A 72089-nucleotide genomic window follows, 5' to 3' on the forward strand; every position below is an offset into this window, starting at 1 on the left:
CTAACATAGAGAACATCATTATAATCGAGTTACCAAAATCATGAAATCGATCTAATCTTTATGATTCAGTTGAAAGCATAACAGAAAACAAAAACAAACATTATAGAAAAGATTAGATAACATACCTGCAAAAAGAGGGCGACCTTCAGAAACCTTACGTCTAAATTCACCAGCACCAACAACAGCAGAAGAAAGAGAAAGGAGAGAAGAAAACCGATCTGAATTTTTTGATCGAGAATATAGAAAGCTTAAAATGTTATTTGTTAGATGAAGGTTATTTTAGGAATTTTTGAAATACACATCTTTGGTCCCGCACGTGTACATGACCTGGGCTTAAAAAATTTGATCCATTTTCATGTTTTCTTTTAATTATAGACCTCTGATTAGTGGGCTTTAATGGGTGGACCTGCCACTAACTAAGAACACTATAATGGTACCTATTGGTAATTCCTAGTAACTGTAATCCATGGCATCTTCCCAATTAGTGATCAAACCTCTAAAGGAGATACCTCTAAACCTTCCATTGAAAAATACCCCGTTTGACTTCATTGATGATAGTTTCCTTCTTACGATTTCTTCTTTTCGCCACCACCTTTTGATTTCTGTCACGCCATAATGCCCACAAGATTGCAAAAGGAATCAACAACCAGAGTTTTTTGCCATTTGCTTGAACTGGTTTGTTTGTCCATTTTGAGTCCACTGAGAGCACATTCTCAAGGTGAAACCCACATTCCTTAGGAGAATGTGCAGAGGAGAAATAGATCGATGGTCCACTGATTTCCCCGCTGTTGCAGAAGCTGCATTGTGAATTATCAATGTTCACTCCTCTTTTGAGAAGATTATCCACAGTAGGTATTGCATTCTGTACTATGAACCATGTAAAAAGCTGCACTTTTCTGGGGGAATTTTTTCTTCCATATATAACTGAAATTGCTGGTATCAGCTCTGTGAAGTGCTTCATAAGCCAAGCAGACCCTTCTTTTGCTGTGTATTCAGTGTTTGTGCTGCAAGCAATGGTGTCTTCTCCACTGCCAAGGATATAAGGTTGGATAATTCTTTGTTCTTCAGGTAGTTGACGCTTCAGCTGCACAGCCCTGTTGGATGAGTTCAACTACTTTTGCATCCTTTTTGCAGGGCAGCTTCCAAAACATTCTTATAAGTCATACTTTTAGCCAACAAATAACATGAAAGACTGTCAATGACATGAACAAAGCAGACAAAGCTACATATTGTTTTAATCGTAAAAGTTAGAAACAATATCATACAAGTTGTAAGCCAACTTTAGGATTGGTTATGCAAGAAGCTTATTCCTAAAATGTAAAAACTAAGCACAACAGCTGCAGTATACACAGTTGTGGAAATAGCGTAAATAAATGAATATAGCAAATATATGAGGTACTATGTGACATATATATATAAGTTCCAAACTTTGCATAATAGCAATAAATATTCACCCCATCTGTGTAGTCTTTTCCTTTATATTCCGGTTGCCCAACATAAGTACTCGAATTAAGCTTTACAAGGCTCTCCACATTGACAAAGGTAGTGGCGCAGTGAGAATCCCGCTTAGGATGAGCTCTAATGTTCCACGCTTTATGTCATACGAATCCAGATGATAACCAACATCAGTGTCATACCCTAAAAAACTCGCAATTCTTGACAAACTGAAGCGGAACCAACTGTATAGAGAACTGAGCAATAGCATCTTGGTTGAAGATGGCGAGTTTAGCCCAAGATTCAGTCACTCAATACTCCTCCATCATCTCCCATACATCAACGCCACCGCCAATGGAACCATGTGACGAAAGGGACCAGTGAAAACAAGCGTATTGGCCGCTTAACCTGGGTAGGGGCATCTCATCCAATCTCTCATCCTTGTGATCAAAATAGGCTATGGCTTTGTCGGGCTTAAAGCCACTTAATGCTAATCAATGTGTTGCTCCATTAACACTTAAACTATAAAGAGTTCTCCTTGCACAGAGCACCCAAGGTATGTTCTCAAGCTTTCTCCATGAATTAGATTTAAGTGTAGATACCTGAACTTCACAAAAAGTTTCATAATCCTCAGACCCGACAAAGCTTTTACAACCTTAAAATCATCAGTCTCTTCATCATAACCAAATGCATATTTACAGTTACTCAATGTGACTGATTACCATTATATTACTAGTTAATTCTGTGGAATATAAGTAATTAGATTTGTTGTGTAAACGATGGGGCATCATAAACTGAAGTAAAAGTCCAGATAAAGCCATCTGTTACATCTCTGAAGCGAATAGGTACGGTAAAAAGACATCACATGTATTGATATCCCCAGATCTGACCTCAGATGCTAGATAAGTGTACTCACAGTCATTACTGCCCCAGATAGATCTCACTAAAGCATTGCATTTCTAACTGCTTGGACCTTGAGATCATCATTTTCCGAAGCTCTATATTTCGGGATGAATCAAATCACCAGAGTTAAGAGACTGAGACTTTGTTTGCTTTTCTCCGGATAAAGAGAACTGTCTGAGTTGTTTTTCAGGCCTATATCTGACTGAGGATGCCTTGGACCATGGATCAGATTCCCCCTCCAAAACTAAACTGATCTAGCAAAACTGAGCGACTCGGGCTTGGGCAGGCCTATCCGGACCTATGTGACCCGAGACCATCCTTGTCTTCTTCTACCTAACAGTAATCCATGGGTGGGTGATCGAGTCCCGACCCGGATCCAGTTTCCTTGATAGGTCAAGGCTTAAGGGGCCCCTTAACCTTCCCCTGGATACCGTATTACAGTCCACAATTGGTGATTTTGCATACATCTGAATTCAAATTATTCTGGGGAGAAATAGCCGGCGAAGAAGAATTGAAGATGGATTCATTCTATGGCTAAGGTTTAGCATCTCACCTCATCCATATTTGCATTGAAGATGTTCCAACATATTTGATCGTGTTTATTAGATTGGAATGGAACGTTACTGTTATATAGGCCTTGTTCTGGGGAAGATTTCAAATCTTCAATAGTCTTACTGGTACATGGAACCCTTCTTATGAACCATCTGCTTAGGATTACAAGAGATCCACATCCCTATTTCAACCATATAAAAATAAAACTACGAGGTGCAACTGCAGCAATACTGGAGATCAGTGAGAATGGAGGGCTTCTCGCCTTCCGAGGATGTAACAAGGGTTTGGCTAAGGCTAAGGCTCCAGATAAAGTGCAAAATGTCAGTTAACATGCATATAAAGAGAGCATCAATTGAGAAAAAGCAGATACACAGCTGCTGTATGTAAATGTAATCATACGGTGTTAGAAAAACAAACTCTCCCACATATATAATACACATATCAAAGATACACTAACCAATGGTGAGATAAGAAAACACCATCAGAAGTTTCATGATTAATTAGATTGACAACGCCGTGTTAGTCATTTACAAAATACCATGTGAACCATGTCAAAAACCTCCCCATACAACATCAAGCAATGTCTCATCTCCACTGGCAAGGTTTGTAGGTACTTCAAAAACAACAAAAGGTATCACACATCAAAACAATATTTCTGACGCTAAGTCATGTACCAGCCATTAATATTTCTGAGAGCAGGAGTTGAGGAGGAACTAATATCAACTACCTAGAAAAAAAGAAAAAAAAGAAAGAAAACCAAAGCTGCAATACTAATAGTATCTTAACCAAACTCGTCAGCTAGTGCTTCTACTTGGCAAGATATGCTCAGACCTACACGAAGCTCCATTCTTACCCTAACCCTGTTTCCAAACAAAAAAAGTACCACGAAAATCAGAAGAATTCTAATTCAGGATACTTGGGTTTCATCAATGAAATTATATACATATGAATGAACTCCAGACATAAATCGATTAACTACGGAAACCATTGATTCTTTTAAATTGTGTGGATGTGGCTAAGGATCATTCACAAATGTTTGTGAACCCCAAATACCTTCCGAAAATCACTACCAAAGATAACACTCACAGACCAAAATCCCATCGTTCAGTGAGTTTTTTAGTTTCGTGCAAATACAGTATGAGATGGCTACTGATGGATCCACATTGCTTAATCCTGACCGTGTCCACCACATTTGCTGGCTGAGTGTGGTGCCATTCATGACACTTGAGTGCTTGGCTAACACCCTCGTCATATAAAAATTATTGCGTAATCCCATTGTCCTGGGTGACTCAAAACCTATCCTATAACCCCAAGTATGTCATGGGACCCAAATTGTACAATTGACTCAGAATTCACTATCTATGGTAATCTTAAATCTACAATGTGATTCAGGATCGCAAATTTTAATCGTGTTATAATTTCCCCGGTTAAAAGTAACCATCATTTGCGTCATTCTCTTGGCTGCAATAAGATGTGCAGTAGTAGCCTGAACTGTCCTGCGTTTAGAAGCAAGTTTCGGAAAAAAAGATTAATTAACTTGATCGTTTTTTTATTCTATATATCCTGTCTTTTATGAATGAGTTTCCTAGACAAAAACCTATCTGCGTTCAGAACACCGTAAATGCTGCAGAATAATCCTTTCACCTTTGCATTTCAGATTCATTCTATGAGACTCTAAGGTATAGAATCTCACCTCATCCATATTCGGTTTGAAGATGTTCCAACATGTTTTTATCCAACAATGTAAGTGTGTTTATTAGGCCAAAAGGGAACATTACTGTGATATAGGCCTTGTTCTGGGGAAGATTTCAAACCACAATCTAGATGGGAACCTGTTCCAGTGAACTTATCAGACACCCTAAGGAAAGAAGAAGGAAGATAAAATTGACAACATTACTTTGAGAATGATGATCCAATTCCAATATCCATGTAATGAGAACTTGAGAGAATATAGTACTATTTGACCAAGATGTTTTGGAGCCTAGACGTAATTTCATCAAGTAGTGATCAATGGAAATCAAAAATTAAGCCTCATAATCATCTAAGTCTAAAATTCTACCAGGGATGATTGTAGCAGCCACTATATATATAAATGAAAAAAGATCAATGTAAAAAACCGAAAGATGTCTACTAATTCCTAGATCTATTTTTCACATTTGGGTAGTTTTATTAGAAAATAAGTGAATCCATTCCATTCCATTGAAAGAAAACGTGATGAGATAGCTCAATGAGTTGAACACAGAGAATAATTTCGTAAAATGGAAGATTTCTGGAGATGGGTCTTAATTAACAAACTAAAATACTGATCGGGAAAAAAAACACACCCAATTCTAACAAATCATCTATTGAAAGTTTGAAACAAGAGAATTAATTAACAAACTAAAGCAAGAATTCTTACCCTGATTATACGGGTTACTGTACTGAAACGGCTTGGTTGCCGACACCGGTACACCATTCCACATTATAACAAAATCGGTCACTACTGAAGCATAGTGGTGAGGTAAATAGATACAGATCGCCTTCTTAAGTACGACTCTATTGGCTTCAAATTGAGAATCATAGTTAAGACCCCTACCATTCCCTCCAATTTCTATGCAAACAAGCAGCCTCATCGGCATAATAACATTTGTGTACGCCCAATCCGGTGTGTAACCTACTATAGTTACTGGATAATGGATTTCTTGTTCGTTCCGCATCCTACCTTGAGCACGAGGGCGAGGCTGAGCAAAAATCGAATCAACCAAATCTTCAATTAACTTGGTCATGTGTGGATCAAACTTAGATCTCTTTGCGGCTCGCTCTTCAGCCACCATTTTCGCTTGAGAAGACGAAAGTGAAAACTGCTACTGAATCTAACCCCTTATAAAACCCTAGCTCCATACCAAACGAATCCGATCCACTCCCAAATGTGAGTTAAGTTGCTACAATGCCCTTCAATATCGGGAATTACACCAGTGTCCTTCAACTAAGTTAACATTTAAACATAAATCTTCGCTTGAGAAGATGTGTGGAACTATGGAAGTGAAAACTGCTATTGAATCTAAATAAAACCCTAGCTTCCTACCAAACGAATCCTATATCAAAGAAAATGTTACTGGGCCTAAAACATTTATCATTTCTTCCGAGTTCCGATCCACTCCCAAATCAAATGTGATATTACATGTTTTTGGGTAGGGGCGAGCAAAACGTCCATACTCTGGGGGTGTGGAACTGAGGACGGTTGCGGATTAGAGATCACCCGCAACGAAACCGTCAAAGTTACGGATTTGGAAAATTGAACCGTGATCGGCCCAATCACCCGCGGGATCAGCGGATTGTATGGGCCGGATGCGGATTAACCACGGTTCTAGTCAAGATTTTTTCAAGTAATAGGAATGTCTAGGTTTTGGCAACCAGGAACAGAGAGACCTCAACTCATAGACGATGAAGAAGGTGGAGTCATCTTGTGTCATCAACACCATCTCATAGGTATCGTTGATTCTCTTTCTATCTGATTAATTTGTTTTAATTGGTTAAATTACTAGTTAAGTTTGAATTTTGATTTTCCATAAATAGTATTGAGAAGCAAAGACAAAGACTACCAGTGTACAAATATCGTACTCACATTCTTTACCTAGTTGCGAATCATGCTACTAGCATTATTGTTGGTGAAACTGGCAGTGATAAAACTACTCAAATCCCTCAGTTTCTTAACGAAGGTGGATGGGCTGAAGGTGGAAGGGTTATTGCTTGTACACAACCAAGATGATTGTCCATTCAGGTTTGTCTTTTTACTACCCTAATGCAAAATATTGTAATTCAACTGTTGGTCTTGACTGGTTATGTTTGTAATTGTATTTTTGATTCAGTCTGTTGCTGCTAGGGTAGCTGAAGAGATGGGTGTAACTCTTGGAGATGAAGTTGGATATACAATTCGTTTTGAAGATCTTACAAAGCCAGTGAGGTATATGCATTTTTATCGGAGGCTTCTCTTTTGAATCATCGATTTAGGTTTTAAAACTAAAACTTCCAATATTATCCTTGGTAATTTTATTAAATTCCCTTACTGCCTGCGGTTGCGGGTGAATCCGCGGATTTACAAAACCAACCGCAACCAAACCGCTAAACCTTACGGATTTGAGAACTCATCCGTGTCCGGCCTGTAGACTCTTACATATTGGTTGTCACCCGCAATTTTGGGGACGGTTGCGGACAAAACCCGCGGTTTCGATTTTTCTGCACACCCCTAATACTCGAGGATTTTACCCGACACAATCTAGAATTTGGCGGGTGGACATCCGACCCACAATTTGGTGGATTGGATGCGGGTGTATTTTTAAAACCGGTCGTTTTTACGAGTTGGACACGGATGGAACATCATTCATCCGTTGGACACCCATCCCGAAGAATAGGTAGGTATAATACAAAAATATGAACGATATTATAAGAAATACGTGACCTATACATAGTTTTGAAAAATCCCGATTGTGCATAAGCACCGATCATCCCAATCCACGAATTTAAACTTCTATCATACATTTGATCATACACTAACCTGCTCGCATTTCCCGTACACTGTTATAAAAGAATTACACACAAACCCATTGTATTGATACCCAAACTCGATAGAAACGTCTTGGAGAATGTCTCTGATTAAATTTATTTTGTAAGGTCCCCTTTCCTCGAAGAACATCATTCATACACCAACATTGTTGTAATTCTTCATTTTATGTCGCCTCTACCTGTATTAATATTGTTGTTGCGAGTAGTCTTAAATCCAAACTCTAATATACTACTAGAGAAGTGTATTCCAACGATCTATTAACAAATGAATTTTCGGTATGTAAGTGTGGATACGAATTATCGTCTCGCCATATTTAAGAAAGTTAAAAGCACGACAAATAGAAAGTGTCACGAAGACTGGATAGCAATTAGAATCGACGATGAAAGAAGAACGATGAAGAAGGATCACGGGAAGAATGTGGGTAAAACCACGATGATCAGTTGGACTCATCATGGGCATCTCGGTGATGAAGAAAAAGTTTACATGAAAAGCGTGATGACAGTGTGATAATATCGTTGACCTGAGATTACACGATAACGAGACAATATAACAAGGTTTTAGCCGAGTTTGTAGGGGAAGAAATCACTTTATTAACTATCATCCATTATGTAAAAGACCTATATAAGGAGGGAGAGTGCAATGTAGAGGGTAATGAGGTTTTTTCTAGTCCAAGTAATAGTTTGGTGAGAAAAGTTTTAAAGAGTGATTTAGGGTTTGTATTCTTTGAGAAATATCTCCATCTTTGTGTAAAACCTTGAGAGAAAGTAATAAAATGGCTTGAATCTTATTTTGTTCACTAGTTTTTGGTAAGTTTAAGTGTGAATAATCATTTGGGTTTAGTTGTGGGATTTCCGACAACTACAGTAAGCTTTAGTTGTAAGTTATATTTTTGTCATTATATTTTGAAATCCTCCCATCCACCCTCGAATATCAAACCCGTCGCTTAATGGATTGGATGCAGGTGCATTTTTAATATCCGTCATTTTTATGGGGGTGGTGCAAAATCCTTATCAACCTTTCAGTTGCCCACCCATAGTTTGGGAGGCATACATATTTATAACCCTATCCTATGGATGCTGAATGCCCTTGTAATACCCGGTATTTCTAGTTAAGTTCGGTTTCGGTTCGGGTTATATCCAAATTAGCTAACCATGCGGTTTAGGTTGTTTCCTTTGCCGTAGCATAGCTAGGTTGTTTGAACTAGAAAGGCTACAAGTTATGGTGGAAATAGAATAGCTAATAAATAATAAAATAAATATTTTGATTAATATAAAATGAAAATACAAATAAAACAAATAAGAAAATAATAAATATCATATATTATTATTATTAAAGGAAAGACTGAGAAAAGAAATAGGATTTACAAACATAAATTAGAGAGAAAGCTAGGAAGGAAAGATGGAGCTAGATACTTTTGGAGAAAAATATTTAAGAAAATCAGTAGAGGCTCAATGAAAATGAAATTAAGGTAGAATGTGAAACCCTTTATCTTTTGGCGTTTTCTTCGGGTGTTTATTTTGTATGATTTTGTATGGTTAAGTTTTAGTAATTTAACCACATAAATATATATCTCCTAATGATGATCATGATTTTCCGATTGTTAGATAACATGATTAGGTATCTATGGTTAAATTTTGAGAACAATATACCACAAATTCACCGTCGAATGTTTGTTTGAATTTGGGGGATAGTTTCTGAAATTCTGGACAGTTTCATTTTGATGTGGCTTTGATGTTGTTAGGCAGTCTTAATGATGTTAAAATGATTTGAGGTGTTAACAAAAGTTGTAGATATATGTATTATCTTTTATTGTGATTTGGGTTTGCTTAATTTGAGACTAATATGAATTTATGGTAAATAATTTGGTAAATGATGTTATCTGCCTAAATTTTGCAATACGTTTGTAAAATTAATATCTTTTGATTGAGATGTTAGTTTCATGTGAAATTTGGATATGTTATACATGATCGGACAAAGTTATCATTACGGAAACTATAAAGTAAAATTTTGCAGTTAGTGTGTTTGCTTAAATGGTTGAAATAATTACATCGTTAGTTAGGTTGTGAATTTATGACTTGTTGATGAAGTGGTTTGGAATATGAAAATGTATGTTGTATGATAAAGTTATTTTATAAATAATTGGAATGCTTATTTGGTTGGAGGTGCCCGTATCGAGGATATACGGATAGGTGTGGCGCGATCCAAGGATACTCGTGCAGCGGTAGTGTGAATTTATAAATGAATGAATATATTTTTTTGAATGGCGGTTCCGTACCACGGATACGCGGATAGGTGGGGCACGACCCAGGGATACTCGTGCAAGTGAAGTTGGCGGTCCCGTGCCGAGAATACACAGATAGACGGGGTACGAACAGAGGATACTCGTGCATATAAACGTTGATAGATTGTGAGTATAGCTGATAAACATAAATATAATTAAATCCTTGAAGGTGCACCATATACTCTTGTTGTACACATTTTGTTTGATTGGTTGACATGTTTTGATATATTTTGAGAAAGGAAATTCATTCAATTGCTTGTGAAAATGATTTACAAATCTGAAATGAGATCATGTTTTACCGTTTTATGGAACATGGTCCCACGCTAACAGAGGGGATCTCCCGAGAGTAAAATGTGTTATGATCTCTGAGAGTGAAATGTGTAATGATCCCCATGTAGGAACTTATGTTCCTGATCATCGGTGACGGCTATCCGTGCCGGATAACGAGAGGTGGGAACTTATTCGATGGATAAATGAACATTATTGGTTTTGTGAATTTATGTGTTGAAGCCTAAGTGGATGATTTGTTAAAAATAATTCTGGTATTCTAAACTCATGATTGAACAAATGATTTGGTTAGATGATTTGTTGAAACATTATTAATATCATGAAGTATTTTTTTTGAAATGTTAGTTAGATGATTTGTTAGAAACAATATTTGTATTGCGAATTCGTGATCAAACAAAAAAAATATTAATGTTTGTACCCATTTGCCGATATTTCTTTCGAGAAGCTTCTCTCAGATTCTTGGCTAAAAAGGCAGAGCAAGCAGTGCCCCATGAATAATTTCAAACGACATTGGTTTTTTTGAAACAACTGAAGGTATTTGGAGTCCACAAGTTCCATGTTCTGTTCGGGAATATCCTCGTTCCAAGTACAAGCGTTAAGGACGTCGTAGCGGTCCACTTGATTTCGCTCGGGGATAAAGGAATTGGTCTTTTCGTGGTCCCCTTAATAAGTCCGTCAATTTTGTTATCCTGAAGAATTTCAATCGAATCTATTTATTCATTGGATCTTCATCCTTATCATCAGGAGCACTAATCCTTGCTTCAGCAGGAGTTATGGCCGCGTCACCAGAAGGGCATGATAACATATGACTATCACGCTTCTTCTCAAGTGCGACAAACTTCCGCTTGAGTTTCCTCAATGCTTCCATATCATCCTCGGCCTGTGCCAACAGAGGCAAATGATTGGACTGCCGTTCAATAAGTTCATCTTTCTGAATTCGGATGAGCTTGATGTCATCCGAACGCTCCACAACTACCTTCTTAGATTTATATAACAGCCCACGAAGCTCCACAATGCGGTCCCGATGTACATTCACATCCTCCTGAAGTTTGGCATTATCTTGCTCCAAGGAGTAAATCTTGCACTGACGCTCAGTCACATCAAGTTTAAGACTGATACGTTCTCTAGCATGCCTACGACTAGCATTATCTATCTGCTCCTCCAACCGTTTGACCATGGCTACCAATAGAGGGGCTAGTTCAGAAGTCTAAAACCTACCATGATGACATAAAAACTTAGATGAAGGAACAAATAAATACCTTCCAATTCTTTCTTATCCCGACGAGCAGATAAATCCTCTTGCTTGGCCATCGTCACGGCAGAACGAAGATTCTGCACCTCTTGCTCCAAAGCATTGGCTCGACGCCTAGAAACGCGAGTCTCGGACAGCATACCAGTCCTCAAATTGTTGCTCTAGTATATCGGACAACAATACCAGTCAAAAATGGGACACTAAGAAAAGTCGTTCAATACATACCGCGTGCACAAGCTGCCGCCGAGCAGACTTAGGGAAAGAAGTCAAGATACGATCCTGTTCGTCCTCGCTCAGCCGAGCATACTGATCCGATCACAACATCTTCATCGCCTCGGACCCTCCAAACACGGTGGAACACGAACTAGACGGATTCGCCAGAGTCGAAGGAAATCCACTAGCAAAATTACTTGGCACACCGGGAGTACTCCCGTTAGGATCCACTGGAGGGACCCCACACAACCAATCCGAACACTCGTATCGAGAAGAACACCCTTGTCAGCGAAATCACTCACCTGGGGAAAACTCATCTCCGATCCAAATGCACCACTATTGACATTACCAGGATCATCCAACAGGGCTTGGTCAAGGTCATCAAAGAACCCATCAGTAAGGCCCAACACCTCATTCTCTCCAAATAACGCCTCCACATCCACCTCCATGATAGGCTCTGCCACATTGGCTGGAGCATTAGATGGTCCAGAACCATCGACGATCCTTCTCCTCTGACCAAAAACACAGAATCTTCAGTTGCTAAGGCATCAAACAAGGGAAAGGTATATATATACACGTTAAAATAAAAACAATATTTTCTACCTTAGCACCCTCAACAACTGGAGCAGACTGAGAAGAACGCCTACGAGAAATGACCCATTTGAGCTCCCAAGGCCTGTAGGGGAGAAGATGGGAATGCATCTCAGGAAGTCCAGGGAGAACATTGCCAGATTCATCCCAACCAAAGATATAAGGTCCCACATTCCGAATAGGAGCAACAATCCACTTGGGATCGTGATTTTACGAAGCGAACGCTGAGTAGAAACATGAGGATATTAATCGGTCATGGGGGGGCCCTCGGATAGCTCTCCGAGACCTAGAAATCCCAACACCAAAGCCGTCAAAGGTATCAGACTGTTGACACCAATAGTTCTCTATAAAAGTATCAGAGTTGTACAACTCCCTCTAAGAAGGAACGAACTGATTCAACTCGTGCTCGGTAACCTTACCGTGGCTTCGGCGAGCAGAGTCTCGGGCGATCCGGTAAAAATTACCATTGGTCTGATATATGGCTCGCTGAGGCTCAATCTTGCACAATACCTCGTATTGGAAGGGATCTAGCGGACATTACAGGGGAATACGAAGGCCAGCATCGAGTTGGCCGACTGCAACTATGATCTCGTCAGGACCACAAGGATTTTTCAAGAAAAGATCCTCCGAAAGAACACCAAACTGACCCTCAGGAGTATCAAAGGAAATCTAAAACCTTTGGAGGCGATGTCTAACCCTCACCGACTCTAGGAAAGCATCATCAGAAATGCCGGAGGATCGGTCGGAACATGGAGTCCTCATCAGATCCTTCCCAGTATTACTGAAGAACAAACAAAAGGAAGGAGTCAGAACACATATGCAAGTAAAGAAGACAAAAATCAAGAATGATGGACGAAAACAAATAATGGAGGTTCTTGAAAACTCTCTGAGACAAAGAACAATGGAGGAAATCATCAAAGCAATCATGATGATCACATAACCCAATGAAAACAACACAATGACAAGAATCGTTGATATATCATACACACAGAGTAACGGTGTAAAACTACCAAAAGAAAACAAAAATAGAAATAAAGTTAGGGGACCATACCGTCTTGAGGTGCGAGATGGAGAGTTTCTCCCAGACAAGGAGTTAAGAAGAAATAACAAGAGACAAGGGAGAGAAAGAATGAAAAAGTTCTGAACTCTGAAAAGAGATAATAAAGGCGACATTCTCTCATTCTTTAGAAATTGAAATTACAAACCCTTACGTCATCTGAGACGGTGAAAATTGATTGGGCATATTTGACTTAAAAACCTAGCCATAAATCAATCTAGAGACAAAACCCATACTTCATGAACTACAAAAGTCAGAGTTGAGCTTATTTACCTTAATAGTGTAACTTTGTCAATGATTGATTCTCTAAAACATGTAAAATCCCTGTGACTTTTATCCTTTGATCAATTAGATCGAAATACAAAAAAATGAATGAAAAACTCGAATTGAGATGCATAAAAATCTTACCTGGATAAAACCCTAGAATTTCACGAACAGATTTACCTGGAAAAGTCTTACAGGGTTTTACATGTACCCTGTATTAATATCACGATTGTCATCATAAAACCTTAGAAATTGAAGTCAAACATTAGATATATTGCAAGAACAAATATTTCGTTGGTTGTTTAAGGGTCTAAATCTGAAACCCAAGGGAAATTTAAAAGGAGGATTCTAAATTAGTGGTAGCTCAAACGTCAAATCTTAAAAACTCTGTATATAGATCAAACAGGTATTATGAATTCTTAAGGCCGCAAGTTTCCTAGCCGTCCAAGTCAAACGCCATCCGGATGATCCGGACCGCCAGATGACAGTTTACGGCAAATCATGTGCACTCTTTGATCAAGGAGACAAAGTACACCTTTTTTTTATAACAGAGATTTTAAGCTAATAATTATTCTTCTTCCGAATTAAAGGATTTTTTTCAAAATTAAAGGAGTATTAAATACATAAATCTGGCGTTTGTTATTTTGGCTAAAAGTCAACTTGTTAGGGAACACCACTGACGGACCTATGGCTGTGCTAAAGGGGGCTTTAGCCCGGATAACCTTTCCCGTCCACAAGCCAAAAAAAAAAAAAATGCTAGACCAAGGCTTCTAGCCCAAACCTTAAAAAGAAATTTATCCTTTCTGGATCCATCCTTAGGGAACGCTGACATGTGTTGTTAATCTAATCAACTTGGTAGCCATGATATCTAGCGCAATGGAGCCATCTGTATGCAGCTGTGCTGCTGTACCAACAAAAACTAAAAGAGTATAAAGAGGAGAAGAGCCTAGAGGCCCATGCATTGGGCACTTGTACGGTTGTATCGTCTTTTCTCTCTGCATTTGTTTTTGCTTTTTAAGTCTCTTGACCATTTACACCCCAAACGAATTGGTAACCCTATAAGCAGCATGTCAAATCAGGGTTAATATATACCTCATCGGTTAATCTTTCGTTTCGTAATCTCTTCCCAGAAGTTAAGCAGACTGATTTCATCTGCCCACCACCATCAGGGCCACCGCCAAGGCGCCAACACCACCAACATAACTTTGTCCGTCTGATCCAGAATGTATGCTAGTATGTTGTTTTAATTCTTGAAGAGTTTATCCATTTATTGACAAATTATTTAACTTTGCATCCATCCTTCTTCATTATCAAAATCATTAAACCAAGTATCCCACTTATATTCGGTCTGTTTCGGTATTTCCATGAGATCCGTATGTTTTTTTTTGTGATTTTTGTGTGATGATAGGTAGTTTCGGTTTTCTAGTGTGTTTGTGTGTGGGGGGGTGTTTTTGCAGGTTGTTGTTTTGTGCCGTTTATCATTTTCAGTTATCAATATCTTTGGTCCTGCATACTGGTTCCCCAATCATCATTGGTGGAAATAAATAAATGAAAAGCTAGGGATTTTTAGCTTACAAATGTGAAATTTTATCTGATTGGGGATAAATGGCAGGGACAATCTAGAGTGGGATCATGGGAAAGCCGAAATTGACGTTGAAGAAGAGGAGGAGAAGTACTGTTCATAATAAGAAGGAAGCTATTCCTAACAGTACTGCTACTAGTCGTGAGACTACATTTGATGAGATGGTACTGTGTGATATCCTAAGTAGACTCCCTGTGAAGTCACTTATGCGGTTCAAGTGCGTATCGAAACGCTTGTGTTCCTTAATCAAGGATCCGTACTTTATAGATTTGCACTTTAGCAGATCAAAACTACTTGGGCGTCTTCTTTTCATCATTCCACCGCCTAAAAGACGGTCAAAAAAGAGGATTGTAGCAGGTATTAGGTGCAAAGGTTATCCAGTGTGTTTCAAGCTTGCTGACTTATTGTCTGAAGATACAGGCGGAGCAATATCAACCATTCACAGCATAAGGACCTTGAAATCGTTTCACTACACTGATATAGTTGGAGCAGTTAATGGTTTGATTTGTTTTAGTAGCAAACCCGAGGATTCTGTATCCGTGTACAATATCAGTACGAGAGAGATATCGCCATGGGTTAAACCGACATCGAGAGATAATGATATTTCTGGTGGAATTAATGATTTTCCTACTTATAGATTTGGGTTTGAACCTGTCACCAAGCATTACAAAATCATATGCAACTGGAGATTATATAAAGAGGATGGTAATTACAATGTGGATGACAACATTTCCAACCAGCTATCCTTGTGCCGTGTGACTGCCACAACCTCGGCAGATGATATATATATATATATATATTGAAGTGTTTATAGGATTTTACGGGGTAGTGGAGCACCCGTTTAGAAAAGACAAAAAAGTGGACACCAACATGAACAACTCTAAGACACGAAGACCTCAAGAAAAAGTGTACACAGCCGACGACACTCATTTTCGACGACACTCAACATAGAGAAGAAATGAAGATTACCCGGGGTACAACTCAGTTTGTTGTACAACTCCAAATAAAGGACCGTCTGAAACCTATCATTTTAGTACGAGAACAATTCACAGCTAAGCTCTGTGGTTTCTCAGCTCATACCCTACCGAGGAAAATACCAGTATCATCTCATACCCTACCTCGGAAAATGCTACCAAAATCCTTGTTACTCCATTTGTTTTAGCTGATTCTTCAAACCAAATAGTAACCTCGGCTTTCATCTTCATCTAATTTATACTCGGGGTCATCAACTGAATAGCACCAGCTCCACCACCTTCATGATTTCCACTTAACATTGAGCAACCCCTTCTAGCTTTTACCCCGAACTTCAACGTCTTCAACTTGATTCCGCTATCTCCATCATCAACCAGACCTTATTGCCACTAACACCAGTACAGCTTCACCACCCAAGCTGTTAATCCTTCACAACTTCCGCATGCGGCAGTGAACCCCGGAGGCATGGCTTGTGTTGAATCCAAGGAAAAAATTGATGTAAAATAGGCAGTACCGGATAGCTGCGACTACTTATTTACTGGAAGCAGAGATGGGACTCTAAAGAGGTGGGCATTAGGCGAGGACGATGCTACCTGCTCTGCCACATTCGAGTGGCATGTCGATTGGGTAAATGATGCGGTTCTTGCAGGCAACAACACACTCATTTCATGCTCTTCAGACACCACACTCAAGGCATGGAATTGCTTATCCGACGGGACTTGCACAAGAACTCTCCGTCAACACTCGGACTATGTTACATGTCTTGCTGCAGCTAAAAAAAATACCAATGTTGTTGCCTCTGGTGGACTTGGTGGGGAAGTGTTTGTTTGGGATCTCGAAGCTGCTCTTTATCCAGTATCAAAGCCAACGGAAACAGTGGAATACGACAATCCAAATGGCATAGTTGGCTCTGGAAACTCAGTGAAAACTCAGTGGAAGACGACAATTCAAAGAATTTACTTCCGAGTAGATAAGAAAAATAAAAAACTTGGTGGTAAAGTGGACACGTTCCACTCATATCCTCCACATCTGGCCGATCACGCGTTTGCCAAACTATATCTACATGCTAATATCAACACCTCAATAGCGGCCCCGGCTTTCATCTTCATCTCATTTATACCCGGGGTCCTCAAACTAAATTGCACAATCTATTTTCACTTCTGTATCCACTTCATCCGAAAGCATCACTCCACTGCCATCCGGGGACGCCACTACTAACACAGCTTTGGATTTGTGTTAGTACATTTGATTTAATTGAGCAGAGAAGAATTGAAGAGGTGACGAATAAGCCGAAGTCATGAAGAGACGCTATTGCTTTGCACAACAAACTGAGGTTTCAACCGATGCCACCATCAACATCTCATCGGCAACCTGTACAATCCACAGCCGAGATCCACCTTTTCTTAATATCATGAAGAGTCGATGTTGCTGATACAGCTTTGGATTCTTGTTAGGACATCCGACATGAATAATTCCAAGACCTCAAGGAACAGCATACACGGCCGACAACACTCATTGTCGATGACACTCAAGAGAGGGAGGAAATGAAGATATGGCAGAAGACGAAACCGATAATACCAATTTACTCTTAATGGCTTATGACGAAGATAGAAAGCATGGGAGACAACCGATGACATCATCTTACTATTTTAACCGATAACGCATAGAAGCTGGCATTTTAAGTCCCGTCGAGGCCAATAAGATAAATTTCCTTCTGAAAAGAGAAAGGAGGAGGAAGGGGTGAGAAGCAGCCTCGCGTATACCCAACGAACACCATATACACTTCTTCACCTGAAGTCTATTCTTCCTTAACTTTTCACAAGCATTTCATCCAAGGAGACTACTACCTTATACAATCAGCTGCCGGAATCGATAAGAGGCATCACCCAAATTGAATCTGGTATGAGAGAAAACCCCGAAAGATTTGCACCAACTAACTCTATTTTCCTAGCATGCGGCGTCTAGCTGCGAATATGCAGCTATTGAGGATTTAAATCCGATAACATCCACTGAGACCAAGCTCACACAAAAGATACAAGCAGGTATTGAGGATTTGAATCCGATAACATCCACCGAGACCAAGCTCATACAAAAGATATGAGCAGCTATTGAGGACATAAATCCGATAACATCCATTGCTTAAAGAAATTCCATGCTTGAATGAATCTTACCTAAAATGTCCAATGAAAGACAACATCCACCATCTCCCTTTGTTTTTGAATAAAACAATGCCGCTTCTATTAATCTAAGTCTTCTTCTACTCCAGCACACCATAACTCGTCAATTAAATTGACGCAACCACATATTCGGGACAAATTCTACATCAAAGGCGCTGGGATTGGATCCCGGACATGCTGAATGCAGGTTTTTCCTACAAAATCTGAACTCATAAAAGGAATCCCCTTTCTCTCTCCTTTCTTTCACGCATAATAATTTCGGACACAAATTAATCTTCCAAAACTTAATCAAAGGGGGAACTCTATCAAACGCACCATCATCAGATTTTCCTACACACTCTCGGACATGGACGAACTCGACAATCACACACTACCCTATTTCGGTAATACCCGTTGTTACGTAAGACTAACTTTCCGAAATCAAAAGAAAAAAGGGGGAGGAAACTCACAAAACACAGCAAGAAACATGAAATCCAAACAACTACAATATCAATAATAGAAATATACATAAAATGATTAGTCATAGTCTTACATCCGAAACAAGAAAAAAAAATCTGAAACAAGACCATCAAGGAAGCAAGCAGACGCCTCCCGAAAATAACCTAACCTCCTACTCTTTTCGACTGCGCCATCGGGAAAAAGAACCGATCGATGGTCTTTAATACTATTCTTTTTCGTATTAAGGAAAAATAATGACAGAAGCCGGCCTCCACAACGCGCCCCTCGCTACTATAAGAACATGCCAGAGCTTGCGTGATGCCATCAAAATTGTCTAATACCACTGGAAGCATGAACAACAGCCGAGAAAGGTACAAAATCTACGGAGCAAGGCGATCACGGATCCATCACGATAAGAGGCTAGAATGCAACAAGTATTTGATTGATAAATCCGTGGTATTTTGGAGGGTCAACCGATTGCATGAGATAAATTACTGAGTCCGAAAGAAAAGAGAGGGGGAAGAAATAAAGAAGTCAATTATGAGGAACAAACCAAGTGAAAGACCACTTCCTATGATGTTTCCTCGGGGCTTGCGACTCTCGCATACGAGACTGCATCGGAAGAAAACACAAAGCTACCCAGTTTATTATTGTTCTTATATGTGAATGTCTTAATATCATCCCCACATTCGACAACCAGCCTCACTTTCACCGACATCAATACAACTTACTACATGTTGCATCCCCAATGTCAATATAAATACAACTTCGGAGACCATATGCAGCAACACGGGGGAACCATCATACAACAGAGCAGATCATGAAACTGGACTTTACCGATAGTACTAAAGATTGGAATAAAGAAATGGTTGATGATTGACAACTGATGCGCAAACCACAAAGCGATAATATATCATCTTGAGAAGATATTTGGGGCTAAGCAAAGAAGAATTTATACTGGGACTTCGAGAAGGAAAAGAAACAATTGTTCTGTTTACTATCAACTCAATGTTGAGATGAGGGAACCAACGCCAGTGACACCACTTAGGATCATACCAATGCTACATGATGGGACACCAATCTGGGGGCTGATGCCAAGTAGAAAGCGTAAGAATGATAACGAGTAAAACCGAAGTCATCATCTAAATGGAAGCACATCAAAAAATGAAAACCCGAAGTGACTTCAAACCAAGTGACCAGATCAAGATCTCATATAGGGGGCTTCGGCTGATACAAATCCAGACCCGAAGTCATGATCAACAGGGGGCTTCAAGAAGACAAGAAGACATACCAAACCAACAATCCAAAGATGCATTCCGAATACAAGCTATGAATGATTCCCAAGTCTACAAGCCTTGAAAAAACAGTCAGGGGGCTAATGCAAACATGGGAATTTGACCATGAGACGGGGTCACCTTTACTTGAGTCGGGGTCACCATTACCAGAGTCGGGGTCACTACGGACGATGATGTTATGCAAGTGGGATGCCCCAAAGATAGGGTGTCCCGAAGAAGATAACCAGTGGGTGCCTAGATAATCCCAGCTGTAATAGTACATGTGTACGGCTAATATTAGGAGACTTACTAAGAAAGATAGTGGAGTACACGTGTACGACACTTACATGTCAGGCTTTGCCTATAAAAGGAGGAATTCCTCCCAGAAAGAAATAGAGTTCTCCAGATAATTGTATTGTGTATCGGGTATTTACAATAGCCAGACGCTCTAGGATAGGGAAAAAAGAAGAAGAAATAGGAGGAGAAACCCATTCTTCTAAGTTTTCCAAATTAATAACCAATTTAACTAAAGAAGGGAATATTGAGGGGGGTCTCTTTGTAGTAATACTACTGATGTCTTCTTCTTCTTGTTGATGATAAAACTCTTTGCCCAGACACTTGACTGATTTCATTTTCGCAATTTTAAGATAGTGAAGAAATGGGACAATACCAAGCGCTGGGAGCTTCTCACAGTTGATGCAGTCTGTTAAAGTTAATGTCACCAAATTCGGAAGGCAATTAAATAAAGAACAACCCACCATCCAGTTGGGGAGATTTACACCTAAGAATCCATATATATACAAACTCCTTCGATTAGAGTGAGGCTGGAGACCCTCCAGCAATCCTTAACACTTCTACTATCATCATCAGTGTAACCCCAATACAGACCCAAACGTACAAGGTGTTGCTTGTCTTTTAACTTTGCTCTTTTTGCGCCTTCTTTTGCACCTCTCACATTCTCCAGATTTATTATACCTAACACCTCAAGGGAGTTTAACCTGTTAGTTATTGAAGACTAATTAATTATTTCCTAAAGTTAGCCGTGGTTATTTAGGGAAGAGGTTTCCTAAAACGGTTAGAATTCTTGGTGGCCAAGTTTGTAACCTATATAAATAGGTAGTTAGGCCTTGTAGAATCTGTGCATTGTGTAGAAAACGATTAAGAGGTCGGTGAGAGATTTCTTGTATAGCTTTTAGGTCTAAAGCTAGGGTTTCGTTGTGAGAGCATATTGGTGAGGAACAAGAGACAAGGTTATCGTCTCGGGTAATTGTTGCGGTGTAACCAAGGGTTTGCTGGGATTCACACGACGTTGTAATCGTTTTTCCTTCATAGTGGATTTGAGTTGGTGTGGCTCAAAGTGGACGTAGACAATATATACAAGTTGTATGTATTGGTCGAACCACTATAAATCTTGTGTCTTGTGAGTTGATTTATATTTCTCGTATTATTATAGTTGCTTGTGCTTGCTTTACTTATTATTCATCATAATATCTCAAGATCCGTTATTCCGCGGTTGTCAGTGATTCCCTAAGAAAATCCTGACATAACCCTGCCATCTCTTCAACGCCACTACCAAAACTATTATTAGGACTTTCGCGGATCTCATTCTCTTTCCTAACCATGTAATCCTCTAATGTTTCAAGGCAAGTGAGCCTCTCTATACCTCTAGGCATTACATCAGCATCTCTAGAGTGCGTAAGAATTCTTAATTTTGGCCAATTATTAATTTCTCTGGGAAGCTTGCAGTACGATCTTAGTTCCACTATCTCCAAATTGCAGAGGTTTTTAATACATGATTCAGGCAATACTTCGATCCCAGTACCTTCCAAATTAAGGCGCCTTAATTGTGTCAGTGCTCCTAGCTCTGTAGGTAAGGCATCTAAGTTCCAACAATAATCGAACTTTAGTGTGCTTAAACAACTGATGCAAGTGATTGAGTCTGGTAACTTTGAGATTGGTGTGTATGAAAGATCAAGGAAGCTTAGATGTTCTAAGAACCCAATATTTTCAGGTATATGTTTAATATCCGAATACGAGATATCAAGATGCCTCAAACTCTTAAAATTCCGAATTTCTCTAAGAAACCAACTTGGAACGTGTCTACACCCATGCAGTACAAGTGTTTGCAAATTGTAAGAATGATTTATTGACGCTGCACCAAATAAATCAATGTATGACAGGTCAAGGTACCTCAGATGCTTGAGCTTAGAAATCGAAGAAGCAAAACATACTTCGCGTACAGTGAGGTGAAACTCGAAACCACGAGAGACTGAGCAAGCACGCCAGACACCACCTAATAGACATAATGTTCGCAAACGCTTCAAACGAAATAAAGAATTGATATGCGAAAAATTATATGGTTCAACAGCAATAAGAATTCGCAACTTCATCGCATTCAATAACACATTTGGAGATGCCAAACGAGGTCCTTCATCAAATAGCAGTTGTAAACGACGAACTTGTGAAATTTCTACTTTGTCATCTTCTACCTTTGCGATTCCAAATTCATTAGGATCTTGAACACTCATCGCAAGGTCGTGCACCAAATCATGCATCTTACATGTCCTAATGTTACCCATTTCTTCATCCTTCTGCACATCCTGAAAGAACGAACTCCACACCAAATACTCAAAATATTCATTTCATGTATCTTCAAAAGATAAATCATCTCCTCCACTAGCTTGAAGAAGGAATCCTTCTGCCATCCATAATCGAATTAACATTTCTCTGTTTATTTCCCAGTCTTTCGGGAAAATACAGCAGTATGAGAAACATCGTTTAAAGGGGAAGATAAATTATCAAAGCTAAGTTTTAATATTGATATTATTCTTGTATGTTCAGGCGTATCTCTCAAATGATTAATGTTGTTTAAGATTGACAACCAATAGCTTTCGTCTTTTCTCGAGCACAATAAACTTCCAAGTGAGTTGGCCGCTAGGGGTAAGCCATCACATTTCCTTGCTATTTCAATTCCAGTATTTTTCATTTTCTTTGCCACCTCGACATAGTATTTTTCCCTCTATAATGGACCAACAAATATCATCTGATAACTTTTCAAGATCATGAGATTTACCACCAACAACAGATGCAACCTTTTGACTGCGTGTAGTGACTAGTATTTTGCTTCCCATGCCGCCATGGACAAGGTAACTATTCAGTTTTTCCCAATCTCCGACATCCTCATTCCCCAAGTCGTCGAGCACCAGCAGATATTTTTTACCAATCAACATTTCCTTGACTTGGTTCGCTAGTACGTCGACATTCGATGGATTCTCATATTTGTTTCCAGTAATGGACTCTGCGGTGTCTCTTAAGATCTTATAGATATCAAAATTATCAGAGACACATACCCAAGCTCGTAGATCAAAGTTTCTCACGATGGAGTCATCCTTATAGACCATTTGAGCTACTGTAGTTTTACCCAATCCCCCCATACCCACTATGGATAAAGTGGAAATGTTGTCTGATCGAGAAGAAATCCCTAATGACGATGTTGATGGCGACGACTTATCGATCAATATATTTATTATGTCTGATTTTGCACCATCTCTCCCTAGAAGTTTTGAATCTTCCACAACAGACGAGGTTAATCGGTTACGTTGCTCCCTAGTATGATTTTGTCTTGGACATTACTAATATTTCGCAACATATACCTGTCACTGTTTCTGTTAATTTCCTCCAGCTTCTCATTGACGGATCGAATTAACGAGCCATATTGAATTTGAATAAAAGTGGGTTGGAGGATGAGACAAGAGCTCGTACCTTGTGCTTACGAGGACGCATGGTTCCGTAAGAGAACTCATCCATAACATCATCGACATCATAAACAATGTCTTTAAGCCTTCTCAACCAAAGTCTTACAGCAGCATCATTAACTTGTTTTTCTTCCAGAGAAGTAATTAGAGCTTGAATTCGTGACTCTAAGGTATCCTTAAGCTTTCTTAAATCGTCTTTTACACCCCATGCAAGAGTAATCTGCTGAGAAACTAGAGAGACCAACGGTTTCAAGATCTCAGTTACACCGTTGACTAGAATATCTTCCATAGGCATGATGAAGGTATGTAAAAGATAGAGAATTACAGCAAACAGATAAAGAAGAGGTAGAGAAAAAAAAAAGTCCTCTCTTGAACTTGTAATGTAGAATGTATGTTTATAGACTGATTGAAGTCACTGACATGAGTCTTCTCTTGATGTCAAGCAGTAATTTCAAACGGAATTTGTTGCCTCTTTACTTAGAAATTCTCGCGGAACAAGTACGAAAAAAACAAGCATTCCAATGTGAGATTCTCGATCATTACTAGCCAGGCACACATTCTTTATTAAAGCATCATATGCTTCCACTTGCCATCTTTACTTTGTCCTACTTTTATTAAAGGAGGTGCAATCTCTCCGCCCCACCAAAATGAAAATCGTTGAATGCAAAAGAATACGGGGACTTCAAGTAAAGATCGGTATTTTACTTTGTCCTGCTTTTCTTTTCATCTCTTTCTTTGAATGGGTACTCTTTTCTTTTCCTTTTTTTGTGGAAATATCAAAAGAAGGGGGTGTAGGGCTATACAGAGATATTAGCAATTACAAAAGATTGCATAAGTTGAAATTTAGTTAGCCGTTATCATTACTTCCTATAATTCATACAACAAATGCTCCATTTTCAACGAATAACCCCGCTGCTTCACCAATTCTACCTGCCGCCTGGTTATTACGAATAGTGTCATGATGCTGAATCACATAGAAGAATTTTGTAGTACTTTAGTTGTATGCTGCAAGTGTTTAACGAGGGTTTCTTTTGTCATAATCCCTGATACACCCGCATCAACAAAAAAACCATGAAGATATACCATTGGTGTCGCAAATTGAAAATTAGCTTCTGCGGAAAACACTTGGAAGATATTAGCAATTACAGCTATTTTGTAGGGCGTTTCTTAGACCTTTTTTAAGGGAGGAGTAGCCCCAATAGTGAATGTTCATTTCCTATACCAAAATCTAGACATTTGGCTTTTAGGATCACTAGATTTGTGCCTGTGCTATGCACGAGGTATTTTTTTTCCTTTAAACTGGTGAGCGCGGGGTTTCGTCCAGCCCCGTGGTGATGTATTTTTGATTTGGTGTTCGCGGTGCTTGCTCTGTTCCGTGGCGATGCATTTTTGATTTGGCGTGCGCGGGGCTTCGCCCCGCCCCGTTGAGATGCATTTTTGATCTGGTAAGCGCGGCGCTTTGCCCCGCCTCATAGGACTGTATTTTTGATTTGGTGTCGCGGGGCAAATATATTAAATAGGTGGAGAATATTTTATTTATTTTCGCAGAAAATATGTGAATATTTTTCCCAGAAAAGAGTCTTAATATGGTAGGTACTTGAAATTCCAAACACGTTATGTTGAGTTTGTAATTTTTAAACTAATCTTATATTACCAAGTGTCCTCACCTAAATATTGTCACGTTTGTCACGTTATGAATTCCAATTTGAATTTGGTTTCCTTTATTTTATTTTTTCTATTCTTTTTAAACGCGGATTTCTTTTTGTTATTATATATAACCAAGCTCGTCCGATTTGAATATTAGAAATTCTACAAGTTCCCAAAGCTTTCGTTGTCCTAAATAGAACTGTGTTAGCCGTCACTCGAAGCACTATCGACTAAAGCTATGAATGTTGTAGGAACCGAACACGGAAAAAATAAGCTATGAAAATGCATTAAACACAGGGAGGAACCTATCGAAGGGCTAATTCCTAAAAATAAGCTTGATCTTGTCCCAACAATTACATAGTAATAATTATTTAAAACCAAATAATATTAAGCTATGATGTTGTATAACCGGCGGATGGATAATTCCTAAAATAAAGTCTAGTCTTAAGTTCTTCAAACGGTATTCTCAGTTTCTCATATTGTACAATGTAAAAGAATTTAACTGCGTAAGTGCTTAATAACAATTTTGTAATCTTTATGTATAGACTGTAGAAACATTGCATACATTTTCCAACTCATTCGCCTTCTTGATGATATCTTCCACTTCAGATACCTTATATGTATCCAACCATTGTTCTAAATCATCGATTGCAAGTTCCATCCTCTCCTTGTCATCCGCAACTTGTTTCGATTCTATGTCCGTCATTGTGCTCTTTATGTTGCATACATAATCAACAAAAAATTCCTATGTTCTTTATCCTCTGATTGCAATTACTCAGCCTCTTAAATTAGCCCCTCAATCTCAGCTTTCGATAACCTCCCCTTGTTATTTGTAATTGTGATGTTATTTTTTTCCCTGTAATATAACGTTTGCATCCATATCAAAACATATTGTGATTTTAGGAATACGACGACGTTCGCAAGGAATTCTATCTATGATGAAGCTACCCAGCAAGTTATTGTCCCTAGTTATAACTCTTTCACCCTCATACACATTAATCGCAATAGCATATAGTCCGTCGCAGACAGTAGCATAGTTGTTCGGAATAGTTTTGTTCCTCGGGAAGATCCATAAGACTTCTGTTAAACTCTAAACCAAGAGAAAGAGGGGAGACATGCGATAACACCAAGTCCCGCCCCTTCTTGTTTTGCAATAGCTCAAACAATTAAGGTAACTTATTATTGAGAAGGAAACTGAATTAACATCCTAGTAAAATTTCTGAAACCTATCTAAAAATAGATTTGTTGGGTGTCCTCTTTTTTAGTCTAGTACGACTTTTTTTATCAAACTCCAGGTTGTCACGGCTTGAATTCCAAATCAATTTGTTTTTTTTTTTTTTTTTCTTCTTCTCTTTACGGCTTCAATTGCTACCCTATTTTTTCTAACCAATTTTACATTGCCAAGTGTCCTCTCGTTTCACAAAAATCAAAAAAAGACTTGTTTTGTCCAATAGGAAGTAAGGATTTCCTCACAGTTCAACGTGGAAATTTTATTTGTCTAGGCCTTTAAATCTTTAGATATCCAACTACAAGGCTTTGAGCAACTCAAACGTTTTAAAGGATTGAAATTTGTATATATTCACTAATTATGTATTTAGCATCTACTGGGAAAGAAATGGACTCATGATTGTCATGCATCCTGAGAAAAGAATGATTTCCAATATTCTTTTCAAAGTTCAAGTTTGGCTACCATTAATTATACTAGTTGCGTACATCATTTCGAAAGCTTTTCCAAAGAGATAAAATTAGTAAAGGTTGGACGTATGATTTATTTGATATGTTAATTTTAAGATTTTGATAAAAATATTAAAATATAGGTTTTGTTCACAATCCTTACTAGTGAATAAAATTCCAATCAGCTGTATGGGCTTGACAGTGTAAGCCAGATTGAGAATTTGTTAGGAACGATTTTTTGGGGATCATGGATTTTTTTGGGGGGCCATGGTTTTATTTTGGGTAAAGACATTAGAAATAAATATAAGTTACCCCTTATCTAGATATTTATATTAATACCTAAATTACTCTCCTGATTAATTTTGGGTGATGATTAGCTAGTGTTAATAATAGTTAGTGTAATGATTACTGAGATGATTAAGTTAAAGATAATTAGTGAGATTAAAAAATCAGATAAGTTTTTTTTTAAAAGAAGTAGAATTATTGAGAGAGTAAAGTTAGAGAAGATGAAGAAGGAAAACATGAAAAACGATGGATTTACCAACCACAACCGGAGGAAGGGTATTTGGGTACCCAGGTATGCTTCAAACTTAGATAATGTTGGTTGAATTGCTCCAAACTTTCAAAAAAATGAATTTTTTTATGTAAATTTGGGCCAGTTCGGTTAACCATATGTCAACAACATGTAACCGAACACATCTGAAAATGTAGTTCGGTTACCATATGTCAAGAACATGTAACCGGACACACCTGAAAGTGTAGTTCGGTTACGTTTTCCAAACACGCAGGTTATCGAACTCGCTCGTTAATGGAGGTTTTGGTCGTACAGTGCAATGTTCGGTTACCTAGGATAAAATGGTAGGTAACCGAACTTTGAACTTGACAATTTATTTGAGTACATCTTGTGTGTTGGTTAGTTCGCAAACTTCAACGCAACCAAGTTCCCAACTGAACTTCAGGTTAAAAGTAACCTAGTGTTAGAAATTCGGTTGGTTCGCAAACTTCAACATATTTTGCAACTCAAACCGAACTGGGCTTATAAGTAGAGTTCGGTTACAAAGAAAACTTAATAATTTTGCGAGCGAACCGGACTTATGGACTTGTATTGTTCTAATACAAGGAGTGCGGTTAAAAGTATTTTTTTGCGAATCAACCGAACTTTGAGTTCGGTTAAGAAAAAAATAATTTGTGATAACCGAACTTTTTATTGAAAAAAAAACTCCATTAAACCTCTCTGCAACTTCCATTTTCAACTCATTTTGATGATTAGTTCTCATTTATTCAACCAAAAACGAATGACAAGTAATGGGTTTGTGAGAATATCTTTGTTAATGTTTTAAATTAACCTAAATATATAGTGGTGGTAGTGGTAATCGGAGGTGGTGGTGGTAATCGATGGTTGTTGGTGGTGATAATTGGAGGTGGTGGTGGTAATCGGCGGTGGTGGGCGGTGGTGGTAATCGGTGGTTGTTGGTGGTGGTGGTGGTAATCGACGGTGGTGGATGGTGGTGGTGGTAATCGACGGTGGTGGATGGTGGTGGTGGTAATCGGTGGTTGGTGGTGGCGAGAGGAGGTGGTGGTGAGAGGAGGTGGTGGTTATATATATATATATATACAAAGAGAGAGACGTGGTTATTGTGTTGGTTTGAAATTAAATTAGGTTAAGGGTAGGTTAGTCATTTCAATGTTCTAGGACACCCCTTATAACTATAGGGAAGGTGGCCTAATAAGACCATGGTCCCCCCAAAAAACTATGGTCCCTAAAAAATCATTCTTTGTTAGTGGTCCCTTCATAATGTAGGGGTAGGGGTGAGCATTGATAGACACATTTTTGTGTCTAATTTGTCCTCAAATATTCCGTATTGTTGGAACTCTATTTTTGTACTAATATTGTGTTTTTATGTATTTTTAGGAAATAAACATTTTTGGAAAATTCGGCTCGAAAAGTTGATTTTGGCACCCGGAGGACAAGTGTTATTCGGTCTCTCTCTTTTGGATAAGGGGTAACCTAATTACTAAGGGGCACCCCCAAGTCACCCCCAAGGAAGCTGTTATTCACACCCCTACTCTGGATAGGGGGATACCAGTTTCTTCCCCATTTGAAACGATTTTGGCGGGAAATTTTTAAACAGTTCTGGCAGAATTTCGATCGTCAAAGTGAAGGGCTTATGGGTCGATTCAATGGCTGAAATTTGGTATAGAGATGTGATATAGGTTAAGGAACATAGTATGGGTGACATGATCGATCAAATTTGGCTGGAATTTTCGGTATGATTCACACACCCAAAACAGAGCACGTGGACTGTAACACGAGCAAAATTGAAGTTCTTGTGTGCATGGGGGAGTTCTGCTGGCGTTGGAAGAGTGTTGAGGCGTGAATAAGTCGAATTGGAGCGTGCTGGACCAGAGAAAACGCGTGAAAAGCTAAAACAGGAAAGAAAATATCCGAAAATATTTTCTTTCACTGCCGAGGATTTGTGGAGTTATGGAGGAGATTCGATGCATGATTCGGGTTTAAATAGAGTCCTTGGAGGTCAGAGAAAGGTTGTCGAGAGTCTGGGGGGCTGAGGAGAGCCGGAGAAGAAGAAATTCGAGTTTTCCCAAACTCGGTTTCTGCTGCTGCTGCTGCTGATGAACATGAAGAACACGAAGAACGGACCTGCAACAACAGTCGTTTTTCTACAGTAGTAACGACTAACACTTGTGGGTCGTAATCGGGCAGTCTTACTTTCCACAGCGTTTGCGACAGAGCTTCAGCAGTCTTATTTTATCACTGAGGGTCGTAGTTCTCTGGTTTTATTGTATTTCTCATATTCTCATCATTTGTAAACCATTTTTGAGCCATAATAAATTATTTTGAGAGCATTTTTACTATGATGAATTAAACCCCAACACTGGGACGACGGAGGAGGCCGAGCTTCATACATGGATAATTTTATTAATTCTTTTTAAGACTTTTTAATTAAAAATTAATTGAAATATGATTTGATTAAATTGGGTGTTATTTGATTAGATGGGTCATGCTTAGCTTAGGTGATTTGATGTTCCATGCTTAACATTTACAATCAATGTTTTGAGAATCTACTTTGGCAAAATAAGAGTCCATATATGTTTTGAGCGATTATTGTTGAGAATAAATCATTGAGCCCTATGTTATGAAGATTGGCCGAATCATTAGTCCCAGTACCTCTCTACCATTGTTAATATTTTTGTATATATATTTTTATTAAATCTAAAAATTCCATTTCCTTCACAAGTCTGAAACGAATCCTATTTACTACAACCCCAGAAAATCATTAATCAAGCATGGCCCGGTATATACCGGTTTTCAGCTCATCCGCATCCAATCCAATGGACTACGGATTTTAAATGTAGCATCCGCATCCAATCCAACATCCAACGAATTAGCATCCAATGGATGCACTGATGGGCGGATTGAATACAGATAATCCAGTGAATTTGTTTTAGTTAAACTTTATAATAAAGAAATAAACCCAACATAAGTGACTTTTTATAGGACCTACATATCATGTATCTACGATACAAAACAAAGCTTGGCTAACTTAGGCTAGATAAAGAGCGGCTGAGATTTATCTAGAAGAAAGATAAATTTACGGTCGTGGTTTGTTCAACTTGAGTATTATAAATGTTCTATTAATTAATATTTCATTAATTGTTCATAATGGATGATATATTAAAAATGTTCTCTTAATTAATTTAAATAAATATATATTCTCATTAATATATAACTTTGATAAAAATAGTATCAATAGACATTAGTGATGGTAATGGAAGAAGTAGTGAGTGGGGGAAGCGGTAGCGGCTCTTAGAAAGTGGTGGTCAGGAGGGAACCAGGCCTAATGTATTATTTTTTGCCTAATTATCATAAAATGGGCTACTAAGTCCATTTTTCACCCTATCTAACTCTCCGAGGATTTTTGCACCCCATTCCTTAAAAACCTAGCTCCGCACTTGGTGATGGTGGGAAAAGTAGTGGTTGGTGTGGGTGAGCTGTAGGGGACAATATTAGTTTTGTGTCATTACAACACATGCAACATTGTATTATGAAAAATGGATTTAATTGTTTTTAACATGATTAATAAAGGTAGGTACCAAATATTTCAGGGATGATATCAAATCAAATAGAACAGAATGATCGTGATCGCTAGACCACCCAAAATGATACCCCTGCTATCTTTGGCAACGGATCGCATAAATCATGGTTTTTAATGTTAAATAAAATTGACTGCAATGCAAAAGAAAAAAGAATATAATGGAATATATTAATTGGAGACATACAAGTTTGTTCAACCTAAACTTCATAGATGGCATTTGCAATTGGAAAACTGGAAATGCGCCCAACCTACAAAGGATGGGAGGCGGCGATGGCATTCAATCTAAACTTCCTAAATACAGGTTGACTAAGTACTATTTATAGGGATTATAATTTTAATATGGGCTCGATCCAGGGTTAGTCAACCCTTTGCTCTACCACTGGGTGTTGTGGATAAAAAAAAGGTATCGGGTGGTTTTAAGGTGGTGACGGGTATTGGTGAGTAATAATCGACTATTTTAATTATGTGATGCCTAAAACGTGTAAAATTAAAAAATATAAAACGTGGTTGATCATTTTAATGTTATAATAATCTCGGTTAAAACATATGAAAACGAATTTTTACGTTATTTATAACTAAAAACAAACAGCAAAGACCAAAGCATATGCAATGCTTTAACTACTTTCTCTTTCTTCTTTCCGATTTTGCATGTCTTAAATTTGATCTTCTCTGATTTCTGATCTCTCGTTTACCCCTATTTTTTTTGTTCTTATGGCTTGCAGGTTTTAATTTTCTGCCCTGATCTTTGTTGCCTTGTATATGTACAAAGTTGTAATTGCAAAGGTTATCCTCCCAAAGGTTGTAGTCTTCAAAAGTTCAGCTTCTGAGTAGTCAATGGCAGAAAAACAAATTGCTTCTCACAGCCTCAATCCTCACATAAAGGTCTGTCTTCTGTTAATTTTTCTTGTTGGAAGAGAAGTGGTAATATATTTATGACAATTTCAACACGTCTCAAAAAAATTTCATGCAAACGGCCTACATTTCATGACTCTTATTATATAGGCATTATATAGGACCTACATTTCATGACAACTTCAACAAGCTCAGTTTCATCATCGCAATCATTCTCTCATTATTCATAACAAACTCAATTCAATTACCTGTCCTCAAACCAATGGATTCAATCATGGGAGACATGAAATATCTGGAGGAGCAATTGATGTCTACCAATCTGCAAAATACTGGTTCAGATGAAGTTAGGCAAACTTTTGTGTACTCAAGTGTCAACCTTGACAGAGGTATCTCAAATTGGGCTACCAGTATTGTAGGAAAACTGTTATCCTCTGATCGTATGCACCCTGATACTCTACAATTTCATCTCAAAAACATTTGGGTCAAAAAAGTCAAAAAAGTTCAATCCATCTCCTAACCATTTCATTGTCAGACTCACAAACTGGGATCAAGTTAACTGAGTTCTTGAGAATGCTCCATGGTCAGTTAATGGTTTCCTCTTCATGGTGAGGCGTTCTAAATCGTTTTTCCAGATTCAAAATATGGATTTCAGCATTCAAGAGTTCTGAGTTTATTTCAATGACCTACCTCCTGAACTTTTTGATAGAGAAACAATGTTCAAGTTTGCAAAAATCCTTGGAGAAGTGTAAGAGATTGACCCTGAAGATGGAAACCCGATCGACACAAATGCATTCACTGCCTACATCAAGATCAATGTGAAGACTCCTTTGATCAGAGGTTTATTGACATAGAATGTCCAGCATGTTTTGTCTTGGACCACGATGAAGATGATTGCGAGAACAAAGCAAAGTTTGTAATGGCTCTGGAAAATAAGGCGCTCTTCAAGTTTGGACAGACAAACTACTCTCTTGAGGATGTTGATAGATGCACTTATGTGTCTAATATAGCCCAATTGTATATATTGTTAGTACCCACTTTTGTACTTACTATGGTATTTTATTTAGTTGTAGGTATTTTTGGAAAAATAAGGTTTTGCGGCGAAAGTGACTGAAAATGTGGCATTTGGACCTCTGTAGACAGTGAACCGGAAGTATCCCGAAAGTATGCCGGAAGCGCCCCAGAAATGCACCGGAAACGTCCCAGAAATGTCCCGGAGGAACCCAGAAGAATTACTATTTCCCCCCCAAAAAAGGATGTTTCCACCCCAGTTGCTAAAGGGACACCCTTTCTTCACGATTAAAAAAAAAACAAAAAATGGCGGGAAAATCTTATGCCATGCACACTTCACTGGCAGTTTAGGGTTCGATCTTGTGTGGGCTTTGAGCGAGATTCAATCGCTGGAAATGATTGGGATAGACCTAATATATCCTAACAGGCTTGGTACAATGAATTGGATCGAAAAACTTGGGCTGAACAATCCGTTAGAGAAGATCAAAGCTAAACAGGGACTGAAGCATCCTGGAAAGAATATATGTGGAAGATACTCGAGTAAAGAGGGAAGATATTGTACCTAGAAGGATATATATCGAATCCTAGAAGATAGAAATACCAAATATCTTCTATTAACGCATAATCGGAGTTCACAGGGAAACAAATCTTGGTTATTCCCGTGATAATAAAGAAAAGATATGTGGGATTAAACCAAGAATATTTTGGTTGTTGTCGAGTATAAATAGGCTGTTGAGGTGATAGAAAAGGGGTGTCGAGAGTTTGGGGTCGATTGGGAGACCACAGGGAGGTTGCAGAGGCGAAGAGAAGAACTGCAGGAAAGAGTCCTGCTGCTGTTGAAGAAGAAGGAGAAGACGAAGAACAGACGTCCTAGCACCGTCGTTCTTCAACAGTGTCAACAGCAGCAGCTAAGTATCGTTGTTTTACAGCAGTACACTTCTATCGTTGATTTCTGGACGCCTTTTGTGGGTCGTAGATTCACTGTTTTATACTTTTTCACTCTTTTAATCAAATTTTGAGCATCAATTATGTATTTTGAGAACATGATTAATATGAGTAGCTAAATCCCAATACTGGGATGTTGGAGAAAGCCATATTTCACGCATATGATAATTATATTTAATTCTTTTTGACTACTTGCACTTTTTATTAATCGTTTTATGATTTTTCTTAATTGATTGTCATTTCATTTGATAGTTTATGCTTGGTCATAGTGCTTTTGATATGCCATGCTTTTGATGTACAGTTAATCTTCTAAAAATCTACCTTGGCAAGAATGAGAGTCCTTATTATTTGAGCTATAACTATTTGGAATAAATATATGAATCCTGTGAATGATTAATGGTGGAATCCTGAGTCCCAGTGTCTCTTGATCCTGTGACAAATTTTGTATATATTTTTGTTTTAAAAATCTTTTCAAGTCCGAGCAACGAATTCTTATTTACCGAAAAATTAATACTACAACAGATGTCATTGCTATGAATCCAAAATATGGAGACGGCTCTCCAATCAAGATTAACAAGAAAGTATCGAAGAAGAAAGTTGCAACAACAAACAAAGTAGTCTTCCAAAGACCTTCAGATGGCTACCATGTTTCGCCTTACACTGAAGAAGAAAGAAGCAATTCAAATGCTGGATAAGGATCGAGTATGAGGAGGAACAAAAGAGAGAGAAAATGTTGCCATAAACATCAACTTCGACAATGTTGTCAACATAGAAGAAAGCAGTGTGACTGGCTATAATGTTTACCAACCGGCTCAAGAAATACAAAACTATGACTACAACCATGGGGGTGACTGGGACCATCACTGCAATGCAACTATGTACATTGGAAATATAGGTCACGAAGATCAGGTATATTTCATACCATTCTCTAAATTTTTTTCGCAAGTCTATAAAGTCACATTAAATTCTAAATTAGCTGTTAAAATATTTTCATTACATAAGCACCTTGCTTCTCATAAACATTTAAAAATGAAAATTTTTGCTTGGAATTGTCAAGGCATTGGCCAAAAAGACACTAGAGATCACCTTAGACACTGCATCCAAAAAAATAATCCAGACATAGTTTTTTTGTCTGAGACTAAAACCAATAACTCAAAAACTATCTCTTACATTAGACATTTGGGATTTCTTAATTTTTGGGATCAATCTTCTGTGGGTCTATCTGGAGGCATTGCTCTCATATGAAAGGATGGCATGAATCTGAAATTGGTTGATGAACAAAGAAATCAGATAGAAGCTTTAGTTACTGCTGGTCCTCAGAATACACAATGGCTACTAACTTGTCTGTATGGAAGCCCAGGGTATGAAGAAAAGAATATTCTCTGGGAAAATATCTCAACCAGAAGCCAAAGCATGCAGATCCCGAGGATGCAGGAGACCTTAACATCACAATCTCAGACCAAGAAAAGATCTCAACAGCAGCTACTCCTCAATCGTCTCTCAACAAGTGCATCAGAGATTGGCTTCAACAAACTGATCTGCTTGATGTCAAATTCTCAGGGTATCCATACACCTGGAATAACCACAGACAAAGCAGTCAATTGGTCTTAGCAAAACTGGACAGGGCACTGGAAAATACTAAATGGCATGACACTTTCAACTCAGGAACCATCTACAGTCTCACTCCTTTCGGCTCACATCACACTCCAATTCTCCTTCATACAAACCCTTCTGAGAGAGATAACAAAAAGCCCTTCAGATTATATGAAAACTGGCTTCAGCAAGACTGATGTAAAGACCTGATTTCAAGGATTTGGAATCATCCTCAGAATGGCTCAGCAGCATATCAAATGGTCACAAAGCTCAAAGTCACCAAAAAAGAGATCAGAAAGTGGAATTTTAAAGTCTTTAGCAATGTAAACCAGCATATAAAAGAGGTGGAACAAAATATTCAAGAAGTTCAGCAGCAGCATCAACAAAATAATGTCAGAGAGATAGAAGAACTCCAAAAAGAGTTAAAATTCTGGTACAAAATGGACTCTAACATGAAGTACCAAAACTCAAGAGAAAACCTCATAAATAAAGAAAGCAAAAATACAAAATACTTCCACTCAAAAGCAAACTACAGAAGGAGAAGAAACCACATTGATTCTCTCAAAGATGAATTGGGTATATGGCATTCTGACAGGAGAAATGTAGAACAATTACTACACAAGCATTTCAATACCATTACTTCTACTTCAAATCCACAAAGAAATGAAGAAATTATGAGCCTCATCAACCCATGCATCACAGATGAAGACAATGTCAGATTAACTTCCATCCCAGATCAAGAAGAAATAAAAGATACAGTCTTTCAAATGAACTCTTGGGCTTCTTCAGGTCCAGATGGATTTCAAGCAGGTTTCTACCAACAATGCTGGAATACTGTAAGCAAAGATATCATTCTTGTAGTTCAAAACTTTTTTAGAACTGGATATCTTCTCAAAGAACTCAATTACACATTTCAAACCTTGATCCCAAAAATTGAATGTCCTCAAACCCCATCTGATTTCAAGCCAAGTAGTCTTTGCAACATAAATTACAAGATCATTTCAAAAATCCTAGAAAATATACTAAAACCTATCCTCCAAAAAATTATCTCCCCATTCCAAGTAGCCTATTTCCCAAACAGAAACATCTCAGACAATACAATCATTTCTCATGAGTTAGTTGACCATATGAAAAAAAGTAAAAATAGATATGGTGAAATAGGTATAAAGCTTGACATGTCGAAAGATTTCGACATAATTGAATGAAGTTTTTTACACGATATCTTGAAGCAGCTGGGATTTAATAAGAAATGGTGCCAGATGATTAATCAGTGTGTCTCTACAACATCAGTTTCTTTGCTTCTTAATGGTTCTTCATTTCAACCATTCATCCCTACAAGAGGTCTTCGACATGAAGACCCAATCTCTCCATATCTCTTCATCCTATGTATGGAAGGTTTATCAAGAATGCTGTGCAAAGCTGAAAGTATGAAAAGTATGGGTTTAAATGAGAAATATCTTGGTCTCCCACTCTTCATAGGAAGAAATAAAAAAGAAAGTTTTAAACCCATATAAGATAAAATCCAAGGAAGACTAAGCACCTGGAAAGGAAAAATCATTGATCAAGCTGGGAGGTAAACTCAAGTGCAATCTGTCCTGAGTACTATGTCAAACTACCAAATGGGATGCTTCAAAATTCCAAAGAATGTCATTGAGAATATTGATAAAACTCAGAGAAGATACTGGTGGAACAAAGAAAATAAAAGAGGTGCAAACCCAATTGCTTGGAATGCTGTTTGTAAACCAAAAAGACTAGGAGGTATGGGATTCAAAAATACAAGTAAATTCAATGAAGCTCTTCTAGCAAAGCTGGCTTGGAGGATGATCATTGAGCACAACAATCTGTGTTGGAGAATTCTTAGAACAAAATATTTCCACAACAAAGACCCTTTAAGTGAAAACATCACCTCTAAAGGAACTTGGATTTGGCAGAGAATCTACAAAGGACTACAAATAATGAAGAAATACTATATCAGAAGTGTTGGAGATGGGTCAAGCATAAAAGTTTGGAAACACAACTGGATTGGAAACAAGAAGCCTTCTCAGCTCTCTCAATACAATCAGCACCTAAACAGCAATGAAACGGTTGAGGATATGATTCATCAAGATAGTAAACAATGGAATATACAGAAAATCAATCAATTCTTTAATCAAGAAGAAAGAAATGCCATTCAAGAAATAAGAATTACTGGAGGAACAAAAGATGGAATTCATTGGAGCTTAAATAGAAATGGTATGTTCTCAGTTCAATCCACATACAAGGCTTTAACTCAAGAAATTAATGGAAACAATGTCAACAAGGAGGATCAGAGGTTTTGGCTGAAGATATGGCATCTAAAACTCCCATATAAACTAAACCTATTCTTATGGAGATGCCTAAAAGAAATTCTTCAAACAAGAGGTAGAATTGGAAGATACTCTCAGCTGGATGATTACAATTGTCCCTTCTGTGCTCAAACCATGGAAATAGATGCTCATCTTCTTATGCAATGTGACCTAGCTAAAGCTGTTTGGTTTTCCATCCTGCCAGAAGCCACACACTCTCAAAAAAATTTCAATTCCTTACAAGAATGGATCAAATCTTGGTCCCTAGAGCAGAGCATCATCTCCTTCAAGAATGAACAGAGTTTATTGCTAGCCACAGTCATAATGTGGCAAATCTGGAAACATAGATGCATAAAAGTCTTTGAAAAAAAAGACACTCATCCAAACAAAATTATTATGTGCATCAAGAATTTTTGTTTGAAGTATAATATCTTATCTCATGGCACTAACAATAACTGCAGGGTTGGAGTGTTGAAACCAAAGAAGAAATGGGAAAAAAACCCATGTTCAGTGGAAAAAACTGAACTTTGATGATGCTTTTGATAAAGAAACTAAAACTTGTGGAATTGGTCTAATTTTAAGAAATTGTGCAGGAAGATGCTTGGAGGCCATGGTGAAAGTGACAAAAGCAAGAGACTCAGAACAAGCTGAAGGTCTAGCAGTGTTAGAAGCTGTAGAATGGATCAAGACTAAAGCTTGGAGCAACATCATCATTGAAGGAGACTGCAAAACTATCATTGAGGCTGTGACTTCAAATTTTGGAAATGTTTTATGGTAGGATCATAACCTTCTTTCGGATATTAGTAGAATAGTTGAATCTCTTAGTAATGTTGAATGTACTTTTATTCCAAGGACTAGTAATGAAGTGGCAGATGGGCTAGCCAAATATGCCAAGAAATTTGCTTGTAATCAAGTGTGGTCAGAGCAACCACCTAGATGCATCCACTCTATTTTAGAGATTGATAACTCTGTGTAACTGTTTTTCCTTCGGTAATGAATTTATCTTTATGATCAAACAAAAAAAAAATGAAATTATTTATTATCGAGCCGTCCCATTATGGCACGGGTTATACTGTAGTATACGTATACAATATATAAGTGTCATGGACAACACCCTTAGCAAACACATTAAAAATTGCTAATTTATCTATAATATTTTCTAAAACTATATAAATGCCCTTAATTTAACGGATATGGATGCCCAATGGATTTTCAAGATTGCATCCGGACCCAATCCGTTATCCGTTGGATTTTAAAAATTCCATCCAAACGGTTCGTACATCCATCCGCAAAAATACAGTTGGCTTCGGTTAAATCGATCGTGGGCCAAATGCTCACCCCAATGTGGGGGGTATTATTTTTGCAGACTACAGACTAGAACGTGAAGAAACTGTAAATTCCAGCAGAACAGCTGAGAATATTAATTTTAGGAAAATAAGTGTTACACCACAAAAAAAACATACATTTAGCTGGAGAATAAACAAAATGAAGAACACTGAGACAAGAGGATAGATAGCGTTCGTATCCTTACATGACAGAGATAAGGAAGTGAACTAGCATAACAGAAGGAGAAGCAAAATATATGATCATCAATAATGATAAACATACAAGTTGTACTCAACAATAACTTGTCGAGCTATAATACTAAGAAGATGAGTCCGAGCTTCAACATAACCACGTGCGAATCGAAGGAGTCCAGTGCCACCAATAATAATCAGTTCTCTAACTTCTGGTACCAACATGTTCCTCCCCATTATACCTAAAGTACTGCCATTATATTTCCCAATTGTAAAAACAATATTGGCATTCACAAGTGCCACAGGTTCATCAACGCCAGCTAAAGTATAAGTTCCTTGAGCTCGTCCAAGACGTTTGGAACTTGGATCTGATCCTTCTGTTAGAGCGTCGTCGAACACCAAAATAGCACCAAACCCAGTTATGGAATCCTGTGTCGAATTTGCACCTGCTACTTGAATTGTTGTCGGATTCGAGACACCGGCATTATCGTGCCAATATACACGAAAATGACTAAATTTTTCCTTTCTTAAACCCAGTTGTACGGGATCCATCCCTAGGGAAGGAAATAATTTCCCGGCTACAGCTACTTTGCTTACGTAGAAGATGAGAAAGATAGCAAAAATTGCAACAGTAAGAGAACGTTTGGAATGAATATCTGCCATTCCCATGATAACTGAAAAATAAGCTATTAGCTATTACTGAAAATTTGAGGAAGTAGTTAAACTAGTGAGCATATTTCTATTTATAGACAGAAAATGTCACACAGAAAACGACCGAGCAATTGAGGAAGTCGTCTACATAGAAAAGACAGCCGCACACGACACACCATATGACATTCACAGTAAGCTTTTAAGTCTGATTAATTAATAATTAACTATATTAATCATCTTGCAATTAATCTAAATTCTAAAACAACTGGATTTAATTATGATCCGACCGCTAAAATAGATCAATGACTATTTTTCCTTAACTGGTTGTAGCTTGACTCAAGGACATATCATAATTTTACATTATTGGATAGAATGAAACTAATTGATTAATACCTATTGGCTAGCTAAGGATAGATTTAACATAAATGTTTCCTTACTTAACTGAACAAGTGGTGTTATAATCATAATTACACTCAATAAGTAACCATTTTCTATAAATTTAGCATGTAACTAGAAGTTGCATGCATTTTCTTTTCACGTTCTGTCACATGCAAACATTTTCGAAGTAACAATGAACTCCATTATTCGAAGAAGCCTACTACATCCCAGAGAAGAATTACATCTACAAAGACCACATGATGCGTCCGCACCAGTCGCCATGCATTTAGCCCGAAAGCGGAGGTCAACTCTGATCATAGAATGTGTTAACGGTCTTCATTACAATTTAAAGTAAGGTATAACAATCAGGTTTTTATAGTTAGATTAAGTTTAGTACTCCCTTCGTCACCCAAAAATTGAATCTTTTCTGTTTTGTTTATCCAACAAAGGATTTTGAATTTGAATTCTAGCCACTTTAGCTTTTCCATTCAACCATTTGTAAGTATTTTTATGATTTATTTTACATAATTTATTTTTATCAATTTGTAACTAACAAAGTAAGTTTGTGTTGTGTTTTTGTAGCATGAAGTCATGAAAGTGCGCTAGTTGGAGGAAAAAAGGAAAAGCATTCACATTTGATGAAAGCTATCACTTCATGGTATCCAAAATTCTGGAGTATGCCCCGGAGGTGGGTGAATCAGACTCGGATTCCTCCAACGAAGATTGATAGTTTTAGATTTGTGTAGATTTTATGGGTAGAACTCTCTATGTAAACCCTGACGAGACTATAACTCATCTACTAGGATCGCCTAGGGATTCAAAAGCTTGATGCACGTGCTAAGTGCAATCGTGATTCCTACGAAAGGAGTAAATTTGAAAGGAATGAAAGTATGAATGAATTATTTTTTCTTACGAAAATGAAACAATTGGTTTATATATGACGAATACCAAGCCGACTATAAAAATCAGATTTTATCTATGCATACGTTAACCGATTCCTCATGTTCTTCGTGAATTCGAAAACACCAAACCTGAATCGATTTACGAATCCATGAACGTAAACCTATTCTGCATGGTGGTTTCGGAAAAAAAAAAGTTCAAAATTTGCGGTCCTTCGATGCTTTGAAGTCGGTACTGAAAATCGGAAACCAACCAAACAAGTGAACTAAAGTACTCTAAATTTCAATATTGATTTCAAATAGGGGAGCAAAACGTCTGGAACCGCGGATTTCACCTGTATCTGTCCGTGAAATTGCGGGTGAAATCCAATCTGCAAGATCTAGGGGCCGGACACGGGTGAGATTCTCAAATCCATCCTTTTAACGATTTGGTTGCGGTCGGATTTTGTTATCCGCGGATTCATCGACACCATAGCAAATAGATCAAAAGATGGTAATCTTAACCACTGTTCACGTTTATTCTCAGAACGTTCGGTCATGTAATCAATGCCATATCTTTATATTAATTCATTGCTGATACCACCATCACATGATCAAGCTTTTGTGAGTGCAAAGTGACAAGTGGTGAAGTGAGCCACATGGGTTTTTGGAAATCTAAGCTTTTGTCATTTTTTTTTCTTTCTTTCCGTTTTTTAACTTGTTCTTTAGCCTTTCTATATGTTTTCGGTGATGAACGATAGTTATTTGATGCTTCCTGTAGTCAAATGGATATAATTACCAAGTAAGTAGTGATACATGGTTGTGCTAAGTAGATGTAGGGATGAGGGTTTGTTTCACCTCCTGACTTTCCCGAATTTGTTTGAGATAAATTATGAAGCGATGGAAAGCAGCGCACCCTGTGTACATAGTATAAATATTGTTCCCACCAACTTTGAATTAGGTTTTTTTTTTTTACTATAAAATACGCGGTTAATTCGCATCCGCCTCGTATCATCCGTTGATTCACGGATATCAAATTCACGGGTGATTGAACCGGACGCGGTTGGATTTTCCAAATCCGTAATTTTGACGGATTGAACACGGGTGACCCCTAATCCGCATCCGTCCGTCCGTTGCACACCCCTAATTTCAAAGACCTTAACATACTTCCCCTAATCCGCATCCGTCCGTCCGTTGCACACCCCTAATTTCAAAGACCTTAACATACTTCCCCATAGGGGTGAGCATTTGGCCCGTAATCCGCGGATTTAACCGCGACCAACCGTTCTTTTGCGGATGGATGCCCGGACCGTTCATTAATGGGTTGGATGCGGATGAAATTTTTGAAATCCAACAAATTACGGATCGGGCCCGGATGTAATCTTGAAAATCCGTTGGACATCCATATTTGTTAAATTAAAGGTATTTATATAGTTCTAGAAAATACTATGGATCATTTAGGAATTTTTAAGGTGTTTGCTTGGGGTGTTGTACATGGCATTTTTATATTTCTATACATATATATATATATGACATGTAAGTTTTATAAGGAGTCATTTGTGTTAGCTTTATTTTCTTTACTATAAATTTTAACTAAAACAAATCCATTGGATTATTTGAATCCAATCCGTCCATCCGTGTATCCATTGGATGCAAATCCGTAGGATCAGGATTGGATGCGGATGCCAAATTTGAAATCCGTAGAGCAATGGATTTGATGCGGATGAGGCGAAAACCGGTCTACACCGGCCCATGCTCACCCCTACTTCCCCGTGTTCTAATCGCCAGTTGGCTGCAAAATATGGTGCTTGAGCCCATTGGGCTTTTCCGTCAGGGAGTGAGGAATAAAACACACATACGGCAACAGGAGCCACCCAACTATTTCTTTCATGCACGTGTGATAGCTATTATCCACTCGTTCACTAAGAAATTAGAGCTCCTTCACTTGACTGACAGAGAGAAGAGATCGATGATAATGGAAGTTCCATGGAGTTGTATACTTATTATATGCACCGTTCTCATTCTGGGTTCTTCTTCTTCCTTAGCATCATCACCTATAGAGGCGTATCCCAGTAGCTACGGAGATAACTGCAACATAGTAGTTCCCCACCACCAAAGCGAGAAGTTTATGGGAAGAACGGAAGGATAATTGATATCACTCATGAAATGAGGTCTGATTTACCAATTTTTGGTTCACCAGAAGGCGTGGGTCAGCTGTTGCGGCTTGCAGTAAGTATGAAAAATGGTTCTTTGTATAATATCTCTGACTGAGTTGAAGTTGATAACCATACCGGTACTCATGTTGATGCACCTGGACACTTTTACGATCACTATTTTGATGCTGGTTTTGATGTTAATTCACTCGATCTTGATCTTCTCAATGGTATAAATACTTCTTCTTCTTTTTTCTATTTGAATATATAAGTTCTGTATTGTTGTCAAAAGAGAGCAAGGCGCCCACAAAGGCGCACGCTCTGGAACATAACTGGTAAGTAACTTCTGTTCTAGCTAACCTCATAATCAAATTTGGTATTTGCTGATTTGGTGTCTTTGCTACGTGTTTGTGGACATCCATTATTGATCGCCTACGTTCTAACAGCTGAAGCTATGGAGTCTTTAAACATTCCAAGAGGAGTGCGTCGCGTGATATTCAGAACATTAAACACTGATAGGTATCTTATGCTTATCAATTACTAATTTACTGTTACTCAGTTATTACAGGTTGTTTATGTACAAAAACCAGTTTGACACTAGTTTTGTTGATTTTACGCAGGATGGAGCACAGTGGCTGCAAGTGTTAAGAATATACATTAATTTGTGATTTTGCAAACAGTAAATCTAGAAAAATCTAGATTGCTCAAGGCAGTTCAGAGAAGATAATCTTCTAGACAGAGTAAGTCTAGAACGATCTAGGCTAGTCAGTAATAAGCTTAGACTGATCGGTCAAATGTCTAGAGAGTTCGTAAAGTACGAACTCGGTTGATAAGTAGAAAGAAAGTTCTAGTCTAAATACATACTGGACTATTCTAGAAAGAGTGTGGTCGGTCACTCATTGCCTATAAATAGGCAAGCTCCGGTTCATTTTTGAATCAATCAAAATCCATAGAAAACTCAAGTGAGTGAAGTAAGAGCGAGAGTGAGAGCTAAACCAAGTGAGCCAAAGTTTCCTTTGTAAACAGACGTGTAAGCCAAAGGTGCTACACCAAACCTCTTGTAACATTTCCAATTTCAATTAATCAAAGCCTCATTTTACTTAAACCAATCCTCTTTCAATTAAATCATTTCCATAAACCCATCACACTTTCGCATTGCGCCAACAAATTTGGTATCAGAGCAAACCTAACTTAGTAATCCTAAAACTCTACCCGTGGCAATTAACCAAAGTATTCAAGGTTTCAATTATGCCCAAAGTCTAATTCCAATTTTTGATGGTGAGAGTTATGATTATTGGAGTTTACAAATGAAAACATTATTCATTTCACAAGACTTATGGGATTTTGTAGAAGATGGTTATAAGGTACCCGAGTCGGCAGAAGCTCTATCGTCATGGACGGATGCAGAGAAAAAGGAGTACAAGGAAAACAAGAAGAAGGATGCTAAAGCACTACTATTTCAACAACAAGGGGCAAAACTATTTTTCCTCGAATTTCGGTGGCGAAAACTTCGAAGGAGGCCTGGAATATTCTCAAAGTAGCATTCCAAGGATCAGAAAAGGTAATCTCCATTAAACTACAAAACTTATGGCGAGATTTTGATAATCTACTTATGAAAGAAAATGAAACTATCCAGAATTTATTTTCAAGAGTTACTGGTATAGTAAATCAAATTATTAGTTATGGAGATACCATAGAAAATAAAAGAGTTGTAGAAAAGATTTTAAGGAGCTTACCGTTCAAATTCGATCACATCGTCGCTGCCATTGAAGAGTCCAAAAATTTATCGACTCTCTCGGTACACGAATTAATGGGTTCACTCGAGGCGCACGAGAAAAGCATAAATAGGTTCGCAGAGCAACCGTTGGAGCAGGCGTTTCAAACAAAAATAAATTTCAGTGAAAAGAAAAATACGGAAGCCAGAAAAGAAAGCTCCAGAGGGGGATCGTCATCAACATCACCTCACGAGAAAGGGTCGACATCAAATCAAGGGCCCAAAAATTTCTACCGCGGACGTTGCAGAGGAAAAGGAGGTTACAGAAACAACAATCAAAGGTACGGAAAAAATTACTCCTCAAATCTCCGTTGCAATGTTTGCAAAAAGTTTGGCCATGCAACCGAAAATTGTAAATATAAGTGCACCAAATGTGATAAATTAAATCACATGGAAAAAGATTGTTGGCTTAACGAAGCTAACTATTCCGAGACAAATGATTCTCAAAATCAAGTATTTTATTCCTGCCTCACCTCGCAACAAGAAGCACAAGGTATATGGTACGTCGATAGCGGATGCAACAGCCATATGACAGGAAACAAAGAATATTTCGTAAAATTGGAGGAACAAGAGATTCCACCGGTCAAGCTCGGAGATGGAAAGTTCCAGAATGTTGAAGGAAGAGGAGTTATATCCGTACGTACAAATTCAGGTAAAACTCGATACAAATCTGATGTTCTTTATGTTCCCGGCCTAGCTCAAAATTTATTAAGTTTTGGACAACTTATAAGAAAAGGGTACTCACTAAATTTTGAAGACGGAGAATGCACAATTTATGATAAAATTAATAAACAATTGATGGAAAAAGTAAAAATGTCAGGAAATTTTTTCTTTCCTTTATCTATGCCATCAATTGAAAATTGTGCAATGAGTACCAATCATATAGATGAATGCAAGCTATGGCATATGAGATACGGGCATCTCAACTACAGATCCTTGAAGGTTCTAAAATCAAAGAACATGGTAATTGGTCTTCCTAATATCAACGGTGGAGATAAAATATGTGAAGGTTGTATTCTTGGGAAGTTCCATAGACTTCCATTCACAAACATATCGTGGAGAGCAAGAAGGCCCCTCGAATTGGTGCACGCCGATATTTGTGGTCCGACAAGAACAACTTCACTCAACAACAAAAGATATTTTCTCATATTCGTGATGATTATACCAGGATGATGTGGGTGTATATGCTCGAGAAAAAGTCCGAGGCATTCCCTAAATTCCTAGAGTTCGAGGCGTTGGCAGAGAAGCAACGCGGTCACCAACTAAAGGTTTTCCGTACGGACCGTGGTGGAGAATGTACCTCAAATGAGTTTATCAAATAACGCAAATAAAACGGTATTAAGAAGGAGCTTACCATCCGATACACTCCACAACAAAACGGCGTCGCGGAAAGAAAAAATCGTACGATCGTGGACATGGCTCGCAACATGTTGAAAGCAAGAAAGCTACCCAACAGTTACTGGGCAGAAGCAGTCAACACCGCGGTCTACATCCTTAATCGTTCGCCAACAAAAGCAGTTCTCAACAAAACTCCATATGAAGCTTGGCATAAGAAAAATCCCGAGGTAACTTCTTTCAGAATTTTTGGTTGCGTAGCATACTCACATATTCCATCCCAACATAGATAAAAGTTCGATGAAAAAAAGGAGAAAAGCTAATATTCATCGGATATAGCGAAGAGTCTAAAGCATATAGACTACTAAAGCCAGATACTAAGGAACTGGTAATTTCAAGAGATGTTATTTTTGGTGAATTCAAATCATGGGATTGGAATGATGAAGCAGACAACTACGAGTTGCCACTACTCATCGAAGACGAGCCAGATCAGCCACGTCAAGAAGAAAGTACTCCACCAGCAAGCCCGTGATCTCCTAGTCCAACACAACAAAGTCCAAGTTCATCGAAGCAAGTGCCCCACTTGAAAAGTGCGTTCCCTAAGAGATATTTATGATACATCTAATTGTGCATTTATAGCACTAGAACCTCAAAAATATGAGGAAGCGGCAAAAGAAGAAAAATGGAGACATGCCATGGACGAAGAAATGCGAGTGATCGAGAAAAATAAGACATGGGAGCTTGTCAATCAGCCAATTGATAAAGAAATAATTGGTCTTAAATGGGTCTACAAGACAAAGTATAATGAAGACGGTTCAATTCAAAAGCATAAGGCAAGTCTATTTGCAAAAGGATATTCCCAGCAACCAGGAATTGACTACTACGAGACATTCGCCCCAGTCGCGCGCATGGAAACAATCTGAATGGTGTTAGCTTTGGCAGCTCAACTAAAAATGAAGGTCTACCAATTGGATGCAAAGTCGGCGTTCCTAAACGGAGAACTTGAAGAAGAGGTGTACGTCGAACGGCCTCAAGGATATGTCCGCAAAGGAAAAGAAAAAATGGTATATCGTCTCCGCAAAGCACTATATGGTCTCAAGCAAGCACCGCGTGCATGGAACAACAAAATCGACAAGTATTTCCGAGATAATGGATTTGAGAAAAGTCCAAGTGAGCCATCACTCTACATCAAAAAAAAAAGGTACGGATTTTCTAATCGTTTGTCTCTACGTCGATGATTTAATTTATGCCAGTACAAAACAAGAGATGGCAGAAAAATTTAAGAAGGAGATGATGAAAGAAATGAGATTACATACTTAGGACTTATGCGATATTTTCTTGGGATTCAAGTAAAACAATCTCCAGAAGAAATATTTATTTCCCAAGAAAAATATGCAGAAGACTTACTGAAAAGGTTCAACATGATGGATTGCAAACCAATTGCAACTCCAATGGGTACCAATGAGAAATTGGTAAAAAATGATGGAGCGACAAAAGTTGATCCAACCTTATTCATAAGTCTAGTCGGCTCACTGATCTACTTGACAAATACAACGCCATACATCGTCAATGCTACCAGTATTGTTTCTCGATTTATGAGCGAGCCAAGCAAATTACACTATGCAGCCGCAAAAAGAATTCTTCGATATATCAAGGGAAGATTTTGGCATCAAATATACAAGAGAAAAATATAATGATTTAATTGGATTCACAGATAGCGATTGGGCAGGTTCTATTGAAGACCGAAAGAGCACTTCATACTATGTTTTTTGTATGGGAACAAAAGTTATCTCTTGGAGTTTTAAAAAACAAAGTATTGTGGCACTATCGTCAGCCGAAGCAGAGTACATGGCATCAACAAGTACATCATGTGAAGCAGTATGGTTAATAAGAATAATGACCGACCTACAACAAAAGCAAAAAGAACCAACAACTATCTACTATGACAATATGTCTACAGTTGCAATGACAAAAAATCCAGTGTTCCACGGACGGACGAAGCATATAGAGCTACGACATCACTTCATCAGAGAGTTGGTAGAGAACCAGGAAATCGAGCTCCAATTTTGTCCGACGCAAGAACAAAATGCGGACATTTTCACAAAAGCAGTCACGGTGGACAAGTTAAATCATTTTAGAGACAAGCTCAACATCAAAAATTAAGAGGGGGTGTTAAAAATATACATTAATTTGTGATTTTGCAAACAGTAAATCTAGAAAAATCTAGATTGCTCAAGGCAGTTCAGAGAAGATAATCTTCTAGACAAAGTAAGTCTAGAATGATCTAGGCTAGTCAGTAATAAGCCTAGACTGATCGGTCAAATGCCTAGAGAGTTCTTAAAGTACGAACTCAGTTGATAAGTAGAAAGAAAGTTCTAGTCTAAATACATACTAGACTATTCTAGAAAGAGTGTGGTCGGTCACTCACTTCCTGTAAATAGGCAAGCTCCGATTCATTTTTGAATCAATCAAAATCCATAGAAAACACAAGTGAGTGAAGTAAGAGTGAGAGTGAGAGCTAAACCAAGTGAGCCAAAGTTTCCTTTGTAAACAGACGTGTAAGCCAAAGGTGCTACACCAAACCTCTTGTAACATTTCCAATTTCAATTAATTAAAGCCTCACTTTACTTAAACCAATCCTCTTTCAATTAAATCATTTTCATAAATCCATCACACTTCCGCATTGTTCCAACTGCAAGATCACACAGACATAAAGATGGTTTAAGATATCTCCTTTTGCTACTGATGGATGAAATGGTGCATGCGTTCATGAATTCAAATTATGACTTTATTTTTTTGTGCTGTGACACTTGATGTAGGAGTTGATTACTTATCCGTTGCTTCGTGGGACGACAATGTTTCTGCTCATCTCGTCTTTCTTGAAAGCAGGGTAAACATTCTTTTTTATCTGGTTTGTTTCTCATCTGACACACCATTATATTTTGCTCCCTAGTAAAAACGTGTGATTTTGTAAATGCAAGTTAACGCTGCCAGGACATCATTATTGTGGAAGCCCTGAAACTGGACGGTATCGACGCTACATGTGCTATATTCTTCTGTGCATTGCTTACCTCTGAGATTGGTTGGTGCGGAGGGATTTCCAATAAGATGCATTATGATAATGTAGTTGCGGAAAATCCCACCACTACACCCGTTGTAATGATAATAACACAAAATTTAAGTCATGTGAACCCAAACATTAATGATATTATCAACCACTTTAAAGCTAATATGATCTTCTCAAACACTTTATATTGATTGTGTGATGTTCACGGTAATTACAAGACGAGTTTGTATACCACAATGGAGAAATATGAAATGAAAGCTAAGTTCTAATGGTTTCCTTCTTTTCTCTCTTCTCTCTTGATAATTTCCTTAGCCCTTCTATCTTTGTTGATCTCTCTCTCTATCATTTTTGAGCCCTTATATTGAAAAATGTAAAAACAAAAGACAACTATGATTCACATGCAAGGTCTCAGATGACTGATTATATTTCAGTTTGTCTTATTCGTCAGAATTTTGAGAACTCTATTTGTCGCGCTGCTACTTGATACTTCGTGCTTCTTCTGTTGGGATGATCATGCGTTGTCTTTATCGTGCAGCTGCTTTTCGCACCTCTCCTCAATTATCGCGTAGTCACTCTTCGTCTTAGTTTTTGATAATTGTTATCTCTTCGTGCTTAAGGTTGTTTTGATTAGAACGAAGTTGTAGATTTGTCTTGTGCGATATTTCGCCCCTAGATAAAATGATAATAAGTTCCTACTTTCAGACTGATATGCTAATGTTGTTCATCCTTTATCCGGTTACTGGCTTGAATGTCGACTAGCAAAGCAAATCATGCATCCAGTTAAAATGCTAGTAGTTTCTTGGGATCCGGTGGGTATAGTGGAATAGGTAAGAATAGGTAAGAATTTGCGATTAACAGTGTGTTGAATAATGCCCAACCAGTAACAAATAAAAAACCTAAAAATTGAAATTCTCATCCATTTGTTAATCCTAATATAGTGATGTTTTAGTCATGAGATGTTGTCAATTTATTGTCTGGTCAGCATTATTTTAATTATTGTTTGATTAATCCTCGTAATAGATTGTATTTTGAAGCTTTGAATAGCAAGGCGCCATCATTAAAATCTTCTAAGCCTAAACAAAAATATGTTAACTTGGGAAGAACCGATGATATAAGCATTGATCTTATTGTTAATGGTGTTAATGCCCAAATCATCTTTTTTTCCACCCTTAATAACAAAAATCAATATCTATTCTGCCAGGATATGATATCCAAAGAAAGATTTGATAGAAATTTTGTGTGTTGTAACAGCTGGCAGCCTTTAATGCGTATTAATAAGAAAAGATCTTTGTTTTAAATTCTAAAATCTAAAAGCAATAATAAGATTTCACTTTACAGTTTATAAATTAAAGTTCAGAATTGTGCATAGGTGTCTCCATCAAAATTCCTCTCAGCTCAAAATGGGAGGCACTTTTTTAATTTTTCTTCTATCAATTACTAATGTTTCAATACTATTAAACTCAGTCATCCCTGTATATCTAAAGAAAGGGTTTACCATAAAGATGATTCATAGAGACTCCAAAGAATCACCTTTATATCCAGGTGACCATTTAACAAGATAAGAAAGGCTTCAGAGTCTCGTAGAACAATCCAAAGCTCAAGAACGTTACATCGAGTCACAAATACTATAAGCACGTTATATCGAGTCACAAATACTACTCCATGACAACACGCTCCATCAATCCCGATGTTGTACGTTTGCCTGTAGTTTACGAACCGAGTAAGTTTTACGTTGCAATGGTTGGTTTAGGGACATTTTCGGGTAGCCAAAAAATATTCAAGAATTAGTATTTGATAACTGATTCAGGTAGTGATCTGACATGGCTTCAATGTGAAGGTGCCACTAAAGCTTTCTATCAAGATATGCCTCTTTACCCTTGGAATTCGCCAACTACATAATGTCCCGTTCCTTGTAACACTCATCCTCTTTGCAGAGGAAATAAGTGCAATCATGATGGCCAATGCACCTATAAAGCACGCTACGGGAGTGGATCTGTTGCATCTGGTATTATGGATAAAGAAATATTTACTTTAAGCTCCAGTACTGGTGCCCTTGAAACTATCGATTTACGCATGGGTTGTGGTTTTCGCCAAGAGAATTTTGAACTCTTAGTTGGTAAAAATCATTTACATGGAAAACCAGATCCTATTGCAGGAATACTCGGCTTAGGACTAGGGCAATGGTCTTTTCTAAATCAATTAGGTGCTGCTGGAGAAGGAAAATTTTCCTACTGTTTCGAGACGTTTAACGATAACATTGAGGGGTCAGATACATATTTAAGGTTTGGTACAGATGCAACAATTGGAGGCGCATCAGAAGAAGTAAGTACAACTCATATTGTTGTGCCTAAGTTTCATACGTATCATTATTACTTAAATCTAGAAGATATTAGCGTAGTTAACAAAAAAATAGGCTTTCGTAAAGGTACTTTTAAGCTTAACTCCCAAGGAGAATGAGGTACCGTCATATATTCTGGTGCTCCAGTATCCGCGATGTATAGAAATCATTTTAATAGAGTTGCAGATTTAGTGAAGGCACATTTTAGAAAGCTTGGAGTTGAATATATTGGGACCCAAGGAGGTTTTGATGTTTGTTTCCGTCTACGTGGGAGATTTGATATTACTAACTATCCTTCTGTAACACTACATTTCCAACAAGCCGATTTTGTCATTCCAGATTATAAAGCTAATTTTGTGATGATATCCATTGAAACTGTTTGCTTAGGCCTTTTCTAGATGGATGAAAAAAGGCCGGCCTTTATTTTAGGAGCAAAGCAATAAGCTAATAAACGAATTTTGTATAATGTTATGGATCAGTCACTCTCATTCTCTACAGAGTTATGCGAATTAGATTCATGAATTAGTCAATAATGAGTTTACTTCAACTGCAATTTAATAAATTATTAATCTAAAGCCTTGTATTTTTTATTAAATTATTATCCTTTCAATCCTTCTGGTGGAATGTAAGCATATGTAGCGGAAGTTTAATAAAGTACCATAAGTTTAGAACTTTGTTGTGACACTGACCGACTGGAAAATCTACCGTTCCATATACAATTCCTAGACTACTCATTGTGCCAGACTAAAAAAACCGGGTTGTAAAATGTCGATGCATACTGATTTGAAATAACAAGAATAGTATAACTTCTATAAAATAATAGGCTTGGGACCAAAAAAAATTATTATTTTAAAAAAATATTATATTATCGATAATATAATAAATTATTATTTTATAATTAAATAGTATATAATTATTTTAGAAAGTAATTCATGTTTTGGAGGTTGAATAATACTTATAGATTAAGCAAATTATTGACTAATTTCATAAAAGTATTATATTATTTACTAATTCCAATGCAAATACAAGCACTCCAAGTATTAATTCTAGTTGCAGTATAACAACGTGGTCCCGAGTACTTTGATTGCGTTATGAATTATCGGGGATGACATACAACTTGATTTGAATTTTCAAGAAAAACAAACCAACATTAATTCATATTTTGGGAAAGTTTAATATGTATGAAACTAATTTTTTTATTTTTCTAGTAGCATTATTATTTTATATATTATTTGTGATCTAATAATCATAAAGGGGAACTTTTTAAATGTATTATTTTGTGATTTTATCGAATTTATTATTTTAACACTAAGGGCCAGAATCAGGATCAGGAAATTTTATTATTTTAACGAGAATATTATATTATCGAGTATTACTTTAAAGAAGTTATATTGTACATCACATTTTTTCGATATCAATCTGTGCAGACACACGCCTTGTATAGCCTTATGAAAACAATATTGGCCATAAAATTACATCGATAAGGTGTTCTTGGATATAATCTATACAAGTATACAACATTTCGAGGGATAGATTATGAAATAAAATTTACAAAAGAAAAGAAAAGATTATGGAATAAAACTTACGAAAAATAAGAAAAAATTATGGGATAAAAAAAAAGTAAACTTTACGGAATTGAGAATCTTTATCTCTATGAGTTTACTGGATTTTCTCAATGAATTTTTCTCTTTGTTGATTTTCGTGGAAGGACAATACTCTCACATTGCTAATATCCCCTTAATTAACTTAAATATAATATGGAAGAGTCGCTTCACTTATTGTCGGATTTCCGCAAACTTTAACATATATGGTATTAGAAGTAGGCTCGTACGTGGGGTATAGGCCTGATTTTGGCCACCGTGATCGAATTTGTCACTTTTGCACCCATGACCCGACTTTGGTCATTTTGTACCTAGGTGGGTAGGTCCACGTGTTAGGCCGAGTTACTGGCTTACACGTGAGGGGTGTGTGTAAGGACAATAGTCCCACATTGATAATATCCCCTTAGTTAATTTAAATATAATATTATTCATTGCCAATTAAATTTGAGTTGGATTCCCATAGACTTTAACAATTTCAGATATCTTTCAAGGACTGTTTGTTTTTCTTTCCTCCCGGTGGTGTATTTGGCTTCAACAACTCTGCGATATCCGTAACTAAAATGTGTCGTGATGAGGAAATGTCGGACAACCTTGGTAGAATCTAGTCATTCATTCTTAGAGGTGCACAGGCTAGTGAAACCCAAGCCAGAGGAGGTTAAAGAAAATTTAGCAGTCCAGAAATAAATACAAAAGAGGGAGGAGGTTAACAAGGAAACGCGGAATCAAGAAATTGAGAGATGTCAAACCTTAACATTACATAGATGTAATTCAAACATAAAACACGGTTACTAATCAAACTAAGAGTACCGGAAGAATCCTTTTCTTTCCGGTAGGCCAACCCCTCTAAAGTGTGGCATAAAAGCATCTCTCCAAATAATATTTCTCAGCTCTTGTGGAAAATCATCTGGTTCCATCTCATCATCATCAGGAACAACCTTTGTTCCTTCTTCTCCACTTTATTTCTCTTATTTTATTTTTTCCCTTTTTTTCCAGATAATTCTTAGTTGCATTCGTAGCCCGCGAACGTGACAATTCTACTAGGTTTTTGCATCTAAGTTCCAGGACTAGAGCCAATACCAACCCTCATATCCAGAAAAATAAAACCCACACATCTCGCATATTTTGAAAGGATCCCTCGTTTCTCAGCATGCATTATGAGAGCATTGACGTCCATCTCTAAAGAGAGCTGGAATCATAACCGAATTACACCCGACATGAAAATCAGAACGTTTATATTTCTCAGCAAGTTCGATGCCAGCCTTTATTCCGCTGAATACTTGATAATAAAAAGATTTCCCATCTCTTAAGCACGTAAATCTTAATATAGACAACATTTACCTATTGGAATTGGAAAAAAGCATATTGTATTAGAGAGTATGTGCATAATTTTACAATAGAAGTAACAATAATATGAATCAACTATAAGTAGTGATGGTATATGTTGGACTTTATACCAATCTTTTCTCACTTCTCTTACAATGCTTTCTGTGATCGTTGGCATATCTGAATCAATCCTCAATTTCTTTAGTGTAGTGATGAACCTCACCTTAGGGAAGCATATTCAATTTCTCTAAGCCAGTTAAGTCAACTCCTTAAGACATGGCATCCCACCATGATCAATTTTCCACTTCTTTAGTTGTTCAATCGAATATATGCGTAGAAATTGGAGCTAAGGGAATCCTTTTGTAGAGCACACCATTTCACTGGTGGAAAATAGAAGTTCCGCGACCGTCAGGACAGGTCATATATAAGAGTTAAATGATCCGTTCTAATGGTCTCTGAATGGGTCGTTGATAAAGCGTTTTTTAATTGCGCGATCCTAGACCGTGGGTCTCTGAACAGAAACCGGTCCAAGACTGTAAGTTTATGCTTTTGTTGTTCTTTTCTTTTTCTTCCCTAGGGGTGATAAAGAGCATATACTTTTGGTGGATTAGTATGACTGTTGGTTCGAGGAGCCCAATTGCGATAAAGAGACTTCTATAACGTAACTAAAGGAAATGTAACGTTCAAATAATTCTTATATGTTAAAATTACCAGGATTGGGAGGATAGGATGCGTAATAATGGGTTGCTTGTTATGTTAGTTTGCAGCTATAACCATAATAGTAAATGCCTATTAACACAGCCAATTTAGTTTACTGCATCTCAGCCGTTGAAAATATTATTTAAATTTTGTTATTAAACCATGGTCTTTCCTTCCAAATCAGGATATGTCTGTGTAGTTAAACTTCTAATACCCACACTGATTTTTCTTACAGGTAGTTGCAAGTTCTGACTTCCGAGTAGGGGAGCTCAATTCATCTTTTGCTGACTTTTGCTGATTTTTACTGCTGCTTTGTGTCCATTAGCTTAGTCAGCATGATTGTAAGTAAGAAAGCAGTATCGTTTACCTATTTTTAGAAATGCTAAGTTAGAAACTGTAATGTGAGAATCCATTTTTTGTTTAGATGATTTGGTTGTTTCTTAGCCTAAGCGCAAACTGAATTCAGAATTCCCATGCAGTGAAGTGCGGGCTAATGTATTTGCAGAAGGTCAATTACATAAACCCGCCATGCATCTCTTGGACTTGCCTAATATTTATCCCACTGTATGCTCGCACGAATTCAGTACTCTAAGATTTATTTGGTTTATGAACAGGTTGGGAGGCATCGTTACTTCTCGCTTGCTTAAACATAAGTCATAACAAAATTTGAAGCTTTACTGCACCTGAGCCTTTGAACAGAAGTCATGACAGAGTTTGATGCTTTACTGCCCCGAGCCTTTGGGACTGTTAATGCCTCTAAGAACTCAAGATTTTAATCTTTTTTTGTGTAATTTTAACCTAATGAATAAATGAATGTTAAATTGAATGATTATTTGTGTGTAAGTATAAATTGGTTCTGATTTTGATTTGATTTGTATTTGGTTCTCATTCGAATTTGATTTTATTCTTGTTTGAATTCTAATTTAAGTTTTCATTTGGGTTTAATTTAGATTAGTCAGATTTAGTCAGGCCAGATAGATCCAGTCAGCCAATCTGAATCTATATTTTTTTATATTAAAATTTATATCTAAGACCGACCGGTATCAGTCAATAAACACCTGCACACAATCAATTTGAATCTCTTGTGATCAATCACACACGGAACGAAGTCTGTTAACAATGGATTATCACAAGACGTCTTTAGATCTACAAACAGTCTAAAGATTCTCGTCGAAACTTTGATCTAGTTTGAGTGAATCTTATATCAGAAGAGAAGATTCTCAAGCATAAACAAACTAGGTGCAATCAAAGTTCAACAACCGTTAGTCAATCAAATCAACCGAAAACTAATAATAAATTGTAATTATGTAGTTTCCCACCAACGGTACTAATAGAGCTTCTCAATCCCAAAGAAGTCTTTAAACCGAGCGGCCGTAAAAGATTTCGCCTAAGTAGGTTACTTTCCTCTCTGAATAGGTGGCTCCACTAGTAACAACACAACTAGGTAGTTTTGCTAGCTCTAAGGATTAGTTCGCTCCACACTTCCAAACAAGTTTAGAATTGATTCATCTGACTTCCAAGCACTACGTGATTGATTATCCAATCAAATCACCAAACCTGGGTTTCACGGTTCTACCAAAAACAAGTTTCGGTTCTACCTCCATGTGGGTACTGGAATTAGTCACACTAGCTTTCCAAAATTCGGTTGACTAGGTACTAGGATCGGTTCCCACATATATGGTATCGAACTTGTATTTGTTGCAAACCTTGAATATATGAATCAGTGTATAAAATAGTGTATCTTGGTAAAACTAGTCACAATGCCTGACTTATGTATTGGTGTGACTTTTATTAGTGAAACCGATCCTAAGTAATCAGCTAAGATGGTATGATCAATATTTGCAATTGGTGTGACCGATCACAAAAGAGTGTTTAATCGATCCTTGAAATTGGTGTAACCGGTCCTGGTAATTGGTGTAACCGATCCTGGTAACTGGTGTGACCGATCACAAGTAATACCATGAGAATATGGTAACCGGTCCTGGTAATTGACCTATTGTAACCGTTCTTTTACAAATAAATAATATTTTCACATAGTTTTGAACATGTTCAGTAACTCTTATCTTTTATTGTTCAAAGATATTCCTTAATAACTCAAGGAGATACCGGACCGAAATAAGTTGAGAATCTTTTAATTAAGGTTGTTAATTTTATATGCTTTTAATTACCAACAATTAAAATGTATATCTCAGGAAAATAAAAATTAGTAATGTGCATTTACTAATTGAGGATTTTCTAGTAGGATTTCGGTTAATTTTGGACAGAGCATTTCTAGGAATTATGAAAAGCGATTTGGGAATTTATTGCATATCTTAAGAATAATCGGTTTTGGAAATTCCTTGGTGTCCAAACTTCCTTGGTCTATAAATACCCAAGTTTTCATTTCAAGCAAACTATCATAAGAGCCAGCAAAACTACCTTGTTGTGTTGTTACTGGTGGAGACGTCTATTCGGAGAGGAAAGTACCCTAATTAGGCGAAATCTCTTACGACCGCTCGTTTAAAGACTTATGTGGGATGAAGAAGCTCTACGAGTACCGTTGGTGGGAACTAGATAATTGCAGTAAAAAAAAGTTTTCGATTTGATTTGATTGGCTAATGGTTGTTGAACTTTGATTGCACCTAGTTTGTTTATTCTTGAGAATCTTCTCTTCTGATATAAGATTCACTCAAAATAGATCGAAGTGTCGACGAGATCTTTAGAATTGTTTGTAGATCTAAAGACATCTTGTGATAATCCATTTTTAATAGACTCCATTTTGTGTGTGATTGATCACAAGAGATTCAAGTTGTAGTGTGCAGGTGTTTATTGAAGATTTAAGAAGATTTGACACAGAAGATTTCTTATTGGTTTCATAATCTTTGTGTGCACAAAACTTGATTTGCTGGGATCCAACTATAATCGTTTTATCCTTGATAAATTTGATTAATTAGTTGTGTAGATCGACATCACTATATAATATCTTGGTAGATCCTATATTTGATTGCAAAATCTAAACAGTGATATTAGTTAGACTAAGGCGCTTCTGTTGAACCCAATAAACTTCTTGTCGGGTTTAGATCTATCTATCCTGCAACTACCAAAGTAGCAGAGTTTAGATTTTGCAATCAAATATAGGATCTACCAAGATACTATATAGTGATGTCGATCTACGCAACTAATCAATAAATTTTATCAAGGATAAACCGATTATAGTTGGATCCCATCCGATCAAGTTTTGTGCACACCAAAGATTATGAAACCAATAAGAAATCTTCTTTGTCTTCAAATCTTCTTGAATCTTCAATAAACACCTGCATACCACAACTTGAAATCTCTTGTGATCAATCACACAAAGAATGGAGTCTGTTATCAATGGATTATGACAAGATCCCTTTAGATCTACAAACAGTTCTAAAGATCCCGTCGACACTTCGATCTTGTTTGAGTGAATCTTATATCTGAAGAGAAGATTCTCAAGAATAAACAAACTATGTGCAATCAAAGTTCAACAACCGTTAGTCAATCAAATCGAAAACTTTTTTTTTTTTTTTGCTCAATCAAAAATAATTTTATTAATCAATTATCAGAACTGAGATGATTACAAGAGCCCAAAGGCATTACACCAATGTTATTTTTAACTCAATAGAATCTATAGTATGACTGAGAAGGGGATTCTAGAATGAAAATGTTACTTTTATTGTAAATTTTGACAATGTTTTTAGCAAGCCCACTCCCCTCCTTTGCCAATTTGTCATCATTAAAGTTGACCTCCCTGTAATTGTGCATAATCTCATATCCTTGTAACTTATCACATACTCTGTTCCACCTTTTGATAACAGGCCATGGAAATTTATTACTTTGTATTGCTAGGACTGCATCATGTGAGTCAGTCTTGAAGCATACCTTCAAGTGATTATTTTGTATGGCCCACTCCCCTGCACACACCACAGCCAAAACTTCTGCCAGAAAATTTGTAGCCACTCGAATGCCACATGACACAGCTATTAAGAATGCACCCAAGTGAGTTCTTGCAATGAATCCATAACCTGCAGCTCCTGGGTTGCCCTTGTATGCTCCATCACAGCAAATTAGAATGTTAGGAGCTGAAGGCAAAGTGAAGAAAATCTCATTCACCCTAACAGTGTATGTCTGCCTGTACTTGATCCCAAAAAATCTTAAAACTTGGAGATCATATTCCTCATTTTTCATATACCCCTTCAGCCTAAATTCACATTCCCAGTGAGAAAGACAATTTTCCTTTTTATTGCTTCTATATATTCCACCTCTTCCTCAAACACCAAGTTGTTTCTATGAAACCAAATTTCCTTTAATGTGATTAAAGCTGCTACTAACCACAGTTCCTTTATCACAGAACTTTTATGTCTTGCAAGTCCCAAGATGTCATGTATTGAACTGGGATTTCTGAATCTGAAGATACTACCAATCCAAGACCAGAGTGAGGTACTGAAGTTACATTCCCATAGAACATGATTTAAAGTTTCTTCACATTGTTGGCAAATGTAACATCTAGAAGTTATATTCCTTCCCTTCTTCTTCAGCTTATCATCACTGGCACATATTTCTCTTGCTATTTTCCACACTGCTCCTGCAATTGTGGGGTGAATACAAGCCTGCCAAATATTTTTTAAGTCATTACAGATGGGAAATTTACTTCTTATGCAATGAGCAGCTGAGGCCACACCGAAGTTTCCTGTTATTGTACAACTCAGAATTCTTCTATCAGCTTTACCATCCACTACATGAAGATCTTGAACATCAAAGAATTGTAGCATTTCAGCTGGAATTTGCCACTCTCCATTAATTAATATTGAACTGACTTTTTATGCTGATGATGATTTATGTATTCATTATCAGGGAAAATGCTGCTTAGGGATTTTTCCTTAATCTAAACATGATTCCATAGATCAATGTCTTGACCATTCCCCACAATCCATCTTGTGTTGTTTTGCACATCAGACAGTACACTCCTCAGACCAGGCCATATAGATGATTGTTTGTAGTATGATATCCACTCACCATTCTTCTTTTTATATTTTGCTTCAAAGAAAAGAGACCATTCCTCATCACCTTGTTTTACTTTCCAAAGCAACTTCATTAGTAAGGATCTGCTAATGGTTTCAAGTCTTCTTATACCCAATTCTCCCTCTTCTAGTGGAGAGCAAACATTGTCCTATTTTAGAGTAATAGATTTCCTTGCATTTGGGTCACCTGTCCAAAGAATGTTTCTTATGATTGTTTCACATTCATTTATCACTCTTCTTGGTCATCTATATATTGACATATTGTAAACTGGAATGCTGCACAATACTGTCTTGATCAACACAATTCTTTCTTGAAAAGCTAGCATTTTTCCTTTCCAACCTGCAAGATAATTTTGGATTTGCTCCACTACACTCCAAACATGACAAGTTTTGACTCTTCCTGTGAATAGCATGACTCCTAGATATCTGTCAGGGAAGGAAGAAAGTCTCATATCACATTCAGTTGCAATGGGCTCTTTTCTAGTCTGTGAAGTACCATCTACAAAAACTTTACTCTTGGCAGAGCTAATTATTTGCCCTGAGGATTGTTGATAAGCATCCAAAGTCTTCTTCAATCTTCTTATATTCCTCAAATCACCATTGTATAATAGGAACATATCATCTGCAAAGAAGATATGAGTAGGGCATATACCATTTCTATTTACCATTGGAGTTAGCTTCTTTTCCACCAACATTTTAGAGATTTCTATGATTAGTACATTTTCTGCAATAATAAGCAATATTGGTGATAGAGGATCTCCTTGTCTGAGTCCTCTACTCACTGGGAAGTATCCTTCTGGTCCGCCATTGATTAATACTGAGATTCTTGCAGATGATAATAATGTCTTCAACCAGCACAAAGTTTTATCCGAAAACCAATTCTTTTCATAACTTCAAAGAGAAATTCCCAACTCAGGGAATCAAAAGCTTGAGATATATCTATCTTCATGGCAACATTACCTCCTCTTCTAGTTGTTTTCATTTCATTTATCATCTCAGATGCAAGAACTATTTGCTCTTGAATAGTTTTTCCTTTGATAAATGCACCTTGTTGTGGATATATGATTTTATTCAAGATGCCGCTAATTCTCATTGCTAGAATCTTGGTGAAGTTTTAAAAAGAAATTTGACAACCCAATTGGTCTGAATTGATTTGGCTGCTTTGCATTCTTCACCTTAGAGATTAAGACCAAGAAACTTGAATTAAGTCCATTGGGAATATAATTTCTTCTCCAACAATATTGTATGGCCTGAGTTACATCATTACCTAATATATCCCAAAATTTTCTATAGAACCAGCCTACAAATCCATCTGGACCGGGAGAGCTATAAGGATCTAAGTCTTGCACTGCTTCTTTAATCTCCGATGCACAAGGAATTGATTCTATAAAATACTTGTCTCCATTGCTCAAATTTTCAGGAATCACATTCATTAGTTCTTCAGACATTTGAGTATCCTGGAAAGTAAATTTATATTTAAAGAATTGAACAAGTACCTCAGATATTTCTTCTTGTGTAGCAACCAGAGTACCACTTGCATTTTCAATTTCAGTAATTGAGTTTTGAGCATTTCTTATCTTCATATTAGTGTGAAAGAATCTAGTATTAGAAGGTCCTTCCTTCAGCCACTTTACTCTAGATTTTTGATGGAGAATTTCCCTTTGTTTCTTTGATAATAATTCTTGAACCCCTCTTGTTGTGACTAATTTGTTAAGCAAAAAAGTATCCTCAGGATGCCTATCTGATTGAATAATAGCTTCCATTACAGCTTTATCAGCTTGAAGTAATTTTGTATTCACATCTCCAAACACTTCCCAGTTCCACCTCTGTAGAATTGTCTTCAGATTTTTAAGTTTTTTCATAAAAATAAAGATAGGTGTACCTACTACTTCTTGACTCCAACCTGTTTCAATTACTTGTCTGGAGGTAGAATGAGTATCCCAAGCTTTAAATGCTCTGAATGGAATGTTGAGGGGCTTAGGAAAACTCTTATTAGCACCACATAAATAACCATGATCTGAGACACCTCTAGCACCAACTTTATACTCCCAGTTTGGATATAACTATAGCCACTTATCATTATAAAAAGCTTTATCTAAGTTGCAAAGAATTCTCCTAACTCCTGCTCTGTTATTCCACCATGAGAATTATATGCCACTTTTTGGGGCATTTATTAAACCACAAGGATTAATGCAATTGTTGAAATCAATCATTGTTTGTCTTAATGGTGTTTTGCCACCTTTCTTATCATCCATTGATAGAACTGCATTAAAATCACCAAGTATTAGCCATGCAAGATTATAAGAACTAATTACCTTCAATTCTTGCCATAGTGATTTTCTATCCAGAGTAAGACTTGCTCCATGAACACCAGTAATCAAAGTCCCTCCCACATTGACTGTTATTGCTTGTCTTGTAGAAGAAACTACTTGTGGATCAGCATTGGTAGCATTCCATATCAGCCATGTGTTGCCTTTTCTCTCACCAGAAATATTATGAATAATACGACATTTCATTCCAGTTGCTCTAAGATTTTTTTTTGTATTTTGAAGAAACTTCAACTTTTGGTTCCACTGACCAAACCAAAGAAGGACTAAAATTTTTAACTAAACTTTGGATTTTTTCTTTGGCATTAAGTCTCCTTATGCCTCTGACATTCCAGTAGAAGACTCTCATTTAGAAAGATGTTTTCGAAGAGTATGACTCTTCCTTCCATTATATACTTTTTTTGCTGCCTGTTTTCTGGTGATGACTTTTGGAGGTTCATATTTCTTTGGAACTTCCAATATACCTCCTTCACAGCTGGAATGATTTTCACAACAGTATTTGAAGAAGAAGAGCCTACTTCAATCATCGTACTCACATCCAAAATTGAGATATATTTGAGTGAGTCTAAAGAGTTTTCTAATTCCTTTAACACCTGAAACCTATTTTTCTAAATCAAATCGAAAACTAATTATACTGCAGTTATTTAGTTTCCCACCAATGCTACTCGTAGAGCTTCTTAATCCCACAGAAGTCTTTAAACGAGCGTCCGTAAGAGATTTCTCCAAATTAGGATATTTTCCTCTCCGAATAGACGGCTCCACCAGTAAAAACACAACAAGGTAGTTTAGATGGCTCTTAGGATAGTTTGCTCGAAATGCAAACTTGGGTATTTATAGACCAAGGAAATTTGGACACCAAGGAATTTCCAAAACCGAATATTCTTAAGATATGCAATAAATTCCCAAATCGGTTTTCATAATTCCTAGAAATGCTCTGTCCAAAATTAACCGAAATCCTACTAAAATATATCCAATTAGTAAATGCACATTACTAATTTTTATTTTCCTGAGATATGCATTTTAATTGCTGGTAATTAAAAGCATATAAAATTAACAACCTTAATTAAAAGATTCTCAACTTATTTCGTTCCGGGATCTCAACTTATTTCGTTTCGGGATCTCCTTGAGTTATTAAGGAATATCTTTGACCAATAACAGATAAGAGTTACTAAACATGTTCAAAGTATGTGGACATCTTATTTCTTTGTAAATCGTTTTTCATATTTAGAATCTTGGAACCGATCAAATGCAATCCCCATGATCATGCATCAATGCTAAAGCGAATAACTCGGTAAGTGCAAGAAAAATACACGATCAAATGCAATCCCCACTTCCATTTCATGCATCAATGCTAAAGCAATAACTGGACCACAAAAGGCAAAAAGTTAAGTCGTCTCGATTTGACTTGTGCTGGGTTGGGAAAGAATCTGCAACGTTCCTCCGGGCATTCTACAAAAAGAGAATATTCTGGACTAAAGAGAGCTTGGCATAACAAGAAAAGCGACTCCCGCATGACACCATGACCTATAGCTACCTCGTCTTTGAATTCCACAAAGAGGCCATTATGTAAAGACCCAGCTTTTTCGAGAGCAATGTGCTCAAATGATTATTTCAGCAAGTGGGATCTGTCAATGAGGATTTTGTGCAGCTCTCTGCCATCTTCGTTCTCTAACTCAGTGTTAAGTGCATATTTTGCATATAGTTAGTGTCTAATCCATGCTAGTAATTGCTATATATTCTTGCGAATTATTGTATATTACTCTTGTTTTCTCTTATTTATGTTTCATTAGGTGAATCATCCGAAAGAAGTGAATTTGCACATAATTGTGCCATAAAAGAAGTTAGTTACAAGTGGAGAAGGGCCAAAGACCAAGTAGAGCTCGTTCATATCTAGGAGTCCTTGATATCATCTCGAAGGGGACGAAAAGACGAAGTAAATGGCGAAAGAATGGAGTCATTCCGAGTTCGTATAAAGAAATTATGATCAAAACAAGAACTTGGAAGCATAAAAAGGCAAGTGTTATTGACACCCCAATTGTACGTTAAGGGGTAGTCATTCTGTTAAGGGGCAATCAAGTTTCAAAGGAATTGATCGAGGGAGTCATGTCATTTACTGGGGGGATCCAGAATTCAAAATATGTTAAGGGTACCCGGCCTAATTACTCAAGGATGCCATCTTCTTATTCACTTCCATATCAAGACCAGTTCAGGGAAGAGTTTTAGATGCTGCTGATGATCACGATTGTGATGGATTTTGGAGAAGTGGTATTCGATCTTCTGAAGGAATCATAGGGTTACTGAAGGTGATACAAAGCTTGGGTAAGAGCCTGATTTCCACAAATCAGTGGTGCTCGAGTTTGGGGAGAAATCAGTCGAGACAATGTTGACGAACTGTTGCTGTTCTCGTAAGCTCATAAGGCTCCACGTTGAACGGTGACCCTCACCCACTCACAAAATTGCTCTGTTTCACTTTTCCTCAAATGAGAGAAAAACAAGGTTTTTTTCACAAAATAAAGAAATTTGTTTATTTATCACGGAAACAAAAACCAAAAAAAAAATGGAGAGAAAAAAAACCCTCAAAAGTCCTCTTTCCGTTCTCCTTCTCTTTTCTTCACTATTAGTTTTCGGCTAGGGTTTCTTCTTGATTTTCATTGTACAGGGAATATCAGTTACGGTTCTTTTTTTACGGCATCATATTATTGGTTATAATTGGAGGGAAGCATATTCTCCTGTGTTGATTTTAGGTTCTTGTTTTTACGGTTTGATATTGTGAATTATAACAATGTTTATTCTTTCATCTATATGAATTCAGTCAGATCCCTCACCAGGTTTGAAGATTCCATTAATAGCGGTGGTGAAGGTTGCAGGTAGGGTTTAAGGTTTGGTTTTTAGGGTTTAAAGCTTAGGACCAATTTGGTTCAATTTAACGGCTGTGAATCACCGGAATTCCATCTTTTTCGTTGAAAACTCAGTATAACCTAAAATCATTATTCAAGAATTTGGATCTGTAGGGTTTCACAAACTTTTCTTGAAGTAATGAAGTAGATTATTCAAGAATTTGGATCTGTGTATGCCTATGAGTAGTCAGAGAGAAACAGAAAATGATTTGATTGGTAAGATAAATCAGTAGTTTCATTTTATTTTCAGTTTACTTTTGAGAAAAGTTAATGATTTTCTTGTTCTTCATATGCTAATTTGGCTTAATAGGTTCTTATGTTATAACAGGTTTGAAGTTTAGGGTTTTGATTTTTATGAAATTATTCTGTTTTGGATAATTGAAGAACAGATTTTATTGAAGAATTGAAAATTTATTAGGTTCGTGATATTATTGAATTTCCTGTCAGAGTGTTATTGTTATAATATCATAAGGTTTCCTATTTTTGCATTAAGTGAAACTAGATAGTGTGAAAAATGGCCAAGTGAAAGCTTCAGCAGATTCATAGTATCTCATTCAATTGCTTTGTTAATTGGTTATTTTATTTTGGTTAAAAGGTAATTGTAGATGTGTCTGATATAGTGATATGTCGTTGTGCTTTGAATATTTTTCAAGTAAGAAAATGATGGAAATACAAGTTAGATTATGATTAGTTCAAACAGTAGATTTTCCATGTGCAGGTTTGAAACTGTTTTTCTCTCCACCAGGTGATATATTTTTTAAGTTCAGCTATGCCGTTATGTATATTTGAATACTAATTTTGGTATATTTACTTTTAAAAGTAGGTAGTTAAACAACTTATAAGAAGGTGTGTTGGTTAACACCATTTTGCATAATCGTGTTACATATTATCCAAAGGTCTGAGTTATGCTTTGGATTTTGCGTTATTAAGTTCAGCTATGCCGTTATATATATTTGAATACTAATTTTGGTATATTTCTTTTAAAAGTAGATAGTTAAACAACTTACAAGAAGGTGTGTTGGTTAACACCATTTTGCATAATCGTATTAAATATTATCCAAAGGTCTGAGTTATGCTCTGGATTTTGCATTAGGAAACAAATCATTAGTTCAGAAATTTAGTTTTTTCATTCCTATCCATGGTTTTATAGAGTTATGCCAAGCACATCCGCAATTTGTAAGACCTACATATTGCTTCCCTTGGTTTCTTTTCTATCGGTTAAACTTATGAATATTTGTTTTATGTTTTCGAGAGAGAGCTGGATTGAGCTAAAGTCAGGGAAGATTGTGTTGTAGTTGTGGTTTCTAAGGGATAAGTGGTTGAATACCCTATTACATCGTCTCTTAGCTGCAATTTGTGACTTACCTATTAATCTATTATTGTTTATTTTGTCTCATATGTTGTAGACTTATGTAAAATAACTCAAATTATCCCGATTCTACAGATGCCAATGCATTCTGGCGACGACATGGTTGATGATTTGGATCTCAATGGTACAACGACGTCAACTCTATACAGCCATGCCTTTGATATGTTGTTTGGCCAATCCTGAAGACGTTTTGATCGTTGAAGATGAAAATGGCAATACTGTGCTCTCAAATCTTCCGAAGATGGTACCTCTCCTCCTTCCGCAGTAAGTAGTCATTTTTCTGAAAATATATGTACACATTACATATTTTTAAGTTTGTTTAACCTAGGTTTATAAACTGAATGGCATTCCTATATTTATGATCAGCCTAATTTGTCAAATGGGTGGTGTAATAGGTATTCTATAAATAAAAAAGCCCCTTTATTTAATAAATACGTCTAGAACAAATAAATAGGTATTCTAGCACTCAATAGATGTATGGTAATGATATGGTGCCATTGAGTATGCATGGTTGCGATTTCACGAGATAAAGGTGGACACTCTTTAGTTCATTTGGGTGCACTGAACAATAGTGTGTAGGATTTGGATTTCAGAACTTACTTTAGTTATATCTTCATGAAATAAAGTTGTAGTCTTTGTTGCAGTTGTTCTCTTGATACTCACTGACGAGCCGCCATACACAATCAACTAATTTAGTTGGGCTAGAATACCAATTATTTTTTACTGTTTACGGGATGCAACCTGCTAACAATCTCATAAAGGGTCTTGAATACCAGTTATTTTTTAAGCAATGGACTGCAATTTATGTTAGATTGTTTCTTCTGATCTAATACTAGAATGTTAATTCGTGTTGCCATGAGTGTGAGATAGGTCGGTTCAACTAGGCCGGGTCAACTGGGAACCCCCTACCTATCATGAAAGCATATGCATGAAACATGGCTCTTGTGGGGCAGTCGAGTGTGCTTTAGCAACCTATATGTACCGACATCCTGTAACAATGGAAGGGCTAGCAGCCTAGCTAGCGCATCCAGAGGTTACAAGTTTAACACAATATCTGTAGACAGTATTTATCTTCGCAACCATAATGAACATAATAAACACGGTAACCTTACAAGTTATAACCACTTAATTGTCGTCTTTCCCGTCGTACAAGGTTTTTCGTATAGTCTATTTGGTGTCTTTCAGCTGATATATAGGTAATTTCCACTATGATCATAACTCTCCCGACGTCCATTATATCTAATGAAGGTCTTAGAATACAAAATTTTAAATTGGTTTGGACCATTTCATGTATGCATTTGAATTGTATTTGATGACAGTGCCAATGCTAATCATTTTATATGGTTGGATTTTCCAGTGGTGTCTTATAAAAACATTTGCAAGGATTTGGCATCAAGTTAGGATAGAAGATATGGCGTCCATTGAAGCTAATGAAGAAGAATAAACAGAATATTAGGAATGAGTTGCGGATCTGCAGTAACGCGTCCGGCTAGCAAAACTTGACACTCTAAAAAGGTATGAGACCAGCATTTCCAAGAGCTACGTCGTCTAAATTTTTGAGTTTTGTAATAGTATTTTTTTAAAAAGGATCAGTTGTTTTTAAGCCTTGGATCCCCATGCTCAAAAAATGTGTAAAAATGTGTAATTGTAGCACTATGACAGTCTCTTTGGATCCTCATGCTCAACATCCTTTTAAATTAATTGGACATGTGAAATCTAAATTGAATTTTGAAATGTTCAATTCCAAGTTTGCAAACAATTTTTTGAAAGTTTACGGCTGGAATGTCTTAGCCGTGATAGAAAACAAGAAAATTGTGAAAAGTTACGGGAGAACTTACGTCTACAAAATCCTGGCCGTGATGGAAGAAGAAAAATATAGGTTGTCAGTTCCGGCGAACTGACAAGCCAAAGACTAAGTAGGCCTGGCTTGATGCAGGGTTTGTTTGGCACTTGACGTGGCCCATTCAGGCTGTGTGTATTTCTTTCACGACCAAGACTTGGGCGTGAGTTGTTTTTGGAAATTGGCTAGAGTTTGGCAACCTACTTTGCACGGAATTAAGCATGGACACTTCTACAATTTGGGAAACTATATAAGAAACACTTCTTAACCTAATATATTTCTACATCTCATATTATACTTTGTTCTTCATCAATATTTTAGGGTTTATCCCTTTAGGGGGAAACCGGGTAACAGTGTATAATCATGAGTAACTAAATTCTTGTTGGTTAGGATGAATTCAAAGTTTCGGGTGTGAAGCTTAATTATTATACAAAGATTATTTGAAGTTTAAATCATATTATCGATTGTATTTTCTATACCTAGGGTTGATGATTGATTTATAAATTGTTCAAGTGTACAATTGGATTAATCTTTCGATCATTCTATTGCTAGTATTGAGTTAGGAGATAAGTAATCGTCGAATAATTCATATACAAGTACAAATTGCGAGACCTTGCAGAGGGATTCTGTGGAGCAATTGCGAGTGAAGACAACATCAGCAAGTGAACCTTGAGCTAAGAGTTTAATTACTGGGATCAACCTAATTCACAAAACCTAAGGGGTTCGGTTGGATTACACCTTGAGTGAGCTACTACTTGGTGGTTCAGTTGGATAGAATCTGATATTGGAGAGCTTCCTTATCCGTGGTAAAGGAGTTTTGGGGATAACACTGAGCTAACTTTTATTCACGGTTGGTGATATATGATTCTTACGAAAGGTAAACGAGTTTTATGCAAGTCAACGTTTGGTAACGGCGAATGATTCCTAATCATCTTTTCATATTATTATTTATTATTCTTTTTGTTTATTATAATCAAACCAATCCCCCATTTTTAGTATTTTTTATTATTTTGCTAAACCAAATAACGTATCAATTACACAGCTCCCTGTGGGGACGATCCTTACTACTGCTATATTATTTATTTAATTAGTGGGAAGTATCTCGATTAATTTGTTGTGGTTACGACACACATCAAATTTTGGCGTCGTTGCCGGGGAGCGGTTGTTAATTGATTTGTTATTTTTTTAGCTTGTTTTTGTTTTTAGATTTTTTCTTTTGTTCTTGTGAGTTTTCATGTTTCCTTATGGACATAACATGTACGGAGAACAAGACCAATCATCATATTATAGTGGTAATCAATTTTGTTTTCAATCTCAATATTATGACAGCTACCAACCATTCCATGGGTATAGTCAAAACCAATCTTTTGGCTGTGATCAATATCCTACGGAACCTTATGGTTATTCTCATGCATATCAACAACCTTATGACGTGTATGTAACTGAAAAACCACAAGCATGGGGGGATTGTTATGCTTTTAATCACGATTCTTCTAGTCTTATAGATCTAATGCACCGATTTATGGATAATTTGGATCGGGAAAATCAAAAGTTGGACCAGCACATTCAAATGATGGATGAACGCGACCAGACTATGGAAAGTTATTCTTCTGAAGATAGTTCTTCTACTCTCGAAGACCTAATGCACCAATTTATGAATAGTTTGGTTCGGGAAAACCAACAGTTGTATGAACACAACCAAAAGACTGAAGATACACTTCAATAACTTCAAGAGGTTATTGACAACCTAAGAAGACAAATGGATCAAATTAAGAAGGGAATAACTAAGGAAAAAGTTTGGCCTCAAAGCCAAATCAATTCTGGCGTTCCCATGATCAATAATGGATATATGATTCATGAGTATCTTGAAGATGAGCAACCTTTGGAAAGTCCTTATAATAATGGTAATGTTATTCCAACTCCGGATCGTTATAACGGTCACTATCCTATTCAAAAGGAGGAGAATGGATATGACATAACCGTTGTTATAAATGGTGTAACGTACTCAAACAATGATTTTAAGATTTGAACCAATGAACTAGACTTTCTAGGAGATGATTCTGATTCTGATGACGAGGTTGTTGGAGAGATAGAGATTTAGAATGAAACCAAATTGGTTGAAGTTGTGGAAGACCCAATTGAGCTAGCCAAGGATTATAATTATACTGAGATTTTGGTTGAAGCAGACGAAGAATGTTTAAATAGTTTGATAGAGGATCACAATACAAATGAGGTAAATAATTCATTGCAATTCTTTAAGAATGATGAGGATCCTGTAATGCAGGAGATTGTGGAAGGTTTGTCTAATCCTTTGCATATTTCTAAATCTTTTGATCCACATTACTTAAGATTGAGTATTTGTGCTTCTAAAATTCTTAAGGATTATTTTACTTCTAAGTATCCACCACTTGATGTGTTTGATTCTAGCATTGTGCAGGTTCACCGAGAGGAACTCGAGGAAGTCCCCATATGTTATGTTCTCTATCCACTTTCGAGTGTAGAAAAGACTAAGTGTGGGGAAGCTTTAAAGCTATAACAATTTCATTATTCATATCTTAAGATAATTAAGTATGAAGTTGTTACTAGAATTGCAGATTGTTTTCTGGGCAGACTATCATATTTTCAGATTATTGGTGTATGGACTATAACAAAAGAGTCGAGCTGACGACTTTAAACCAAGCGCTAAATGGGAGGCAACCCATAGTTTTGTATCTTAAACCCTTTTATTTTTAGTTTTTATTATTTTCATATCATATTTGCATCCCCATGTTTAATTTCATTGAGTCCGGAATCTATTTTAGAAGAAAATTATGACGAATATCTTTTCGTCAGAAAAATTCAGACTGCAACTAGTTCAGTCTAGAGACCATAACTGTCAGACCGTTTATCGAAACACTGTGACCTTTTGACACTGTGTATAAAACAGGTATATGAACAACTTTTGTGAAATGGATTTTTTCCAAATTCCTTACAAATTTGTAGATGTGTTGCGTTTTTATCTGTTGTTACGTCAGAATTCAGAATTTTCAGTTTTACACATTCAGGACAATATGAAGTTTAAGTGTGGGGGAGTCTTTTGCATATAGAGTTTTTAGCCTTTTTGAGTCAAATTTTCAATTTATTTTGTATATATTTGAATAAAACCTCCAACTTGTAGAGATTTTAGAGTCACTAGGATACTTCT

General features: G+C 37.1%; 4 protein-coding genes and 1 pseudogene across 5 annotated transcripts; 2 read left to right on the plus strand and 3 right to left on the minus strand.

Annotated features, from left to right (window-relative positions):
• Positions 1-3241: 3241 nt before the first annotated feature.
• LOC113332572 lies at positions 3242-5915 on the minus strand. 2 transcript variants are annotated; one of them, XM_026579115.1, is made up of 3 exons: positions 5288-5915; positions 4583-4721; positions 3242-3749 (listed from the first exon to the last, which is right to left on the minus strand). In XM_026579115.1, exons 1-2 carry the CDS (start codon positions 5700-5702, stop codon positions 4621-4623), a joined length of 516 nt encoding a protein of 171 aa, XP_026434900.1. In that variant the 5' UTR covers positions 5703-5915; the 3' UTR covers positions 3242-3749; positions 4583-4620. The 2 variants fall into 2 exon arrangements, with proteins under 2 accessions (XP_026434900.1, XP_026434901.1); XM_026579116.1 differs by lacking the exon at positions 4583-4721.
• Positions 5916-15010: 9095 nt separating this feature from the next.
• LOC113332461 (putative F-box protein At1g47790) lies at positions 15011-15763 on the plus strand. The gene has a single exon (XM_026578998.1). It carries the CDS (start codon positions 15011-15013, stop codon positions 15761-15763), a length of 753 nt encoding a protein of 250 aa, XP_026434783.1.
• Positions 15764-22787: 7024 nt separating this feature from the next.
• Positions 22788-23255, minus strand: LOC113332462 (putative disease resistance protein RGA3). Its single transcript, XM_026578999.1, has one exon. The coding sequence runs from the start codon at positions 23253-23255 to the stop codon at positions 22788-22790; it is 468 nt and encodes a 155-aa protein (XP_026434784.1).
• A 15910-nt stretch (positions 23256-39165) lies between these two features.
• Positions 39166-39952, minus strand: LOC113332378 (dirigent protein 2-like). Its single transcript, XM_026578925.1, has one exon. The coding sequence runs from the start codon at positions 39918-39920 to the stop codon at positions 39324-39326; it is 597 nt and encodes a 198-aa protein (XP_026434710.1). The 5' UTR covers positions 39921-39952; the 3' UTR covers positions 39166-39323.
• Positions 39953-42959: 3007 nt separating this feature from the next.
• On the plus strand, positions 42960-55746 carry LOC113332463 (annotated as a pseudogene).
• The last annotated feature ends 16343 nt before the right edge of the window (positions 55747-72089 follow it).

Source organism: Papaver somniferum, unplaced genomic scaffold (genome assembly GCF_003573695.1).
Source record: "Papaver somniferum cultivar HN1 unplaced genomic scaffold, ASM357369v1 unplaced-scaffold_131, whole genome shotgun sequence".
Classification (NCBI taxonomy): Eukaryota; Viridiplantae; Streptophyta; class Magnoliopsida; order Ranunculales; family Papaveraceae; genus Papaver; species Papaver somniferum.

Excerpts from the sequence above, each read along its gene's own strand:
- LOC113332572 (XM_026579115.1), bottom strand. The coding sequence starts at position 5,702 with ATGGTGGCTGAAGAGCGAGCCGCAAAGAGATCTAAGTTTGATCCACAC. Across the intron at positions 4,722-5,287 it reads CAGTAACCCGTATAATCAGG|GTTCCCATCTAGATTGTGGT; the intron begins GTAAGAATTCTT and ends TCACTGGAACAG.
- LOC113332461 (XM_026578998.1), top strand. The coding sequence starts at position 15,011 with ATGGGAAAGCCGAAATTGACGTTGAAGAAGAGGAGGAGAAGTACTGTT.
- LOC113332462 (XM_026578999.1), bottom strand. The coding sequence starts at position 23,255 with ATGGGGGGATTGGGTAAAACTACAGTAGCTCAAATGGTCTATAAGGAT.
- LOC113332378 (XM_026578925.1), bottom strand. The coding sequence starts at position 39,920 with ATGGGAATGGCAGATATTCATTCCAAACGTTCTCTTACTGTTGCAATT.